Here is a 72,089-nt window from a genome sequence, read left to right as displayed (position 1 = left end):
AAACGCTTGAGAACCTCTCGCCTGCGGGAGTGATTGGTGTCCATCGATGCAGCAGGATAATCGACGGACTAAAAATTCCTACGGGGTCCGTCATTGCCACATTTGCAGGACTATTCTGCCCGTCAGAGATAAAGGTGTGGCCATTGGTATTTAGAGTTCATGCTTTTAACTCTCGGCCCCTTCGATGTCAAAACTGTTGGAGATTTGGCCACACCGACAAAACCTGCAAATCGGCGTTACACTGCTGTGCTTGTGGGGAAGGTCATGGCAGACAGGAATGTCCCGATTAGCAAGAGAAATTTTGTTTGTGTAGTGGTGCTCACCCTGCTGGTTCGCCTGACTGTTCTGCACGAGCACAAGAAGTTTAGGTACTCGAGCTTATAGACAAGCGCAGATGCACGCTGAAAGAAGATTTTGCCGCAGTCAAGGAGAGAGCCTCAGGATACTCTAGTGTGGCCGCCAAATGCCCACCTAAAATTGATGCCAGTTGGTCTCAGGCTATCACAGCGGAAGTTGAGAAAGCAGTGGCAAATGCAATGGATCGCGCTTATGGAAACCGTATCCACGTGCATTTCGCAGGTCATAACTTCCTAGGTGATCAATATGCTGCAGGTGCCCATCGCTGCGCTCTTGCCTTCTTTAGCTTCGGAAGCTGCTCCTCCTTCGGTGGTTATCAACTGCGCTCCACAGGGACAAAAATAATGTGAGCAACAAAAGACCTCTCAGGCCTCTCCTCCGAACAGGGCTATGGAGGCATCCTTTATGGACTGTGTGGATCTGGAATCTGATCTCCGCGCCCAGAAACGAAGTGGGTCTCCTTTGAATATTGCAGGTCCATCTTGCCCCCAGTCGAAGACAAAGAAAAGTAATGCTAGTCAAAATCATAAGACCAGGATTCTAGAAAAGGCAGTCAGCGGCTGCGAAATTCCCGCCAAGATAGGATTTCTAAGTGTTCTCCAGTGGAATTGCCGATCTATATTGTCAGCTTGAACAGATTTAAATTTCCTATGCACTCAGCTTCTACCAGACGTAGTTTCATTAGAGGAAACGTTGCTAACTACAAATTTCCATTATCATCTCAAAAATTACCGTCCGTACCGGCTTGAAAGGTCAACACGAGGGGGAGGGTTGTTAGTGGTCATCTCTACAATGTTTTGTCACAGGGCATGCATTTCTTTCCAATATGCTGAAAATGAACATGAAATCCTTGCGGTTGACCTCAGTGTCCAGGTCAACAGCCCTTTACGGTACCTAATGCATATTTCCCGTCTGGTGTGCATGACACTCGGTCCCTTGACTCACTCATTTCTAGTAGCCGTTCTCAGGTTTTATTACTTGGAGACTTCAATTCGCATTATGTGACGTGGGGGTTTAAAACAGACAGCTTTGGTTCTAGAATATTTGATTGGGTTCCTGACAACAACGACCTGCACAAAGTCCGGACTGCGTACCTTTGTTCGGACTTAATGCCACTCTGCATTGGATGTAACTTTTTCCTCCCCAGGAGTCTGTGTTATATATTGGGCGCCTGTTGACTGTGCAACAAACAGTGATCTTCTACCGATTACTTTCAAGTTTGCGTTTAAATTAACTTTTTCTGAGCGACATCAGCGCAAGTTAATAAATTACAGTTGCTTTAAAAATACGCTAAAATCAGCTCTCCCAATCACTTCAGACCATTGCGCTGAGACAAGTGCCGAAAACAAGGCTACACATCTATGTTCAGTACTGGACCATGCAAGGCAAAATTTTGGTAAAGAGAACGAAGGGTGCAGACAAGAACAATTGGTCTGCCATATGCCTGGGGTGAAGAAGAAGAAGAAGAAGAACAATTGGTGGAATGCTCAGTGCACGCGTGCATATAGACGACGGAAAGCAGCTTGGAAAAAACTTCTCATCAATCAATGCGCAAAAAATTGCTTAGATTATAAGTATGTTTCAGCAACATTTAAGCGCACTATCCCCCGTGAAAAGGAGGAGTATAATACAAATCATTACGATTTTCTTTCGCAATGAGGTAATAAACGAGCTTTGTTTAATTTTATGAGGCGCAAAGAGGTGATGCCACCATCTGTCAACATTGAATTCCTCGTTCAGGCACCTGCTGACATCACAAAGGCCTTAGATGACATTGCGTGTGGCCTAGATCTTCGCTTTACATCTGCTCTACCTTCTCCAACTATATTCACATGCACCTCAAGTAATTTCACTGAGGTCTCTGTGCCTGAGCTGTCCGAAATAGTTCTGCGCTTATCCCCAGCGGCTTCTGGCCCCGATAAGGTCACTTCATCTATGATTAGAACTTTGTTCAATGAATCTCCTGAACACCTCTTGGCTCTAGTTAACCATTCCATCAAAGATCCCTGGATACCTCACGAGTGGCGGCTTGCTGAAATAGTTCAATTGCTTAAAAAGCTAGGGGAGGGTTTCACTTTAGACAACATACGCCCTATTTCATTAACATCGAACCTAGTGAAATTGGTAGAAAGCTGTGTCATGTCTTTCCTTTCTGAAAATGGTCTCTTGAATCAGTGTCAAGTTGGTTTCAGGCCGGGCTGTTCAATTTGGTGTGCTCATACTGACCTATAGAGTCGTATTAAATTAGATCGCAACCGAAAAGATTTTGCTGCGCATGTCACTTTGGAGGTCAGTAAAGCTTACGAGAGCGTTAAACACTTGACTTTTTAACCTAGATTACATGAACTCAATTTCCCAAAGTATTTTGTAGCCTGAATTTCTGCTTTTCTAGAAAATATAGAATTTTTTTGCTGCCAAATGGTGTATCATCTAGGAGAATTCAACAGACAAGAGGTGTACCGCAAGGATCAATTCTCTCACCTGTTCATTTTAACTTTTTTTCTAAGCTCAATTGCATGTATTCAAAAAGCGAAAACTTATGTATACGCCGAAGATATAGAATTTTTTGCATCAGCAGGTGACATTCACACTCTTTATCGAACCCTGCAATATTACTTCAATGATCTTGACAACTGGTTAGGAAGAATTCATCTGTCCCTCAATGTGAAGAAATGCGCATTGTTAGTATTTCCGGTTTCTGTTCCTGTAAATATCTGCCTGGCCTAGAGAAATAACGTAATTCCTCAAGCTCAGACGGTGAAGTATCTTGGAGTAATATACGTCACTACACTAGACTGGCGGCCACACATTGAGCAAGTTTCTGCGAAAGAGTTCGGGCCATTGGCTTCCTGCGCAGGCTTTGTAGTGCTAGGTCAGGCATGAGAAGGGATACACATCTAATGATTTATAAAATGTACGTCCGCCCGATTTTGGAGATCAGCTGTGTTTTCTCAGGAGCCGCTGCCAATAAACTTCGCAATTTTGTGCTCTTGGAGCGTGGGGCTTTGCGCCTCTGTCTGGTGCTTCGAAAATATGTCGCCAATGCTGTTCTTCATCTTGAGGCGCGCATCCCATCGTTATCAGCTAGGTTTCGCCTTTTAACAGTTCAAACATTTTTAAAATTCTGCGCCTCATCTCTTAACGCCTCCAGTATTATATTTCTTAGTCAACCTTCAGCCTTTTTTAGTGCAGCCTGGTCTCGTTTTCATGCTCCACAGATATGTTTCGTGTAGGCCCTCCTTGATCCCATAAACATTCATTTCACAGATGTCCGCCAAATATATAACAACTCACGTTCTGTCCAGATTGAATTCGATGACATTTTCCCATCGAATGCAAAGCTGCACCCCTTTCCTCTTCAGGGTTTCTTGCAGGACCACCTAAGCTCCTTTTCTTCTCATGTTCTTATTGCTACCGATGCCTCGAAGGATCGCGAAAAGGCAGGCGTGGGAATTTTTTCACCTTCACTGGGTTGCTCTTATACTCTCCGTCTTCCTGACTTCACTACAATTTCTCTAGCTGAATTGTTAGCAGTAATTTTAGCCTTACGAATATTAGAATCTACCGTTTCTCAGGTGGCGGTTACGACGTACTTTCTGTCCATTTAAACTTCATTATCCTCACCCACCGAGTCTCGGGCATTCCGCCTCTTTAAGTTCCGGATCCCGCTCAATCTAAATTAGGTAAGGTTGCTTTGGGTACCAGGTCACATTGGCTTTCACTTAAATGAGATTGCAGACTCCTTAGCAAGGACCTCTCTCTGCGGCCCAATTATTGCTGTCCTGCCAACCGGTGCATATACATCTGCGGTGTGGTTTCGCAGCTACACAATATTCCAAGAATTTGCTGCGTCTGATCTTACATCATCTCCAAAATATCAGCATCTTCTGCATCCTAGCATCAGCGACGACTGGCGCTCGCGCAGACTAGAGGTCTCTTTCACGCGTTTGCGTTGCCGGGTTCCCATTCTAAATGTCTACCTTCACAGATCTGCCTGGCAGTTTCCCCATTGTGCCCCTTTTGTGCCGATCCTGAGACAATAGATCACTTTCTGCTGTTCTGCCGTCACTTCTCTCATTTGAGGAAGCGCCTTATACAAATTCCATTTCCTCAACTGGGTTCGCCTGTATCTTCTGCTTTTGTTCTTTCCATTGGCGCTACTTTGCTTAGACGAAGCAACAGGAGTGTACGCTCTGCTGTGCAAAATTTTCTTCAAGAAACGCAGTGACTCCCACTCTAATTTTTTTTTCGCTCTCAGTCAGTACGATATTGAAACATTTCAGGCATTGTATAGTATTATGTACATTAAGCCGTGGTCCCGTCTTCGATCGCCAAGTTAACAGGACCTCTGTCCTTGCGTCTTCCAATCTATCAGCCTACATGCTATTACTACTCCTTTTCCCGTCAAAACGTTCCTGTATCCAGCAATTAACCGCCTGTGTCTTGGCCAATCCCCCACGTTGGGTATGTGCCAGCATTGTTTGAGGCCTACCTACCTACCTACCGAGTTCACGCGCCGTTGTTCGAATCTCGGCAACAACGTTCCATGAAGACGTACTTGCTATAGAGCCTTCAGGAACCCTACTCGCGACATTTCCTGAGGGTCTTTGCCAGATCTGTGCTTGTATCTCACGGTTCAGAGCCCGCAGCAGAGCCTGGACAGCGACCAGCTTCTTCCATGGGCCTCGGTGGAGCGGCTGTAGCCAGAGTCTTCAGTAACGCGTGCACTCTGCAAGATGCTCCCAGCCGACGCCGCATGGAGTGCTCAGGTGAGGCGGTGCTTTCAATTCACTCGGTAATGTTTCTGTTCAGCGGCTGACACCCGTGCAGCGGCTGGATATTGGCGCATCCGCTCTGCGCTGTGGCGCCCTAATATAAGCATTTATAACTCATTGAAACACATAAAGCCTCAGGGGCGGAATTTTATTTCCAGAAAAACTATACAGGTGCTACGGGCACAGACAAACAAAAAAAAAGGAAACTTGACTGCCGCATGCATTTCCCTCGCAGATCCGCTTAATTTTCTGTACTCAGCACGCACGTCCAGGTTAAACCGAATTTTCTGATCGCGAAACGTGCACGAAGTCTCCTTAATAATTTTCACCCGAATGTAGAAAGCTGTTGGCATGAAGACCGCGTCTGCAGCGTGCATGACTTCGTTATGCAATCACCTCAGCATGCCGTGCGCACGCCGCGGTCTGACTGCTTCGTCTTCGGATCAGGTGGCTTGTCTGTTGCGATGACGCGACCACCCCTTGCACACACCCACACACCCAATCCTCGAGCTTCGTGCATCTATCGTTGTAATCAGAAACTCTTTGAAGTGCCTCTCGGACGCTGCAGTCACCCCGTAGGTTAGAGCCCGCAAACATACGACGGACAGAGCACTGGAAGCACGACAGGGGAGGGGGGAGGGCGGGGGATGACCACGAACGAGTTGCCTGAAAACAATGGGAGGTCCATTCCCGCACATTTCATGGCCAAAAATTTGTAGGGGACACTTAAGCTCTGCCTTAAGGGTATGACGCGAATGGTTTATTTCTGATACTATATGCAGGTTGTCACTTTCTCCTTTATATTCATACACCCCTGGGAGTCATCGTATTCCTCCTAATAAGGTGGATTGGTGCATCAGTTAGCCGATGCGCCACTGCCCTCCGATGGCAGGTGCTCCCAACCGTGGGCCTGTGCGGCTCAAGTTGCTCTTGAGGCGGGCAGACTGTGATAACGCCGAAACATCCTGTGGCCTAGGTCATCCACCTGCCTCCTAGGTTACTGTCACGGGACCATCTGCCAGATGCATGGTCGAGAATCCTCGCCCCATACGCCGATGCTGACGCCGACAACGCGAACGCTAACACCAAGAACGAAATTCTGACACCGACCACGCCGACATCAGATTTTCTAAAGAACTGGCCCTTTTACGCTGTCGCGTTAAATGTGTCATCGTTTACGTCATGCCACGCAGCGAGGCAAACTCAGAGATAAGCAGTGTCCCCCTCCCACATGTGTGATGCGCCCGACGTGATAGCACACTTCGAGGCACGAGCCTCCTCGCTCTGCCAAAGCCAGAGACAGCGCGTTTGCGTGGGGGTTCCCTGCTGCTGTAAGAAAAGAAGCGGCAGCAGTCTTACAGTTCCTGGATACCTGAACGCATTATATTAGCGCTTGCTAAGACTATCTGAATCTTGCTATTTCCGCAACAAGACTAAAGATTGCTTCAGATCTAAACATGCATTTAAAAGTTTTTTTTTTAAACCATTTAGTAGCAGCAATTTAGGGGATGTCGGCAGCCGTGTAACGTGTCAAGTGGACACCACTGCCACGTATCGCAATGTGCAACAGAGGTGATCACAGACTCAGGGAGCCAGTTAAGCGCCTTTTTTTTACTCACAGCCAACTGAGTCCAAGCCTTTCTTTTTTTTTGAGAAAAGGAAAGGAGCTTAATTGCGTCAATTTATAGGTGCACAGCACCGCTGCCTCACACCGAGATTAAGGTGACCACTGTCCCAATGAGCCAGTTGCACGCCTTTCCTTTCCTCAAAGCCAATGAACTGCGTAGACTGCGATTATGACAGCACTGTTAACTATAATATTTGCTTCGTGCAACGGGGCCCTAAAGCCCGTGTAGTGTGATGGGAACGTGACCGAAGCGATGACAGCATGTCGAAGAAGGCCGAGTATACACGCGAGCTTATAGACTTCAAAAGACGCCTCCCCGTCCAGTCGTTTGTGAAGCATCAAAATGGCCCTTCGAATGTAGACCTCTCGGCCAATCAGATTTCGCTGATTCATTCGCTAAGTCTGTGAGCTTATATCTAATATTTTTTTGAGGCTTGTGTTTTTGGTGCATGTGTTTTTGGGGAGGGGCTGGTAATTATAAGGAATAATTGGCGGGCGACCATCAGACCTGATGCTACAAATCTGCGTTACCAGTCATGGTTGTAAATTTCGCTTTAACACTAATCGATTTCGCATTGCGTCTTTGAATTATTTTTTCTGTCGCTTACTACTTCCGCAGCTGCGTGGAATTCTAGAGGGTGGTGGCTTCACTAGTCGAGGCTTCACACCCAAATGTTTTTGGGCAGCGATACTCATACTGCTTAAGCAGTAAAAGAGCTAAATTCAGACAGGAAGCACTTCACACCATATCTTTCTTCCCTTCTTCTATGGTTGAAAATGAGATCTAATGGAGCCTAACTTGTGTCATTCATAATGTTCTGCCAGAATATTCACGATACACCCTTTATATTCATTCGGTTAGAAATACAAATTGAGGTATAGCCTTTTTTCTTTTATTGAAATAAACAGCGCTGCACATTTTGACGCATAAAAAAGAATTCATGACAGAACGGGCGCTGGAGTTCCATAATTGGCTCCATAGTTGAATTAGGCGCACGCCCAGTCATGCCTTTCTGTGTATTCTGTGTCGAAAAGTTCACCGCTGTTTAATTTCAAGAAAAGAAAAAAGTGCATCACCAACTAGCCGCGCAGCGTGTTTCATTAAAGTATAGCCTTCAGGACTGCGACAAATTAAACGGTCGCGCGAAAATCAGTGGCGCGGAAAAAGGCGCGCTACTCGATAGATTCCATGGAATTCATCGGACTGTCAGAACGTCAACCTTCGTGCTCGTCCTGAGGACGTACCTATCACATTTAATGCACTATTTGCGAGATAACTCTTCCGAGTAGATGCCTCAATTCGCAGTCATGAGGCTATTGGAAGAGATCAATATGTGTCAGTGTCAGTGTGCCTGTTCGTTTATGCGGCATATGCAGTGGCTTCACCCAAGTGCGATACTTCCCGTCAGGCAAGCCTGCCCGGAGGTCTTCAGCCGCAACGTCGGCCACATCGCCCGCCCGCGGCCTTCGCTCGTGTTCCTCACCTCCAACGGCCACGTCGGCGAGGACACGATGAGTACGCCTGCATCTATCATGAAGTCGTCGTTTAAAAGTGGCCGGGGTGCAAACGGGTGCAGTAAACTCTCTTGTCTTGCATGACATTCTAGAGCGAAGCATGCAGCGTTGTGTCTTGCGAAAAACAGCAAATTTTCACGGGGCCAAATGTTGGCACTTTGAAAGAGACGCCAATAATGACAGTATTTGATACGTCATACTTTTTTGTAGATTTCCCTTGTCGTCTGCAACGTCCTTGAACATAAAAATAGTGGCGTAAGCCTTGCAATGTTTATGGTCGTTCCAGGCTACCACTGAACCAGCTAACGGCTGTAACTGAACAGCTAACAACTGGATTTTCATCTGTTCAGCTAAATCATACTATTAACTATAAATGTCTGGTCCAGTGAATATACTGGAGACACTTATCATGGAGCTCAACATTTCAATAAATTTTCTAAGCCGCATCTCTCCGCTTCATCAGTGCTTCTGATCGAAGTTGTACAGCAGCCTGTGATAACAAACAAGGACGCATCAGCAGCAGCTGGTGAAAGAAACATTAACTCTCTACACTCAAGTGCGCAAGGGGACGTCATAATTTTAGGGCAGTATCGGTGCAGCAATGGTTACAAGAGCTGCGTGCACACCTCTTCAACCACAAAGCTCCAGCAATGGCTTCTCTCGATTAATCGAAGCTTTGCTTGTGCGTTTGCAGCTACCTCCGTCGTTCTCCTGCTTTAGGGCGCCTTCTCGAGCTGCTGCTCCCGGCCACACGGGTTGCGAGCTTCAAGACTGAGTTGATAAAGGCTGCGGACACCGAGTGCGGTGAGGGTTGCCTCGACGACTTCCTGGGCGAGCCCTTCTTCCGCGCTGATGGGCAGAGCCCGACGATGGCCGTCCATGATGGCATCGATGACTCGCTGCCAACGTCCTATAGTGCTGCCCTCGAGTGAGGGATGGAGAACTGTCGACGTACACCTTGCAGATAGAAGGCCGTGTAGGCAAGGTCGCGGGCTTCTTTATCGGGTTTGAAGCTTGGGGTCCTGTGGCAAGTTGCCTCATATATCGCTGAAGTTACGGGAGGGTATTCGTGCCTCCGAACATGTTCCAAAACGGTTCTCCGGGGCAGTGGCCAGCAGACCTGCCGGCGTTCTTGAGAGGCGTGTGGAGTAACGGGATAAAAGACGGGCCGCGTCCCGTACGGGCAGTACATTCTGGTGAGATCCAGTCTTCCGGGCGTCGTCTCTCCGCAGCGCAGTCTAGGAAAGTTGTTGTTGTTGTTGTTGTTAGCCTATCAAAAGATGGCACATACCCACACTGGGGGATCGGCCAAGAATCGGGTGGCTATTCACCTGAACGCAGTTTACAAAAAGGAAAAGCACGTGGGAGCGCAACACCGGTGAATTTTTCGTCATGAACAGAAAAGGGGTGAGTGTTTTGATTTTAAAGTTTTAAGAATAATAATAAAGAGAGTGATTAAATATTAATGATTTAGTCAAAATGTAATATTTGATAGAAAAGAAAAGGTTGGAACACTTAGCAAGGCAGTCGGTGAGATTCTATCAGGAAATTTTGAACAGCGGTGCAAACAGATCTGCGGTTGAACCCAAATGTGGTGGCGAAAAATGATAGCAAGAGCGGGCTGCTAAAACTAAGGCCAAGATGCTGCAAGCGCTCCTCCAGCAACCTTTTTCTCAGTGAGTTGAATCGGCGACAATACAGCCAAAAATGTTCAATAGATTCTGGCTCACGGCAAAATGCACAAAGGGGAGAGAGCGCCAAACCCGACTTGTGTAAATAGAAATTTAGAGGGGGGATGCGGCAGCGTAGCCTCGTCAGTGATACTTCAAGCTGCCGAGAGGAACAAATTTTCCTGTTCCAATAATATTTAAGGTGCTCATAATCCGCCGATGTTAAAAGTGATGTGTCTTGCGTGCTTAAAAATGTCGCCGAAATCTAGATGCTGTAATGTAGGCTGTAGCCGGGATGATTGGCAACACGGGGCCGCTGAGGGAAGCCTTTGCGAGATTATCAGCAATCTCATTTACTGTCACACTGCTGTGGCCGGGAACCCATACTAAATGAACAAGGCTCAAATGCGGAGGAAGTAGGGATAAGAAAGTTGATAAAATGGGACCGTCAACCTGTGCAGCGAGAGACGAACACAAAGATGAAGAATCAGTAATTACTGCAACTGTTGTAATAGAGGGTTCTAGCTTGCGTAGAGCAAGTACAACTGCTAGAAACTCTGCTTGAAAAATAGGGGTGAAATCTGGAAGGCGCAGAGAAAAGGATCAGTCTAAATGCGTGCAAAATATTCCCACACCTGCTTTTTCATTGCATTGCGATGCATCAGTGGCTATTGCTATATCTGTTGGTAGGGTCCTCAGATGATCTTCTAGAAGACCATTTAGAATACTCGGTGGCAAAAGTTTTGCATTTTTTGGGAATATGTCGTCGAAAACAATGTGGATAGTGGGCCCATTCCGAAGCGCAGGAAGGATATCATAAATGTTTACATCTAAAGGCTGAAGTAATCTTTGCACAAACACTACCTGAGGGGAATTGAAACGAGACCAGGGGACACCAAAAAAGGAGGTCGGCTGAGAACAGAAAATGCTTTGGAAACGGTGGAAATGGGATTAATAGATCCTGAGGTAAGTTTGCACAGTTAAAAATTGAAGTCGTGATAAGAGAGACGGAATGCGGGCTTCAAGGTACAGCACATTGATAGCCACAAATTTTGGAAGGCCGAGGCACATGCGAAGTGCTTCCCTCTCTAAAAGGACGAGAGGGCGAAGTTTATATGTAGCCGAGCCTGAAAACAACACTGATCCAAATTCTAAAATTGGCCTGACATACATTATGTAGATCATTAATAGCGCATCTCTGCGCATGCCGTACCGGTGATGACATAATCTCCGTAGCATGCCCACGGCACGAGCCCCTTTCGCCGCGACATGGTCAATGTGAGGTCGCCAGGCGAGTTTGTTGTCATAAATGACCCCTAGGTATTTTAGGGATTGAACCTGCGGTATTATTTTTAACTGGCAAGTGAGAGATACCACTACAGGAGTGAATAGAGGGAAAACAAGAGTGGTGCACTTGCCAACATTTAACTTCAGGTGTAATGCGCTCAACCAGTGCTCAAGTGTATTCAAATATGACTGCAACAGACCATACAGAGAATGTATATCCGGCGCAGCAGCAAAAAACGCAATGTCGTCCGCATAGACGTAAGTGCGTACATGGCGGTGGAGAGGAATTGAGCTTAACAGAATATTAAAGAGCACAGGAGAAAGAACAGCTCCTTGCGGTACACCTCGCGTTTGTCTATACCTCGCTGAATGAACACCATTATGGACGCAAAAGAATTCTCTGTTATGAAGAAATGCAGATATCCATGCAACTATATAATCTGGAAATTGAAGATACTGTAGCCTATGTATCAGGATGAAGTGTTCTACACTGTCGTAAGCTTTGGCGACATCTAACGTAACCAAAGCCGCGACCAGGCCTTGACGACGAGCAAGGAGAATTCTGCTCTCAAGATCAGCATGTACATTCCATATCGAACACCGTGGCCGGAAACCGAGTTGGCACGGGCTGAGTATACTTTTGCGGTCCACAATGGCTGACACCCGAATTGGTAACAACCTTTCTATCAACTTTACCACGTTTGATGTTAAAGAAATTGGCCTAATATTATCCAATTCATAGCCTCCACCCTGATTTTTAAGTAAAGGGATCACCTTGGACAGCTTCCACTCAGAAGATATCCAAGCGTGTTTAAGAGAGTAGTTTATTAGGTGCAATAATTAGTTGGGAGACTCTTCAAATAGAATCTTGAGCATCTTTGTGGTAACACCATCAGGGCCAGGAGCAGCAGCTGGCAATCTCTGGACAACTTGTGAAAGCTCTGATAGATTTACTTGTGAGGCATTATCATTTGGTACGACTGGTGCAAACAACAATGGTCGCATAGGTAGTAAAGACGAGAACCGCTTTTGCAGGCCTGTGGCTATTAATTCAACCGCCTGGATAGCTTCTACAGGTGACATAACTAATGACTGACAATTATGGGAGGACATGAGCTGTTTCCTAGACCGTAGAAAACCGAATAGTGCACGTCGGTTGCCCGCCTTTGAAAGATAATCGAAGTGTTCTGAGTCATATTTTCCTTTGCGCGAGAAACTGTGCGTTTAAAGGTGACTGCAATATATTTATAATCACTCCAGTTATTCGGACATTGGTTATGAAGAAGCTTTTTCCATGCTGCCTTCCTCCGCCTGTAATCTCTTGTACAGTCCGCATTCCACCAGTTAGAAGAATTCCCTTTTATTGGCCTCACCAGGAACTCCGACTTTTTACGGCTTTCCTCAATAGCCAGACATATGCTTGCTGATTGGTGGACCTCGGCGATGTTAGACACTGGAGCAAGGGCAGAGCGCAACGCCGTCTGAAATCTGTCATAATTTACATGTGACCGCAACTGAGAAGACGCCGGAGTAACACGACATATGATATCAAAATGAATAGGTATATGATCACTTGAAGTGCCGCTATCAACTGTCGACCAATTCGTTACGCCAATTCCAGGACTAATGAACGTGAGATCTAAAACAGATTGAGTGTGTGAGCGAAGATAAGTGGCCGATCCTGAATTTAAGCACATCAGGTTGTGATCAGAAACCCAGTCCCAAAGGCGCTTGCCGCATGAATTAGTCCCAAAACCCCAAGACACATGGTGAGAATTGAAGTCCCCAGCCACGAGAACTGGGTTTTTACAGTTTACGAGTAAAAAATCCAGAGGTCTAACACCCTGGACTCCATTGGGGAAATAACAATTTGCTATTGAAAATGGAGAGCACCCAGGAAGTACAAAGTCTGCCAAAATCTCACAGTCAGGAGACATTTGTTGAAAAGATAGCACAGCCCTGTGGCGAAATTTTGAAGAGACTAAAGTTAGTAAACCCCCGCCTCTTGACTGGCGGTCTAGGCGAAATGACCGGTAATTTTTTATATGAAAATGTTTGTCGGTTGAAAGCCACGTTTCTTGCAGAATTATGACATCCGGATTAAGCTGAGTAGAAAGGCAGTGTAAATCTGTGGAAGCGGAAAGAATAGAGCGACAGTTCCACTGCAGAACTCGCAACGACGCTATGGTTGCGAAAGTCTAGCAGCAGCAACTGCCTGCTCCAAAATGGTGTCCTTGGGTTTAGTGCCAAGCTGCTTCTTCTTTGATTTTGGCTGGGTGCCCTGAGAAGACAACGAATGAGACATGGGGGACCCACTGCGCTTAAGAAGCCGCGCATCAGGCTCCACCATCTCGGAATCATACATTATATCAACATCCCTCGAAGTACCCGAGATAGGTACAGCGGAAGTGACAGAAGTTTGTTCCTGGGGTTGTGATGCTACTGGAATTTGAGACCGGATAAGAGGAGAGGGAATTGTTGTCGAAAGAGGTGCCAAACTAGCCTGCACGGCATGTGTAATCTGAGTCGCTAGAACATTTGTAAAGCACTCCGACACACTTGTGACAATCTTTTCTACCATTTTAGACATCGAAGCCTCCACAGCAGCCGCAATTGCCTGAGACAGCGTTGAGTCTAACATGACACCTTCCCGAGCGGTCACACCGGCATAACCGTGGGCACGTTCTTTGACGTCTGAAATAGCGTCACGGCGCGAACAGCGTTTCCTGTCAATTATTTCCAGAATTTGAATTTCCTGAGCTCGAGAGGGACAATTTGAGTAGTTTGCAGAGTGCGCACCACCGCAAAGGCAACACTTCTCATTCTTCTCAGTGCAGGTGCTTGTTGAATGACCATCCCCACAGTTGCAACACCTCAAGTTGGATTTGCAACCGCCATCGCTATGTCCATAGCGCCAGCAGTTGTTACACTGCAGAGGCCGAGATGATAATGGGTCTACTCGAAAAATTAGAGGCCATGCCTTGATTTCAGAGGGGTAGGAAGTGCCGGCAAATTTAGCAATCACTGATTCAGTGGGCATCCGCATGTTGTTTACATCCCGGCTACAGCGGTGCACAGCAAAAACACCTGCAGCCGACAGAAGCTCCTCTGCCGGAGACAGGGAAGAGTCTACACCTCGTACAATACCTTTCGTGCACGCCAGATGAGAAGGGATGAAAGAACTTACCCGAAGGGAGGCAAAGGATGAGGAGTTTAGTAAATCTCTTACACAGGCGAGGTCTGGCGATCTGCACAGAATGCCACCGCGTCCAAACTGGCGAACCTCTGAGATTGACTCATAATGAGAAGTCGTCGACTGGAGAGCAGCCCGAACAGCACCAGGGTTGTTCATCCTGATAGCACCACCATCCTTAGGCACCAGCGCGACAGGGATACTGCCGACACCACTGCGCAAAAAAGCTTCCAACGGTAGGAGATCAGTTGACAGAGAAGCCGACCAGAGGGAACTCCCCTGGCCGGGAGACTGGGTGGACATAGTCCGGACTTACTTCCTTACCGCGCAAAGACGCAGAGAGAAAATGCCACAATCAGCCACCCGAAACTTAGCCGATCGTTCCCAGCAGAGCAGAACCGTCGGGGCAGCGATGAACAGGACGAACGCGTCGAGACAGAGCTCTTAGGAGGAACCCCGGGGATGGAATAACTGCTGGCTCGCTCACGCGCGCTTCTTGTCAGCTTTCGAAAGTGCAGGCTTTCGAGCCCATAGCGCGATCACTTCTTCCCCGTCTTCGTCATCTCGTACGCCCGCAGTTGACAATCGGCTCTCCGACTACAGACCGTCCTCGGAACTGCAATCCTGTGAGAGAACTTTTTTTCGCCTCTGAATGTTACCTGAAGAATATTTGACCCCTTGTTTAAACCTTGATTGTCCTTAGTGTTTTGTCCATTGTATCTTTAGTGTAACGTTATGCTCGGACTTACTGTTTGCAAAACTTGTTTTGCGTTAGCTATATACCTCGCCTAAACACTTTCATTAAACATTTTCAAACATTCAGAATCCTTTATTTATAATTTTTTCATGTCTTCTTTTGTCGCGAACATGTTCCTGTAGCTTTTAAAATTCTGGTTGATATTGGAATCATTAGAACTTCACGCTATAAACATCCAGTTGTTTGTTACGAAAGCCACTGTCGTGAACTTATTCCTCAATCCAGCATCGACACACGTCCTTCGCGGATTGCCTAACATTTAAATGTGTCTATAGATCTCGTTAGGGGCACTTTAGGTAACCGTAAAGGGGATCCCGCGCTTCTACTCACCGTAAAGGCCGGTGTTTGTGGGTTCAAACCCGAACGCGGCGGCTGCGTTTTTATGGAGGAAAAACGCTAAGGCGCCCGTGTGCTGTGCGATGTCAGTGCACGTTAAAGATCCCCAGGTGGTCGAAATTATTTCCGGAGCCCTCCACTACGGCACCTCTTCCTTCCTTTCTTCTTTCACTCCCTCCTTTATTCCTTTCCTTACGGCGCGGTTCAGGTGTCCAACGATATATGAGACAGATACTGCGCCATTTCCTTTCACCAAAAACCAATTATTATTATTATTATTATTATTATTATTATTATTATTATTATTATTATTATTATTATTATTATTATTATTATTATTATTATTATTATTATTATTATTATTATTGTGCCATAAGCGCCGTACGGGAACAGCACCGGTCAACCAAGTGTCGGTGAGGTAAAAAGGAGTAGGTGGAGGGCTTGGCGCTGAAGAGCAGGGGCCTCTCTCAGCTTCAGGGGTTCCCACGCCAACCTCTCCAGCGAAGTCGACTCTTTCACTCACTGAAATGTTCCCCCTACGCTGGACACAAAACAAGGATAGCAGGCCAGTTGTGCGCATGCGCCGCTACCATCGCAACCAGAGAGGGGCAGTGAGTGCAATGCGCGCTTTCCGGTACATGGGAGAGGAAAGTTGTGCGCATGCGCCGTTACCATAGAAACCGGAGAGGAGCAGTGGGTGCTCCACGCGCTTCGTTGCCGCCGTCGCCGCGGCCCCGCTCCCGCTTCACCTTCGAAGGTGAATATAACGTCACGCGGATGAGCAGTTGTGCTCATGCGCCGATACTATCGTATCCAGAGAGGCCCCATAGCGGCGCCGCGTTCATCGCCACCGCCTCGCCGCCCGCCGCTATATCACCCGAACCGCGCGTCGTCGCATGCACAGCATTGCTTATGAAAGGCGCAGATGTAATCGGTGGCTGTATCGCAACGTTTGATATGGGTGCACAGAAGGAGAGTCCAGCCGCTGCTAAACGGCGGTACGGACAAGAGAGCAATAACTCTTCCGATATTGATGTTGTCGCCTGGCAGTTCGCTACTCAACAAAGAATGAGCGTCAGAAGGCGAAGAGGAGTGGAGACGCCCGAAAAGAGAGAGGAACGCCTTGCCAAACGGAGACGCCAGACTGCCGAGCGTAATAAACGCCGCGTAGCTGCCGAGATGGAGCCTATGGAAGGCATCATTCAACGGGAACCAACCGAAGACGATGTGAAGACACGTCGTGTGTCTGATCACACCAGTCGAATTTCCGAAAGTTCATCTGCGACCCGGACGTTTGAAGCAGACTTTGTGAAAAATCCGTTTGGGCACATTTGTAGCGTGTGCGACACACTGTGGCACCAAAAAGACTTGACACCACTGAGTAATCCAATGTATGACACATTGTGTTTGGCATTACGAGACGAAGCTCAGCCAGGGAAACGTACCTCCCGCTGCGTATATCCTGGCATAGTGGAACTAAGCCACTCGCAATTTTTGTTAGTCCTTCGGGAGCTAGCACATTCCCAAGTTATGCGCTCGAGGTTTCTTCTCGCCCCACAGTACCAATAAATATTTTACATCATCATCACCGTAACGTGTACCGGTGTTGTGGACGACACGCAAAATGTCTCGCGATCGCATTCCGCCCCGGGCTTGTGACAGCTGCCGCAGACTTTGCACACACTGTCTGCAGGTCAGTACTTTGCCATATGACCAATGTTTTAGAAGTGATATCAGGCCATACGTTTCAGCCGATATAGCTCTATATCCTTGGAATTTCAGTGTAATACTTGACTACTTTCCGCAGTGTCGTTGCGTTAAATGTGATAATAGCTTTAGCTGTTTTGCTTATCTTCTGTACTTTGATGCACTGAAGATGACTATATTGATGCCGACATCTGTACAAACGCAGGCTAAAAGCTTGTTTCCATGCTCGCGTTCGTGTGTCTCTCTCACAGCGTGGTTTAGGTATCCACAAGCAAAGCGAGTCAGTTATGTATGTCTTTCCCTAATCCAGCAGATGGACGAGACGAGGATGACGAGGCAGGACAAGCGTTTGTCGACGTCTTTGTAAGTGAAGAAATAAAGGAGGAAATGAAAGAAGAAAGGAAGAAAGGCGTGCGGTAGTGGAGGTCTCCGGATTAATCTCGACTACCATCAAAACGCGAACCCGACCGCGCCCGCCGCGTTTCGATGGATGCGAAACGGTAACTGTCCCAGTGTGCAGTGCGCGGTTAGTGCACGTTAAAGGTCCCCATGTGGTGTAAATCATACCGGAGACCTCCACTACAGCACACATTTCTTCCTTCAGTCCCTCCTTTATTCCTTCCCTTACTTCGCAGTCTGGGTTTCCACCGACACATGTGAGACAGTTTCTTCGTCATTACCTTTCTTCAAAAACAATTTCCCAATTTTTAGACATATTCTAGAAACGTAGTCAAAACTGCTAATAAGGCTGCCTGGGAATTAGACCATGCAATTTCCTTCACGCAAGCGCGGGCCCTAGACTATGCCGGGATGGATTGAAAGGGGGAGTATACGATGCAAACATAGGTCTAAATAAGGCATGCTAGCGCTTTCTAGTCCCGTGCTGGACTGCACCCACCCGCAAGCAACGCTATTTATGTGCCAACCGCAGCAGTCGTGGTTCGACCCCGTCTTTTTTCGTCACTGCGCGGTTCAGGTATTCCCTGGCAATATTAGCCAGTTATGCGCTTATCCTTTACTCAAATCCAGGAGAGGGTGGCGACTGCAAATAATGTTAGACTAGGAGAAGGCCGAAGCTCGCCGAAGGTGGTACATTTTGCTAATGCAAAAACACAGTTCTATTACAAGAAAAATGGCAGGCGGCGTGTGCATATCAGTGCGTGTAGTCGCATATCATGCAGAAAATCCCAGCGACGTCAAGAAAAATAGTGTGACGCCATCAAGCGGCCGTAGGATGTCCACAGTATGCAGAGCACCATTTCAGACAAGCGTATTCGCGTTCCTTTGTCAATACATACCCCCACTGGCTCAGCTCAATGCAGGGCCAGTTTTCCAGACTCCATTTGTACCCAAATTGTGAGCAACCATTCGTCGTACAGCGTTCCAGGTGCTGTCATGCGATTCGTAGTTGCATAAAGCATACTTGGTCTAGTCAAGTTGGAGGTTGGCTTGAAGAGGGGTTCGAGCCGACGACATACACACCTTAAATTTTATGTCTTCCCAGCCTCCTTGCATCTTCCCTTAAAACCCTTGAGGCGCGGTTGCGGTGTTCACTGATATGTGAGACTGTTAGAGCGCCTTATCTTTTCGTCAAAAACAAATTTTCATGTCAAATAGATGAGGCAACCGTTCGTTGCCCGGCATTTCAGGTGATTTCGTACGCACGCGCGAGCGCTCGTGGGGGGGGGGGGGGGGGGTGTAGTCAGTGCACCTATGGACCGTATTCCCACACGCAACCAGTCTGAAGTCTCACTGCCGATTTTCTTTTAGCGATAAACTTAATCCTTCTTTATACATATGCAAGGTTTTCCAGCTACAGCTGAACTTTCTCGGCGCATGCGCCTCCCCTCCAGAACTAGATAATTCCCAAGCGCAATAAAAGCCCACCCACTCCCCGCCACCCTTGGCTCAGCTCCGCCCATTTTCACCCCCTACAAAGAGTCTGTCGTGTGTGAAGTCTAGGAATAAAATAATGAATTCGTCAGGGTCAAAGCTTGTCGGAAAATCCAACTGATTTCGCATTTCGCACTGCACGACATGATGTCCCGTAATTTTTCTTTGTTATGATGCGCCAGACATTATACCACAAGTCGCAGCCGGGAATAAGCTTACACCGGCTAAATACCGTGTAATTATTTTTTTCCTATTGTTTCAATACTGCACACAATGAACAGAATATTAGTATAGCCGTACGGCTAGCTATGACTAACGCGTTGCTGCTGCCATCTTCCCTGTGCTTACCTAAGGCGCATTTGCTGTACGGTCATTAATACCGCAGTTATCATATGTACAGTCACGACGAAAAAATATTGGAACAATGGTATCACCGCAGGAACGAAAATCGCACCGAACAGCTGTCGCAATGACGTGCTTTACGAACACGTCTGGCACTTTTGTTATCGGCGTGTTGATAACCCCAGCACCGAGCGCTGTTATCTGCCGTCCCGGTGGCACGTCGCAAGTGCTAATCTTTTCCTTATCCCGACTGTGCGTGGATGCTACTGTCAGTTTAGGTGACGGGCGGAGGCATGCAATGACAGCAATATTTCGGCCTCTTCTGCTTTCCTTAATGGTCACTGCGGCTTATAGGAAAAGCTGGCGTGAAGGAGGTTGTGAATTGATATGAAGCAGCAGCGACTACATAGGAAGTTTTAAACCACACACTACCTAAACTTGCATAAGCTATGACCGGCATTGCCATTGTTCGGTGACTGAATCAGAAAACGAAACTATGGGAAGAGCGTAAGCTTCCTTTACGTGCAAGCGAAGACGCTCGCGATTTCTGCGTTCACGGCACAAAAACTCTTCCAAGTGGAAGCGGCGGCAAGCGGCCAGAGATGGCCAGAACAGTAAGGTTAAAACAAGTTGGAAATTTTAGATGTTAAGAGGATCGGGACTTGAAGCCGTGCCCGTTCACCCCCAAGGACTTTGTGGACGCCAAAACGCTGCAGGGTCACATGGTTGTCTGCCCGGCGAGACCAGAGCCATTCCATGCGCTCCCAGAAGCAAGGACACGGGAGGCCATGCCGGGGACCCGCGTCAGCCAGCCGCAATCCGAACGATGCTACTCCTTGTTTCTTTGGTTTATGCACGGCAGTTGATTAAGGTGCATTAAGCCACTTTAAATAACCCGTTACAAGTGAGAGTACATAACCGTGCTTCGAGTTTTTCTAGTGCTTAATATGAAGTCCCAGTCCGGGATGTTGTACATGATAGTGGAGTACTGCATGAGACATAAATGTTTCCCCTCTCGTTAGCCACCTCCTGTGAGAACGAGTGGTGATGAGGAAAGTGAAGCTTAGCGCAATAGTACCCATCATAATAATCATCGTCCTGACTATGCCCACTGCAGGCCGAAGGCCTCTCCCATGTCTCTGCAATTAACCCTGTCCTTTGCCAGCCGCGGCCACCCTATCCCCGCCGAACTTCTTAATGTCATCCGCCCACCTAACTTTCTGCCGCCACTGCTACGCTTGCCTTCCCTTTAGATCCACTCCATTACCCTTGAGGACCACCGGCTATCTTGCGCTCGCATTGCATGTCCTTCCCAGGCCCATTTCTTCCTCTTTCTCTTGATAGCGGCTAGGATATCATAAACCCACGTTTGTTCCCTCACGCAGTCTGTCCGCTTCCGGTTTTTTAAAGTTACACCTATAATTTTTCTTCCCATAGCTCGCAGCGTTATCCTTAACTCAAGATGAACCCTTTGCTCGCAACAAATAATCATGAGGGAAAACTACTGTCTCATGGTTATCGGTTGAGACGAAAGGCGCTATAACATTTCCTCCTCGGTGGATACCTCAACCATGGAGTGAGGGAGCGAATAGAGTGGTAAAGAGAGGTAACGAGAGGCACCTTCGTGGAAGGCTCTGGTTAAATGTCGCAAACCTGTAATTGATTGATTGAATGATTGAAAGATTGGTTGATTGAATGATTTGTTGAAAACTTTATTTTTACACTAATGTAGGAAACCCCTGCTCCCCGTCTCCGGCACGCAGGCTCAGTGGATGGGGGCCGGGGCTTCCGCGACTATGCACTGGAAAATACAAACTGTTTCCTCCTCGGCTTCGGCCGCCATTCGGATTGTGCGTAGGTGTTCAGATAACATTTTGTTAGCTGCATTGATCTTTTCGTACGACAGCCCTATTTCACAGGGTCAAACCCAAGTAGGTATCTTGTGGCGTCCCTGATCATGAGGGTGGTGCAGAAAAAAAATTAATATTGCCGAGACTCAGTTTCGAAGCCGCGGCAGCGCGAACAGATCAGGTTCGCAGCCCACTGCACGACAGCACAATGGTATGGCCGCAGCCGACAATGCCTCGAGCTAAACTGCAACCAACTCTCGCGCTGTGCATTGCACACTGTCCTCTTCATTACCTTCCTTCTTCGGCGCGAATAGATCCGTTCAGCTTAACATCGCTCAGGCCTTAACCTGAGTCTGACATCGTCGTCGGACGTGCCGACCACAAAGCAAAGCACACACATGAGCCTACCAGGATAAACACATCTTTAAGCGTGTCTAATCGGTTTGACTACGTTAAAACCTTAGCACTTTCTCTTTGCTTTTCTTTTTGACGTTGGACGGCACAGCGTTCACCAGTTCTCGTTGGTAGCTCCTATGGGGTCCGTAGGTATTGTACGGGCGCCTTCACCTCCAAGGTCTTTGGCGGCAGAGAAGCCACATTCGTGAAGTGTAGATGACTCCATTCAAATTTGAACTTAAGGACCTGATTCTCAAAGGCTTTCGGGGTGTCAGTGTGGCAGGGGCATATGTCGCAATGCTGGGGAGATCAATGATATATTTATGTGAAATTAGCAAGCGCAAATGGAGATAGGCAGCACACGTAATCTGCAACATACGCTAATCACAACATTCATTACCCGTTGTTTCTGCGCCTGAATAAGGACTAATGAAAGCGCGGTGTTGTCAGTAGCAGTGTACTTCCGACACAGAAAAATTTGTGACGATAGCGCCTACTAGCCGGTGCAAAGAGAGGGTTGGTGGGGATGACTTAAAAAGGTCGTTTATCTTCGGATAACTGAAATCTGGGAGGTTACATGAGGAAACGTTATCATCATAACCATCGCCGTGAACGTAAACGTCCATTGCTTCTATAAAAGCTATTCTTCCAGTAGAGCAGGTACCAAGCGCATAGGAAGTGAATTTAACATTAGCGAAGCTGTGGTCTTGCTTGCAGGACTCTTTCCCCTCCTTACGTTGGATCGCAGAGTCTGCGGTCCTTTTGTAGCATATTTTTTCTTCATGAATAGTGATCAATACTTATTTTCTCTTACCAGCAGGCGCAGTTCGTCCGCGTCCGCCTCGTGTTGCCGCAGCGGCACCATTCAGACAGCCGTCGGGTGTCTACGCCGTCCACTGGTCGCTGGACCGCTTGTCGACCTGCCGTCCGTGTGCGGCACCATTCTTCCGCGGAGCAGCAGCAGCGACAGCACCTGCCACAGCGCGCTGTCGGGTGCAGCAATGTTCCGGGCACTGGTGTTGACGGTTCCCGCTCTCTTTCACCCGCTGTTTTTTGAGCAGGCCTCCTTAAGGACCGTATAGGTAATGCAAAATGATGGATCGAAATATCTTCCCCGTACTGCGCCACGTGCTGCGCACTGTGTCAGCTTTGTTAAAGGGACCCAGAAAGGGGGTCTCAATAAAGGTGCCTTATATCTGGGATAATAAACGACGACAGTTCATGATTATCCCCCTGCAAGAATTATTTTAATGAGTTTTGTGGAAGCTGAGTTATATGCCGACAAAATTTGAACTTCCGCGTCTTTGCAACTTTCCCTCTCCTCTCGCATGCCAAACGGCGGCACTCTTCCGCCGTCCCGACTCACTCGGCCGCTCCTCTACCTCCGCGGTCTGCGGCGCGCGCGGAGTGGCCGCGGCCGCTGTAGCGCGTGACGTCTGAAAGAGTTTGGCGCTGTGAACCAATGATAACACCCGGTTGCTGACGTCATTTGAAAGACTCGACGTCGTCTGCCAAATTTTCTTGCAAAAGCCCGGCACCGCGCGTCACCGCGAGGCGCGAAAGCAGGAATATTTATAAATGTATTGTAAATTTCCCGCCCGCTTCTCAGGTCTCGTACGCGGCATGGAGGCTCTGTGGACTATACTCTTCAAAGTGCAAACATTTTAAAGCCAAGCTCAAACACCCCTTTCTGTGGCCCTTTATCGTTAATTAAGGACGTCATATTAGCTGTTCAGGCAGCGCAAGGACTGATTGAACTTCTGTTGAGTAATAGATGCTCCAAAAGGTATAAGATGACACTTTCAAGGTCAGGAGAAGCGGGAAGAAAGACGTATACTTCAGATTCATTCATTTATCTTGTTTATATATACTGCAATGTACACTGTGAACACACGCGACACAATTTATCTACAGAGTGAAGGAGGGCGGAAGAGGTAAAACCTAGTACTTATAGAATATGGAGGAGTGGAGGAGTGGAGGCTGGTTTGAGGCACTTGGGTAGCCCCCTACCTTTGGATTGTGGTAGGGAGGTGGGTAGTGGGTACTGCATTGCGTCTTTGAATTCAATTTCGCTGGCGATTTTTCGTTCCGCTGCTTCATGGGGTTTTAGTGGGTGGATGACTTCGGAAGGATAGCGATTCTGGGGGCATAGTTGGTTTAGTGGGTGGTAGATGGCGCCTCTGGAACGTGAAGGTGGTTGGTGGGTTGAAAAGGAGGATCGAGGGTGGGGAGTCGCCCGTCTAGAGGGGTGCGGTAGTGTTGTTGCTGGTGGTCGGTGCATTCTCGAAGGTGGAGTAGTCACTCTCCTATGCTCCAGAACTACGGATAAATAGACGCTGGCATTTTGCTTTGTGACGCTGGTACTGCTTTCTCCATAAAGCTGCGCAAACTGCTCGAAAGAAGATACAATGAGGAAGAGAATACAGTACGCTTGGTCTGCTCATTTTTCTGCGATAGCAATAGCAGTCGCACCTCGCGAAAATGTTAGTGTTATTTGTGTGAAGCCTCTCTGAGTGAAGCCTCAGGCTCCGAAAGCAGCACCTACTAACCACCCGTCCCCACAAAATGTATACCTTTGAGCCACCTACTGACACCTTCGATCCTTCTCCCAACCCCTACCTTGGCTGCCTCTCTTAAAAAGCGCCATTCAGCATCCACCCACGCCCCTCTACAATCCAGAAGCGGCACTCACTACTGAACCACCTACCTCTACCCTTCACAGTCTTATCACTGACAAAAAGACCACTCTAAAGCGGAACTAAAAATCGATGGCTAAATCGAATTCAAAAGTGCAATGAGAAAGCCATCTGCCCACCACAGGCAGCAGCCACGTCAGCCTCCAGGCTAAGAGGTTGCCTGCCCACCCACCAACACTTGCGACTCCCCTCCATCTATGCCTTCTATTAGCGCCACCTACCTCCGCCCACCTTCACACACGAGAAAAAGTCTCTGGCGTTTTGACGGTTGGGGTAAAAAAGTACAAGCATCAAAACAATTATCGAGGTTAAATCCTACAACTATCGCTGATTTCCAAACAAGTTGTAATGATTGTCCTGTCAATTTTTTTCATTTTTCGTTGCATTTGCGCTATTTTTTACCACTATCTTGGATCAACAACTAGTCATAACATGTCTCTTTCTGAAGCCCTGTTTGAATTCGACGGCTCGCAAGTTCTCTGCAATTGCGTCATAACCCGTTAACTGAGCCCACCAGATCGTACAACCACATTCGTCTCCCGGAACACGACAAGCATTGGCAGAATTGTGCGTGGCGAAGCAGCACAGTGCGCGCTGCACTCGCAGTACTCACGTAGATGGGAAGATATAGAATTTGAGAGAAAATTGTGTGTACGAACACTTCCTTCGTATTTGGTGTGACACTGACACATCTCCTGGTCAACAATAGTCGCGCTAACATTTCGGTATTGCCAATTTCGGCGCTCTGGACACGTTCTTACAATCTACGCTCTGAACTTAGGGTGACGCTGTGAAATAAGCGACGCCGAAGCAGAGATAAATGCGTGAATAAACGATGCTCGAATTCACGGCTATTGCTATGCAAAACGCAGTGTTTAGTAGAGATTTGGAATCGAAGGTAGCTGGCAGATGATTTTCCCATAGCTCTTTGCGTTCACTTCGGAAACGCACCTCATTTTTTAAAGCAAGCCATTTGAATGCTAGAAATAAGGTGGGACAGAAAAACCGTGCTCATCAAAGTCGCGTTGTTTTATGTGGAAAACAACGAATCTCATATCTGCCTCGCAAATACATCACAGTCACTGAGGTTTCTTCTCTCTCTCTTTTAGGTTCATGATCCGGTGCGGTCACACTTTCTTCCTCTTGGTAGATATTTTCTTAATTAGAAGCGACGTAAAAACTTCATATGCACCTCTGAAGTGCAGTCTTGATCACACTGATAGGTTTTTGCAGGAACAAAATGACACATACAAACACAATATGGCAGGCCAAACGCTGTGCACGAGAGGGCACCGGGCTCGATCTTGCCTTCGACTGGCACGGGGCCGCCCAGAATGCCCACCCCACTTATGGTCCCCGAAGCGTTGTTGTTTGACCCGACTGCTGTGACGACAGATTTTTTGATTGGATTGCGTTAAACTTCGACTGAAAACACTGCCACTCCTTTTTCTAAGGCTTCGTCGCTGGTGGTCAGCTCCGGCCATGGATGAGGAACAGCCGCAGAGCTGCTCACAATCGCTTCTCTTTCTCAAGTTCTTCACTTTACTTCTCGTCGTTCTGCGGATATATTTTTCCTTCGGGACTTCAATGAAAACCATTCATATTTTCCGAGCGCGTAAACCAAGTTTAGCCGCTCGAAGAGCTTCTATACCCCAGTGCGAACAGGGCAATTCTACGTCAAATGAGATTTGCTGCGCTGTCCTGATCAAGAATGAAAAAATTGTGCCAAAGTGCGCCAAAATGACTGTCTTGAGCAATAAAAATCCCGTAATTTCAGTTACGATGACTTCGCCGCATGAAGATTGCGTTCGGGCAATAAAAATTTTAGCGGCCGTAGCGTATTGGGAACAGGTTGCTCTCAATCTCTGCACACGAAAAATTCGTGAGTCGTTGTTTGCTGCTCTTTGTTTTTTTTATTTCCTATGCAAAGGAGCGGTGATGCCGCTATGTATGCGTAGCAGCTCTCGGTAGAAACGATGCAGGAGCGAAGAGAACACGCGGGGAGTTGGTGACGCTGCGGTACACGTACACGCTATTGGCTGTTATCGCAAAGTCAGCTTTGATGATGCGCACTTATCGTCTATTAAAAACAAACTCCGCTTTTGAAAACGTTAAGAGACGGGGGAAAAACAAACAAAACGGCTATACACAGCCCGCCAAACATCGCAGTGTTCTTCTCGCGCGCTCTTTTGTGACATATTTTCGTTTTCCGCTTTTCTTCTGTGTGCGTTTGCCTTACTGCGGCGATAGAATTACTTCAACAGCAGCAGTAAAATTCGCCCCCATCCCCTCAAATGCTCGATATATGGACCTGGTTCGAGCGCGCTGGAAGCCGCCGAACACGGCCTGGGTGAAGCGCCAGGTGGTGGGTACGTGTTTGCAGGGTCCGTGCACCGCGCACCGCTACACTTGCCCTTAGGAGTCTGCAGTGCTCACTGCGGTGGATGCGAGTGTAGAAAAGCCAGGCCAAGCCACCCCGAAATTTAAAACGGCTGCTGGCATTCGTTGCACGGGCAGATGACGGGAAGGCACGTGGTGGCGTTCACGATGTGCCGCAGCAGAACACAATGTTGGGATGGATGCAACTGCCAACCTTGTAGTTCATGGGATTGACCGGAAGAGTTTTGCAGCGGAAAGAAGCAAAACACCCTGGAACCCTGTTCCTCCTTTTGCATGCAGCAGCCTTCGATCCGCACCGCCGGCACACTACCTCCGAAGTCCATCGCTACGCCTCCGCCGGGCCCCTCGGCCACTTCGCCTCATCTAGCCCTTCACTGAGGCGCTCCTCATAGCCTGAGTCGTTTTGGGATGTTAAGCCCCCTAAATCAAATCAAATCAAGTCATCGAATAGACGAACTGCCGGACGGAGCATCAAATTAATGAAGTTCTCATCCGCTGTGCATTTCACTATTACATATCTTAACTGCACGTCGGTTTCCTCCACTCTTCCTTAGCCGTTAATCGTGGCAATACTTTGCTGTACTTTTCCCGCCATTCAAACGATAGCCAGCCCATGTGACCCTCAACTGCCTTGCTAGAGGTTTTGAGGCGAGCATCTGCTAATCTTCGAACACCTCTCAGATTCATTTCTAATCCTTATGGCGCTTGCGACCATAAGCACAATACCACATTCTCACAGGTGAAACCTTTGAGCCCTTTGAACACTAATCGAGTATCCGTTTGATTATGGCTATTTTACAAAACGAACAATCATGCAAAACAGCCAAGCGCTAGCGGGGCGATAGGACATCAGTAAGGTTTAAAATAGGGGGATCATATAGATTAGGGTGATTGGGGAATAGTTGGGTGCCAGTGCGCATACGCAGAACGATGCCATCTCTCGGGTTGCCCTGTGCAGGACTTAGTTGAAGCTGTAGCTATCGAATAGCAGCGCTGATCATCAACAGACGTTGAACGCAAGGTCGCTGTATTAACTGTGACCATCTCGCCGAACACAGAGGAAAATAACTCTTCCTAGCGATGACAACTGTCAACAAACAGCGCCAAATCATAATGAGAGGGACAAGTGTAAGCTATGGCCTCAACATTTGACACTTGCACTTGTGTTTTTTTTAATTTTTTTTCATACTCATGCGCCCACCCTGCAAATATCTCATGGGGTATTGCAGTATTCATGAATAAAAAAAGTTAATTAAGGTTTTTTAAACGTGGCTGAAACGGCTTCGTCGCCCATCTCGACGGCCGTATCTAGGAGCATATTTGAATAGACCATGTCGCGGCGCTGAACCACCCTTCATGCACAGACCGATAGCGGCTGCATGCTGTGCATCGCCAGATAGAGACCCTGGGATTGTAACAGTCGTCGAATAGAACTATTGCCTTTTCCATTCGAACTCGCAGCCAAATATTCGAAACTTCAAAAGGCATTCGATTCGCTTTCAATACTTTTAAACATGCACTATTTGATTCGTTAAGCGAATGAGATTGTAAAGATGTTGGATTCGGTATCTGAAAATTTTTGATATTCGCACACCCATGTTAAAGACACATTTTCCAGGAATTTCACCCCGCAAGAACAGGATACCAGAAGAGGGGAAATCTTTTACCCAACTGAAAACTGCATATACCTGGTGCAGCGGGGATCCAGCCTAGCGCGTCCCGCATACGAGGCCGATGTTCAAACCATAAGCAATATAGGTTCTGACGCGACGAATATGTACTCCTGGGGTTTTGTTGCTAGGTGGACCTGGGGAGAGATGCACTGATGGGGTATGGGAGCTGTAATTGTTGTCTGCGCACCACCCACGTCTGAAGCACAGGAAACTGTCCAGCTTATTTCTTGGCAACCGATTCCGTAACTGCAGAGGGCGCTTAGCTATTTGCTATTCAAGTATAAATTGAATACAAATTTTACATGCCATAATTAAAATTTCTAGTTTGAAAATTTGAAATATTTAAAGCGCACATTTTAATAACTATTTTGGATATAGAACAAATGAATTACGTTTGAATTATTCGAGCTTTCTAAATTTAAAACTTCTAAGTTCGATTGTAAATATGACCTGATATTTAAAATTTACATCATCGAAAATAAAAAAATTAAAAATTTTAAGAGGGCAAGGCCTCTACTTTTCGATAAAAATAAAATAGAATAGACTAAGGCATCTTTCCTAAAGCTAAACCTTTTTGTGTGCAAAGCAAGGTGTGCCAATGAGTCTGCGAATGAGACCTCACTTGTTGTGGAAAAGATAGTTTCTCAGCGGGCTTCCAGGATTTTGCGAGCTGTCAGTTACGACCAATGACAGCTCTCGCAGAATGTCGTAGCCTTGTTTTTTCAGTTTCTTTTTTACCCACTCATATTCTCATTCATCTCCATTCTACTCGCCGTAATTTCTTTCTAAACGATGTTTGTTCCCTCAGGGCATAAAAGGGTATGTAATGATGGATGACGGGGATGCTTAAATGAATGCAAAAACGTCTGATGATCTAATGAAGTCAAGGAGAGTACGACAATGTGGTCCCAGCGTCCAAGCGGTATATGAATCGCGATTGTTCGGCAAAAGACCCGCTGCCACCAAGTGCTGAATTCTCGTCGACATCAGCCCCGGCAAACCCAGAGCAGGTTGTGTATATCGGCCTCAGTATTTGTAAAATTGTAAACATGTATACGTATATAGGAAGCGAATGGCCTGACAGCCAACAAATTTAAAGAAAGGAATAACTTCATACGCGATACAGGTAATGAACTATTGCGAATATTGCATAAATGAAGACGTCTTCGGTTATTCATTTACGCCCTCAGTGCGCCGGAACAGGAAAGCTTTTTATGCGTTGCTGAATACCTTAATTTTAATGCAAGTTTTTAATGATACAATACAGCCACAAAGTCCATATCAATTCTTATGTCGTTCCTATGACATCTCCGCTTATCCAGACATTTTCTGTTCAATGTCTTGTCGGCACGTTACTTTAGAAAGACGACAAAGGGGAAAAAATATAGCACGAGCAGAGCTCACGCACTGCTGTTCGAATCTCGGCTAGAACGTTCCATGAACGCGTCCTTGCTTGAGAGCCGGCTGGAACCCGACTCGCGACAGTTCCTGGGAACTTTGCCAGATCTATGCTTGAAGCTCACGGAGCAGGGCCCGCAGCAGAGCCTGGAGAGCGGCCAGCTTCTTCCATGGGCCTCGGTGGACCAGCCGTAGCCACAGTCGTCAGTAACGCGTATACTCAGCAAGATGCTCCCAGCCGACGCCGTCTGGAGTGCTCAGGTGAGGCGGTGGTTCCACTTCCACCGATTATATTTCTGCTCAGCGCCTCACACCCGTGCCGCGGCAGGATATTTGCGGATCCGCTCTGCGCTCTGGCACCCGCATGTAAGATTTTATAACTCAATCAAACACATAGAGCCTCAGGAGCTGAATTTTATTTCTACAAAAATTGTACTGGTGCTCACGGGCACACACACAAAAAAGGAACGTTAACTGCCGCATGCTTTTCCTTCGCAGATCCGATTAGTCCTCTTTACTTTTCACGCACGTCCAGGTTAAATCAAATTTTATGACCACAAAAGATGCACGAGCTCTCCTCAATAACTCGTACGGAATGTGGAGCGCTGTTCGCATGAAGACCGCGTCGACAGCGTGCGTAACTTCGTTCTCCGATCACGTGACCATGCCGTGCACGCGCCGCGCTCTATCTTCATCGTTTTCGGACGAGGTCTGTCGCGATGAGGTGACCACCCCTTGCACACAAACACACACCCAATCCTCGAGCTGCGTGCATCTATCGTTCTTATCAGAAAGGTTTGAAGCGCCTCTTGAACGCAGCAGTGAGCCCGGAGGTTAGAGCCCGAAAAGATACGGCGGGCTGAACGGAGGAAGCACGAGGAATCACCAGCTTAAGGATGCTTTCAGACTAAAATATGTAATAGCTTTTTACAAGCCGTCTAGTAAAAGCAATTTATCGGGTTTCAGCAGGCCTGTAACACGTTAGGTGGACACCACTGCCACACACTTCAATGTACGATGTGAACGTACACAGGTCAAAACGGCCGTGTGATACGCCGAACCGAGCAGTCGTCCGTGCAACGTCAAAATAGGCCTGCCAATGTAGACCTCTGGGCCTCTAATTCCAATCTGCTCTCACTCATTTATGCGGTAAGCCGGTAAGTTTACATATAATAATTTTTTTGAATTTGCGTTTTTGATGCAAGTGTTCAGTCTACGAGGGGCTTAATATTAAAACAAATAACTTCCGGGCGACCATACGATCTGATGCGACAAATCTGCGCTTTCATTAATGGTTGCGTGCTTCGCTTTTACACTGATCGCTATCGCATTGCTTCAGTGAAATTTTCAGCACTTCACTTCACACCATATCTTTCTTCCCTTCCTCTACGGTCGCTAATCAAATCATATGAAGCCTAAATTGTGCCATTCCGAACGTTCTGTCAAAAATATTCACTACAAACACTTTGTTTCATTTGGTCTGAAATACAAACTAATGCATAGTTTTCAGACTTGACGCAGTAAACGCTCGCGCCAAGATCACTTTCGCGGAACAAGGTGCGCTACTCGATACACTTTAGTTCACCGGACTGTCAGAACGGCAGCCGTCCAGCGTGTCCTGAAGGCCTCTCACACTGTATGAACTCTGCGCGTTAACTGTGCTGAGCAGACGCTGTAGTTCGCAGTCGTGAAAATATTGCGACACATCAGTGTGTGGGAGGGTTTTTTAGCAGAGGTCAGTGTGCCGTTTCGTTTATGCTGGATATGCAGTGGCCTCAGCCAAGTGCGATGCTTCCCGTCAGGCAAGCCTGTGCGGAGGTCTTCAACCGCAACGACACCCATTCCGCCCGCCCGATGCCTTCGCTCGTGTTCCTCGCCTGCCACGGCCTAATCGGCGAGGACACGATGAGTACGCCTGCATCTATCGTGAAGTTGTCGTTTAAAAGTCGCCAGGACGCAAACCGACACAGTAAACTCTTTTGCCTGGCGTGACCTTCACGAGCGAAGCACTCAGCGTTGTGCCTTGCGAAAAACGGGAAATTTGCGAGGGGCCAACTGTTTTCACTTTGAGAGAGAGGCCAACAATGACAGTATTCGATACGCCATGCTTGCTTGCAGAGTTCTCTCGTCGTCTACAACGACCTTGCGGATAAAAAGCGGTGACGTAGGCCTTACAATTTTTATGGTCCTTGCACGCTATCACTGATCCAGCGATCGGCTGTAACTGAACTGCTAACTAGTGACACTTAATTGTCATGAAGCTGAACGTTCCTATATATTTTTCAACTAGATTACTATTCAGTGCTCATGCGTACCTAAGATGTAAAGATAGGTTACGCAAAAAAAAACCATTCACAAGGAAAGATAAGAAGAACGGCAACGTCTCTTGCTGATTATGCATAGGAATGCAGCTGCATGCAGGATTGCCACTGGCTTACAGGATAGGCGGTTATGATAGAGGAATTCGGGGTGCTTTGCGTGCCCACGATGTGAAATTTCGGTTACAGGTTCGAAATCCACATATAAAATCATGTAACTGGCACCGACTATTAGAATATGAGTTAATATCAGACAATTGCCCCTGTCGACGTCGCTGCATGAACACAAACTAGAAATCATTGTACTGAAGGTTTATGGATGTGTTTTATTCATTTTTTGAAAAACTATTTGCCCACTAAACGTCATGCAGCCCCCTGAAATGAAGAATGCTTTGCAAGCGAAGTCGCTTCAGTTTTTGTTTTTCATCTGACCTGCTTACAGTGAGAACATCAATAGCATGTGCTCATCATTTATCCGTCCAAGGCACATCTCTGCGTTTCACCTGTGCTTCTGAAATTGTAGAGCTGTCTTTGATAATTTATTAGGCTGTAGCCCATGACTTTGTACGCGGTGTAGCCTATAGGCATGAGGGCACTCCCCTCGGGCCCCTCTCAGCAAAACAGGGTCCATAAGCAGCAGCAGAAGAAAGAAGCTTTAACAGAGTGAGCTCGCTTGCGAAAGAGGACGTCATCATGTTGCATCAGTATAGGTGCACTAGTGGTAATAAGCGCTAGGCCAGAGAATTCGAGTGGGTGCACGCCTCTTCAACCACCAAACTGCTGCAGTGGCGTCTCTCGATTAATGGAAGCATTGCTTGTGCGTCTGCAGCTACGTCCGCAGTGCCCATGGTATACGACACCTTAGCGAGCTGCTGATCCCGGCCACGTGGGTGGACACCAGCGGCGGACACCGACTGCGGTGGGGGTTCCCTCTACTTGCTGGGCGAGCCCTTCAGCGCTGTTGGGCAGTGGCGAACGACGATCGCCCATTTTGGCATGGATGACTCGCTGCCACCGTCTGATAGCGCTGACCCCGAGTGAGTGATGGAGAACTCTCGACGTTCAGCTTGCGGATACAAAGCCATCTTGCAACGGTCGCTGGATGCTTTATCGAGTTTTCATTCAAGGCGAAAATATCGAGTAGATCAGGGGCCTGACATAAGCTGCCTAATATACTACAGAATAAGCGAGAGCATCTCCGTGTCGACAGTCATGTTCCAACACCATTCTCCGGGGCAGTGACCGGCCGGCCCGCTTCCTTGAGAGGCGCGCAGCGTAAGGGGATAAAAGGTAGGCCCGTCCCATACGGGCAGTACTTTCTGGAGAGGTCGTCTTCAGGGTGTCACTGTCGTGCAGCACGCTCTGGGAAAGTCACCCCTTTAAGACGTATCCCGCGATCAGCTGTTCCCCGTCCTCGTCATCTAGTACGCCCGCAGGTGCCGAACGCTACCCCGACCAGAGAACGTCCGCAGAACTCCTAGGCTGTCAGAGAACTCTATTTCGCCCCTATGTGCTGCCTGAGAAATATTTAAGCACGTTGTTTATACATTGACTGCCCTAGTATTTTCTCCATGATATATTTTGTGTAACTGTATGCTCGTACTTACTATTTTGAAATCTTGTTTTGCGTCAGCAGAATTCCTCGATAAATCATTGTATTTGCTTACAGTCGGGATCCTTTTTTTGTGTCATCTTTTGTCGGGAAGTTCTTCTTGGAGCTTCAAAAGTTCTGGTTGTTATTGATATCTTTCAAAATGCTTGCTATTATTATCCTGGTCTTTGTTACAAAAGTGATTGTCGTGAACTTACTTCTCAACCCCGCATCGACACACGTGCTTCATGGGTTGAGCAGCCTTACCTTTATCTGTGTCCACAGACCTCGTTAGAGGGACGGCGGGTAACCGTAAAGTGGATCCCGAGCCTCTGCCCACCCTAAAGGCCGAGGTTTGTTCATATTTGGCGCCCGCGAACAGGGCTGGTCAGCCAGGTGTCTTTGACTGAAAGCGGAGTAGGTGCATTTCGAAGTGTTGCGTCCTAGCCCTATAGCGCTTCCCCGCTAAGATGGTCAATGCAGAGTTAAAAATGTTTTTCGAGTATGGCCGATCTTATGGCTTCGAGGGTCAAGATCTTCTTAAATGGGTGCAACAGGAACGAGATCCTCCCAGAGATGAACGCAATAAAGAGCGTGCACGGTAGAATGAGGCGGTAGAGCAAGAGTTGCAGAAGGCCCGAGAACAGCCTAAGCTCCGGATGGCGGATATGTAGAAAGAAAAGGAATTGCTGATGCTCCGACAAGGCCCACAGGGTAGTGCGGCAAATAGCGTTAATAGCACCGGAAAGGCCGAGTCAGAAACGGCGGAAGGTGAGGCTCCTCGACCCGAGCTCATGAGATCGCACGAGGAAGTGCCGGTTGGTGACGGGGGAGACACTACCTTGACGCTGACCTCTTTCGGTTCGAGCGCGTCGCCGAACATCAGAGTTGGCCTCGCGACCAATGGGCTACAGTCGCCGGCCGTATAATAGCTATATAAGTTTTTGAAATTTCGAAAACGCGCTTCCTCGCCGCTGTGGCACTACTAATTTGAACACAATTCTAGAGCTATTCGAAAACCGCGTGCCTGCAGGGTAGCGCAACGCGACGTCAATCAACTCGCGGCACTCAGAGAAGCAACCGCAAATACCGTGTATACTGTCATAGCCTTGCTTGACGGCGTCCACAGCTATGGCAGAAAGGTCCCGCATAGTGTCTGTCCAACCGGGCTGTCTGCAAAAACTGAGCCGCCGGACGCGATCAAAAATATATGCTATAAGGAAATGAGACGAATTTAGTTGTGTCCAGATCTTGCCGGTCACGGCTCTTAGAAAAAACTCTGTGCCCTTATCGTTTGGGTCTAATTAAAATAAAGGCGCGGCTAATTTTATCTGCCATATTTGTGAGAGAAACCCTATAGAAGATGATGACCATACTCTATGTCTACACGAGAGAAATCGCCGACAGGAAGCTCCTGCCACATGCCTCAGTTTAAAGCAGATAGAAGGATCATAAGAAATGACAACAAAGATGAAATTAGAAGCCAGTATCGCAGGCTGCATCCTCGAGGTCCTCATCATCTTCCTTTTATGCAAGCGCTCTATCATGCTGCGTGTAATAGTAATATTTCCACAGAAATGAGAAATAGTGCGAAGCAAAATGCGTGGCTGGCCATAAAGGTGACAACTCGTACGGAGTGTCCCTGCCAGCCAGTCGCTTACACGTGTACACAGACACGCACGCACACTCGCGCGCAATGTCATTTCAGCTTTTTGTGAGGGCACAGCGCAGATGCCGCGCCTATCCCTCTATCGCTCTCAAACCGAGTGCGAGAGTGCTGCCCCTCCTGAACCGGTGCAGAAAGTGTAGGCAAATCGAGGAGACCTTCGGATATCGAGGTCTTCTCCTGAGCTTTCCTTCCTTCATATTCAAAGCCCTCACCTCTCGCGATGCCATCATGGAGGAAAAGATTTCTTTTTCATGCGTGCATGGCATTTTACTATTCGATCACGTTTCACGTGACACGCCATTGCGGGAAATACTCCGTCGGCATTTATGGATGGGTGGTGCGCTGCTGAAAACTCTCAGGATTATCTAACTTTCAACATAAATAGTAGTAGTAGTGGGTTTATTCAAATAATAAAATAAAGGAATATCTACTTTCTATCCCCGACATCTGCTATCCATGCTGGAAGCGGCAGAGGTAGGGAAGCTGAAATAAAGTGATACCAGGCTGACTGGAGAAATGAAACGCTAGACGTGAGGGGCAGCCAGAAAAGACACTGGGAAGAGAGTACAAATTCGCATGTGTTCCGCTCTGGCGCGCGGGACATCCGTAAACGAAAAAGGAAAGGCAGCGCGGGCGCACGACACTCGAAACTGTACGACACACGTTAGGTCACTGCGCATCACTCACTGGCGGACAACAGACGGAACCTCAAGGCCGTCTTTTTGATGAAAGCACAGAACATGGTTCTCTCACTGCCCTGAGGCCACAATAGCATTGTGAGGGCGTCTGGGAGTAGACCCTGCGCCCCGTTGACCACGAACAACAAATAGCCCCAAAAGCAGATTCCACAGCCATTCCCATAGCTCTCTGGTTAGAAGGTCTGTCTGTCTGTGTTACTGCCAGGAAAAAAGAAAGGAAAGTGCACAGGCCTGCTCACTGGCTCAAGCCGAGCCACAATCGCTACCACGTGCAGATAGAAGGAGAGTTGTAAGAGGGGATAGAAAGACAGGATAGCAAAGACGCGCTAAAGACAAGGCCGATCCCGGAGGTATTGCAATACCGGGCCAACCGGTGGCGGGAGTGCAGCATCCTTCAAACTCTCCACCACATTTCCAAAAATAAGTCCAAGTTGGACCCGTAACAGATACTCCACGGGTCCTGACAATCCGGATATGGTATAGAAGGTATTCACTGAGGCCGCACTACAAGGCGGCGCGAGTGTTATCACGGCTAGCGCGCGATGCTGGCGGTCGTTTCCCTCCACCTCGCGCAGTGTCAACTACGCCGTAAGGTACTTGGCCTACATTGTTAGTGATCTGTAACATCTTTGTACATTGTTAAATGCATCAACGTCCAATTCTCCTTGTGGAACGCTTCATGCGCGTGAAGTTTATTTCCATTAGAATCCTTCTGTGCCGTCATATAACCGGGCTGCATGATCATTGTTTAAGTTGGGCTGCAACCTTATAACGCAACTCGGCAGGAAAGCTGGCCAGCTGCACTGCACGCAAGGATGTACGACTTCCAACTTGTATTATCAGTTAATAACTCTCCGCTATTCATGCAGTACACATCGTAGATACACAGGAAATGATTAATTACCCAAATTCCAAAACTGCCGCCGCAGGAACTCTTATTTCCAGTGGCTGTAGCCCGCGAGCTGCTTAAGATTCACAGACGGCGTTTCAGCAGAAAGGGAAAGCGTCATATCTGCCTTATTTACGCTACGTGACAGAATGGTCGAACAAATACTCTCATGCGCTCGTAAAAAGGCTAGCAGTCGCAGAGAGAATGTTTTTCAATTTTGATTGTAGCAAAATAACGTTACATTCAAAGCACAATTCGGAATCTCTGCCTCTTTGCAGCAACGCGATTTACAGCGATTCTGCAAGATTCGGTATTAACCTGTCGCTTTCAACAGATACATCGAGTTACTCAGTTCTTAAAAAACTGTACATTGATGCCGTGGGCACCCTCAGCCGGCTCTTGGTATTGCCAGCTAGTCAAGTAGTTTCACACTCTCATAAATTGGCCGCGTCTGGAAGTAGCGGCCGTACTGCGACCCACAACATGGCGAATCTCGCGGCTGCCGAATGCCGTCGCATCAATACCTCCTCTACTCTAAAACAAATTAAACCGGCCGTGAAGCTCCGCCCACATTCAAGTACATCACACATTATTTTTCCATGACACAAAAAATAGTCCGTTATTAAAACTTTTCGTGTTACCTAAACAAGAAGCTAATCGCAAGAAAAAAATTATAAGGTCTAGAAATTTCTTTACTTGATTGTTCAATATAGCTAAACATTAAAACGTTGATATCGTTTGCAACTATATTTGGTCAGCGGAGTAATACAGTACGCGACCGATCGTGACCCAGTGTAACTGGTGTTTATTTTTTTAAGTTGTATCCTCCCATTGTAAAGCTGTAATAGGGGAGATAATGGCGTTTTCGCCATATATCGCTGCTGACACCGTTCAATACTGCGAGGACCCCATACCGAGCGCACGCCGACCACGGCGGGCGTTGCTCTGAGTGAGCAAAGGAACGACACTCTGGCATCTGACACAATCGGAGATTATTGCTACGACAAAAATAATACCAGCTGGCAACAAAGCACGCTGAGGAATCCAGCGTTTTGTCTGTCCATTTGTGTGCCTTACGCAGTTTGTACTCATTCGCTTCATTATGGAACAACTAGCCCGCCAGAACGTCCTTCTTCGAGTCCCCAGCAAGGTTACGAGCTATTGTTCGCCCACGCTAGGGCAAGGGGAAACTCCGAAGCCGGACGGGGCGATATGCGGGAGCACGTCTCCCCGCTACTTCCTCGCCCCGCTGGCTGAGAGCGTAGCGCGCAGCCGAACAGTTCGTACGCGCCGACGGTCACCAGCCGTAGAGAGCCTCCTCTCTCCCGTGTAGTGCTCTCACCGTCTGTGGCGATCGTGTCGCTGTGACGCCAGCGCCCTCTCTTAGTTAATTCAGGATTGTCACGGAGCGCGCCCCTCATCGAGTAGAGATTGCTGCAAGACGCATCGCGGGAAATCAAACAAAGGGGACGTCGGGGCGCCTCCCCACCCGATAGAGCACCGAACGAGACATTCTAAGATCGTATGTTCGGAGCCCTCTAGCGGCATGTGTTTTTTTTTGTTCTGGTTTCAAATCAACTATCCTAAATAGTTTATTATTTACACTATTATTCTCCCATTGATCAACACCACAAATCTTTCTTCCTTTCTTCTTTCACGCCCTCCTTTATCCCTTCCCTTACGGCGCGGTTCAGGTGTTCAACGAATACATGAGACATACTGTGCCATTTCCGTTCCCCCAAAAACAATCATTATTATCAACACCCCAAACCAATATATAAATTACAAGAAAAGGAAAGGAACATTCCCTATGGCCCTTGGTTTCGGTGACTGCTGGCTTCCTTAAAAAAAATCGTTTTTGAGGAAAGGAAATGGCGCAGTAATTGTCTCACATATCAGTGGACACCCGAACCGCGCCGTAAAGGAGGGGAGGAAGTTGGGAGCAAAAAAATAAAGAGAAAAGGAGGTGTCGGTGGCAGAGTCCTTCGGAATAATTTTGGTAACCTGGAGATGTTCACTATGCACTGACAACGCACAGCCCACGGGCGCTTTGCGCTTCCCCTTTATTGGATTGCGGCTGTTGAGGTCGGATTTGAACCGATGACGTCATAACGAGCTCCTCTTGTCTCTCCCTTTCCTGCTCATAAGTTCCTTGCAGCACTATGGAAGGCAGAGACCTCCTCACCCAATTAGGAGAGCGCGTTAACCGTGTTAATCCGCTCCTCATTGAATGCGTGTCGTCTGCTCACGGTGTTCACAGATATGGTTAGAAAAGAGCCTAAATAGACGCTGTCTACGTACCATAGGTGTAGCCACGCTTACGTATGCTAGAAGCAAGGATTTTTTGAGATTTTACGTAATTTCTCATATTCGTATCTTTAGTTCAGCGCATGCAGAGACAAAACAATAAGCTCAGCGCAGCGGCGCCATCTGCTTGTTACAACGGGGAACTATTCTTAAGAAATCCATGTTCCTCTTAGGAATTGAAGCTGTAAAATCGTCCCCCAAGATAAAAAATAGATCTCTTTTGCTGCTCCGTGTTTTGTTATAGATTCGATGAGTCGAAACGAAAGACCAGTGGCCCCTTTATGGTAAATGAACGTGCTGAAAACGGCAGTAATTCTTTCGCTTTTGGTTTTTTGGGAAAGGAAATGGCGCAGTATCTCTCTCATATCTCGGCGGACACCTGAACCGCTCCGTAAGGGAAGGGATAAAAGAGGGAATTAAAGATGAAAGGAATAAAAGGTGCCTTATCGGAGGGCTCCGGAATAATTTCGACCACCTGGGGATCTTAATGTGCAATGACGGGTGCCGTTGCGTTTCGCCTCCATCGAAAAGCTGCCGTCGTTGTCGGGTGCGGACCCGGGTACTTCGGATCCAAAAACATCGACGGATTCAGTATGAGGTGAGGGTCCTGATTTGAAGCGGGCCGCCATTTTTAAAAGAGTCGTGCCCCCTGTACTCGGGCAATGGCATGCGTAATGCAAGCATAAGAGCATGCGCGCTATAAAGCGCGCAATCATATATACCTCTACGCCTATTTTATACTGGCACTACATTCGGCACCGTCGGAAAGTCACCTGTGCACTCATCGCAGCTTTCGTAATGCTGCAATGAACTGCTGAGGGTAAAGTTCCTACATAAGCTTTGTTCAGGTTCTTTAAAGGAGGAAATTTTTTTTCAGCAATTCAATCCACGAAACTTTGATCGACACTCCTCTTCATGTCTAGGAGAGACAGAATAGTCACTCTGAATGATAAATAAGGCAAATTTTATCGTTCATTCTTTTTTGCTGTGGGCGAGATGAAACGAAGCGAAAGCTCGGTGCCCCATTTATGGCCTGTGAACCATATAGTTTCTAACTGTGCAGTGAACATTTGCGCTATTTTGGAAACAATATTGTAGCGTAAACAAAAACCGCGCACGGTATTTTCGGGGAATAGCATATGTAACGCGAGTGTACAATGAGCGAAAATTTCAAATAGCGTTTAATTGACACTTGTACACTACGATGCACGCTATGTTATAGCCCTTATGCCGATTTTATACAGGCTGTTCTTTCAAACATAATCTTTTACGCCTCCCCCCCCCCTCCCCGACAAAATTAACCAGTTATGCGCCTTCTTATACTCAAATCCAGGGAAGGGTTTGGACTGCAAATAAGGTCAGACTGGAGAACTGGACAGTCTTGTTGATGCGAAAGCAGTCACATTACAAGAAAAGCAGCGGGAGGCGTGAATTTTTTAGTGTGCGCTCTCGCGTATCGTACAGAAAATCCCAGCGAGGGCTATAAAAACAGGGTGACGTCATAAAGCATCCATAGGACGCAAACAACAAGCCGAACACTATTTCAGAAAAACATATACACGTTCTTTCGTCAATATATATCCCCACTGGCCGAGCTCAATGTGGCGCCAGTTTTCCAGACTGCTTGCACAAAAACTGTGAACAACCGTTTGTCGTACAGTGTTCCGTATTGTCATGCGATTTCTCTTTGTATATAGCTTACATGTGTTAGTCAAATTGGAGGTTAGCTTGCGAAAGAGATTCGAGCCGACTACATATGCACCTTGAATTGTATGCCTGCCAAGCCAGTTTGTCTCTTTACTGTAGGCGATTATGGCGCTGTTGAGCTGTAAACCCAGATGTGACACAGTTAGTGCGCCGCCTCCTTTCTTCAAAAACAATTCTCGTGTCAAATAAGGGACGCCACGGTTCGTCGCTCAGCGTTCCAGGTCATGTCCTAAGCGCGTATGTGGAGATTCAGTGCGCCCAGGGACAGTAATGCCTTCGCATTTCCACATGTAACCAGTCTGAATGTGTCTCCTGCGATATCATATTTATGTTCAACTTAATGGTTCTCTACACGTATGCAATGTTTTCAAACAGAAATTTCTCGGCGCATACACTGCCCCTCCAGAAATAGATACCTCCCCATCGTACAAACTGCCCACCCACTCAGCGCCAACCTTGGCTCACCTCCGCCCATTTTCAGCCTCTAGAAAGAGTCTGTCGCATGTGTGAAGTCTCGGCACAGAACGCATGTATAGATTAGAGTAACAGCTTCTGGGCAAATCTAACTAATTTTGCATTGTCTCATTACATGATATGATAGTCCCGTAATTTTTCTTTGTAATGATGAGCTAGGCAATATACCATAAAGCGCAGCATAGAATTCACTTACACACGCTAAATACCGAATAACTGAAGTTTTTTTTCTTGCATGGTATTTCAATACAGCATATCAACAATAGAGTTTGAGTACAGCCCTAAGGCTCTCTATGCACTAACGCGTGGCAGTTGTACCTTCGCCGTGCTTACATAAACTGCATTTCCCGTACGGTCGTTATTACCGAAGTTAGCCTATGTAAAGTCGCGACGAAAAAAAAAATTTGCACACTGAAGTCCCCGGAGCAACCAAAAGCGCACCGCGCGACAGGCGCAGAGTCGTGTTTTACGAGCACTCGTGGCGCTCTTCTTATCTGCGGGTTTGTAGCCACAGCGCAGAGCGCTGTTACCTTCCGCTCCTGTGGCAGCTCACTAGTCCAGTCTTTTTTTTTATCACGAATGTAGTGGATGCTGACGTCACTTTAGGTAACATGAAGAAGATTGCAATGAGAGCGATATTTTAGGCTCTTGTTGTTTCCTTAATTGTCACTGCGGATTTTAGGAAACACTTGAATGAAGCAGGTAGTGAATTAAAACAAAGCAGCAGTGTCTTTTAAAACCTCACATAGGAGTCTCGTAAAACCTCACATAACCTAAACTTGCAGAAACTGTGAGATGCGTTGCCATCGTTCGGTGATTCAAACACAGGACGAAAGTGTGGCACAAGGCGTTAGCTTTTTTCACATGCAAGCGAAGACGATCGTGATTTCCGCCGCCAGGGCAAGAAACCTCTTCCAAGCGGTAGTGGCGGCTAGCGCCTAGACATGGCCCACAGCAGTGAAGTTTCAACGAGTTGGAATTTTTTTACGCGCGCTGCGCTGTTTGTCGCATAATTCGCTTAGTCGCCAGCTTGTGATACAGCCATCACTAATCATTCCGAAGACGAAAACACTCAGCCAAAGACTTGGTATCTGATGTGTTTATATGCTTTTGTTTCTACTATGTTTTAGTGACGTTCGACTGCCACGTGACGGTGTAAGCCCGTCCACCCGACTCCGCGGAACACTCGAAAGCTACTTGCACGAGCTAGAGCTTCATCGTTTTTATCACGGTTGCCATTGATACTGCTTGATTGGCGTGAGGATACTTCGTTTACGAGCCAATGAATAGGACGCAAGCCAAAGTATGGTTTTCCCGTAAAATCAGGGTGGCCACGATAAATAAGTCTACGTACACCCGCTGCACGGTGGTGGTGGTGGTGGTAGTGGTTTTATTAAAAATAATAGTAAAAAGGAAGGAAAAGATTTTTGCTAGCCCCGGCATCTGCCATCGATACTGAGGCACCTGAGCTGGGGCAGCGGAAATAAAGGACAGCAGGCAGAATGGAGAAATGAAATGAAAGAGGTGAGGGGACAGGAATAGAGGACAGGGGGAGAAGTAATATGTACAAACTATTTACACAATAAGTAATGTGTCCAGGTTGTGCGCGTGATTAGTTCAGTTTAGAGGAATTAAATCACACACGCGCACAGCACTGTGTAGGTTACAACTGGAGTGGGGCGTCCAGTTATTAATCGTTCAAGGTAGAACTCGCGGAGCGTTCGGTCACTGCGTGTAACTACCTGACGGAGAACAGACGGGACGTCAAGCCCGTGTGTTCGAGGAATGCACAGAGGCTCACCAAAGTTCGCTCACGAGTGCGCGCACTGCCCTGCGGCCACAATAGCGTCTTGATGGAGTCTGGTAGTATGCCCTGCGCCCTATAGGCCGCGAGCATATCGCGACGAGCATCGGCGAACGCGGAGCAGCGAAGGAGCAGATGTTCTAGTGTTTCCACTGCACCGCATCCGTCACACACATCACTCGTCGCGATTCCGTGACGCACCCGTCGTTCCCCGGGCCACACGCAGCCAATGCGCGCGCGGAGGATCATTGCACGTTGCGACCGTGTAAGTGCGCGACAGCCGGTGACACTGTCGATGCGCTCACCTCCCGCGATGCGTGGGTCGGGGTGCTGCTTTCGGAGATGGTCGTGAATGGCCGCACGCACGTCCTCCAGCGCAAGGGGCAGATCGCTGGCAGGTAGTTGGTGTGCAGCGGTCGCGAGGTCGTCAGCTTCTTCGTTGCCGGCGATGCCGCAGTGACCGGGCACCCACTGTGCACGCACGGCACAACCTCTCTGCGCGAGGCGCTCGATGCGCGAGCGAATTTCCCGCACTAGTGGGGTACCGCGGCCGTTAGATTGCAGGCGGCTGAGGGCGGCGCGGGAGTCGCACAGCAGAGCACTCCTGGGCGGCGGAGGGCCGAGGGTGAGCAGCAGGTCCAGCCCGAGCCGGATCCTCATCAACTCCGCCGTGGTGGAGGAGCCCAGGAAGGTTGCGTGTTGCTGGCTGTGCAGTCGCAGGGCGGGGATGGTGGCACGCAGGCTTATGATTTACGAACACCATGCGCGCGCTTTCCTCGCGTTTGTAACGAAGAGTGCATGTGTGGTTGTTCTTCACCGGGAAGAAGAGCGCGTTCGTGGCCCCGCGCAGGTATTTCATTAGCACGTGCAGATATTAGTCAACTGCTGGCAGCAGCCCTAGGACGGATGGCTACCTACGACCAGAGATGGGCATCCTCACGAGGGCGAGCCCTCATGAGGGCGTCCTCACCCTTACCTCAGGAGGGCTTCATTTGGTGAGGTGAGGATGAGGGAGGAAAGACACAATGAGGTGAGGGCGAGGGATGGAAGACATGATTATGTGAAGGCGAGGGAGAGCAGGATGTACTGCTGGAGGGCGAGGTTGATGGCGTGGACCGTACTCCGGGTGAACGCTTTTTCCTGTGCAGCCTGTTATGAGTTTCCCTTTTAGAGCGCCACTTAATGGGATGCAGGTTCCCGGGGAAGACGTAGTTTCTGCAGTCTGGAGGTACACGAGGCGAACACTAAAGGCGGGGCGCCGCACATCTTCTAGGTCGCAGCGATGTACTACGCCGCGGACAAAGCTATGCCGAAAGAAGCACTCTTCTAACTGAAAATGTCTATTTTTAAAAATTAGGTGAAACACCTGGTATAGTGCGCTAACAAATAGGCTCTGGTCGAACCCTGCTCGTGGACACTGGTCCAACGAGCGCCGTGGTACCGCAGTCAACATTTTCCCTATCAGCCCCGAGTCTGTCAGGTGATCAGAGTGTAGAGTAAAACACTTGAAATTCTACCTAGTAAGGCTGTTGAATTCCCAATTTCTAAGCCTTGTTTCCACAGCATTACACAACATGAGCCGGAGAAAGGTATGGGTAAGGTGAATATTGAGGTTTGTTATCTAAGACGGCGTCTGCACTGGTGAGTAGTGGGAAAGGCGCTGTGCGAATTTCAGCTCCCAAAGGAGGCATCAACCACCGTCCACCCCGACCTCCCCGCCCAGGCACCATCAGCCTCGCCCGCTTCCCCCCCCCCCCACTACCTTCCATATGCGCAACGCACCTTCGAACTCTTGCCTGCAGTAAGAATACAAGCACCAACGCGAGGGTATATCCAACTGCTATCGCCGCTTCCCCGCATCAGGTTCTATGATCGTCCTGTCAATTTATTTTTTGTGCTTCGTCTCGTACGCGCTGTTCTCTGCCACTGCCATGAATATACAACTAGCCAAAGCGTCTCCCTTCCTAATGCTTGCGTGAATTCTGCGGCTCGATAGCTCTCGGAAAATGCGTCATGACCGAGGACACCGGGTCATTATGCCGCATTCGTCTCCCGGAATTAGACAAGCATCGGGAGAATTGCACGCGACGAAGCAGCACCCTGCACCTTGCACTCAGTGTTGTCGTGTAGGTCGGGCGTGATAGAACTGACGAGAGAAATCTTGTATGTTAACTGTTCTCTCTCGGGTGGAGCGACGCGAAGCGCCTCGTGATTATTGGGAGCCGCTTCAGTGTAGTTGAAGTTTGCATTATGCCTCCCACATGAGCTGCATAGCGAATCGCAGATTAATTTTAAGTTTTAACTTTTCCAATTATTCTCTCACAATCTGAGAAGTGTAAAGAGTTTTTGTTTCGGGTTCGCAAGCAGACTTCGCTATTAACGATAGTCATCATTTAATGGAAGATATAGAATTGGACACAAAACCATGCCTGAGAACGCTGCGTTTTTGTATCTGCAGAATTACACGTCGCCCATTTGCTTTGGAGATTTATGGCAGTCACTGAGATCTTTTTTCTTTCTGTCTTTCAGGTTCAAAGGGCGGCGTGGTCACACCGTCTACCTTTTGTACATAAATTTTCAATTAGAAGCTATGTGAAAACTGCGTGTGTGCCTCTCATGTTTCGTCTTGATTATTATGCTCACACATGGCACACACTGGAATGCTGGGCCGACTGCCCAACTCAAGACGCTGTGTATCGGAAGTATATTCTGTCGGCGTGTGTACTCCAAAGGAAGTGGTCTTTTGTCTGCACTGACAGACAAATACACACACGATATGCTAAAAAATTCTATTCGTTCCTGGTGACATGTGGTAGGCAGCAAGCAGAAAGATACCGATTCCGACAAGACACAATAGCTAGCAACCTGAACACAACCCAAAGCATTAAAAAAACAATGTGAACTACTGCCAACCATGACCGGAAATATTATTTCACTGTGTACGCAAGGTGACTGCCTCTTTCGCTCAGGAAGCAGCTCTGGGCGCAGTTTCCACTGGTGGGAAGAACAACTGCTTCCAGAAGACTTGCAAGTTCGTGCAGATTCTGAGAGCTAACAACAAGTCTCCGTGCAGATCCGGCCAGCAAGGCCTCGCAAGCCCCGCAAAGTTTTTCGCACCGCTGGTCTCCAGCGGTCTTCCAAGATTTGCTACGCGCGAGTGAGTACCGGACTTGATTGTCCTTAGGCTAGATAGCCGCGGGGACGCCAAAAGGGGCCACATCAGTTGTGGTTCCTGAAGCCTTGGGGTTTGACCCGACTGCTTTCACTTCCAAGTTGCGAGCTGATCGAGTTTAGCTTTTACTGAAAGCGCTGCCCCCCAAGCGCTGTTGAGCTACGTCAACTTCTTTCTGGGTCAGTTCGATTCACTCAGTGGAACAGCCGCAGATCTGCTCACATTGGCTTCCGTTTCTCAAACTCCTCACCTTATTTCTCGGCGCTGTCCTGAAATGCCTTTAAAGAAATTACCTATTTTTCTAAAAATCTCATAAACTAAGTTCGCGACTTTAGGCACAAATACACAAACCGAAGGACATCGCACTCGTTAGAGCCGCTGTTCGTTGAACAGTGCTAAAAAAAATGTGGATTTCCAACTGTGGGGATTTTCAGCAAGCAAAGGGATTTTGCAGCAGTAGAATTTGCGGATACCTGGGCCTGAGAGTAAGGTACCATTGGAGCTCCTCCCCCTGTGTTTTGTAATATCTGTATAACTCCAAGTAAATGCCACTTCGGCGTCGCTGTTGTCGACACATTGCATCCGTTCGGTTTGCGGTTCCACATGCGTCGCGGCAGCTTTGAAGCCTCGCGCCCTGAATCCCTCTGACATAAACGCCATCCCCACCTTCCATTACAATAGTCTGGAAAGTAACCTGGGCCATTAAAAACTTACAATGCATCGCTCTCATTAGGCTTATTATGATAATTTCTGCTTGAAAGGGAAGGCCATGTTGCCTGCCGCACTAACAAGCTAGAGGAGGACACATATCATCATCAGCATTATTACCGTTATTTTTAAGATATACAATGTTCTCTCCACAACACTAGAGTTAAGCTAAAGGGGAAGACACTGCACTCGGAAAAAACTTTTTCTAGCGCTGCAGTAATTTTTTTGTGTGCGAGCTGTCACATAACAGGTGTTTGTCGTTGGCTCGCTTTTGTATGAGGACAGCGCAGATTAGAGAGCCGTCACCTCGCGCTTGTAGCTTGGACTGATCTGCCACAGCGTGTTGTTTCTGACTATAGGATCATCATCCTCCGTCATTCTGCATATCTGGCGCGTTTGTTCTGCGCTTGGACGTTGTCTGTGGCAGATAGCCATTTGCAAGCATCGCCATCAGTGAGGTGTCACAGGATGTGCTACACCAATCTTGAAATAATTGTTTTATTTTAGTATAATCTCAGTGACAAGCGACGATAAACCTTCATTTCGAATCTATCAGGTCTGCAAGATTTGAACGAAAAAACATAGTCACACAAACGGTCAGCGACGTTAAAGCGTGAAAAGTTCAGATCTTCATTTGTGTACACCAGGGGTCTCGATTTGACACCGCTATGCGGGCTGAATTTAGAAACTTTCATCTCGCGCGGGCGAGCAGCTGGGAAACAACATAAAGGGGAGGGAGTGAACGCAATGGCGTTTCTTTAGGATGTATGTGAAGACCACCATTGTTGCAGAGTTTTAAATAAAAGAACCTACGAAGATAATTTGAGTTGTCAAGAACAGGTTTTATTTTTTTATCGCAGGAATCACCCTTCAGTTCTAGCAAGCTGCAAGCTTGAGGTTTGACAGCGCTTAGCGGCGAATAGGGATGCAATATCCGGCGTTAAGTGTTGTGCGGAAATCATTCGCAATTAGGCTATGAGGTGGTCATCTGTCATCCTTGAATGCCGAGTAGATTTGTTCACTTGCAGTGAATAGAAGAGGATATCCCGCGTCATCTGTCATCCTTGAATGCCGAGTAGATTTGTTCACTTGCAGTGAATAGAAGAGGATATCCCGCAAGAATGCGCTCCTGAAAAAGTCAATAATCCTTGTCGCTTGGTGCCACTGATTTGGAGAAATTGACTTATCTAAAAATGTGTAAACTTCCGGGACAGAGACTTCTTCAAAGCTCTGTTGTAATTTATTGCTTGCTGGATGACCAATAACCTCTATTTGCAGTTCGGGTTCAGCATCGTCGTCTCGCACAGCATATGGTGCCGATAAAATATCGAAATATTTGGAGAGGTTGCTGCTGTCTTGAAACCGAATTTTGATTTTTTTCTCGAGATTGGGGAAAAAAATCTCAGAAAATTTCACTTGATTCTTGGGCAACGTGTCCTAGTGAAATAAAAGTGGGAAACTGGACGAACTTATTCGTTTTTCTCTGGTGCCGATGAAGTTGTAATTACTCGTGCAATGCATGAACGTACTAGCTCATTTTCGTTATGATCTTTTTTTCCCATGAGGTTTTAAAACAAATGTGTTCAGGTGACCCCAGGTGTTATTGAGAAAAGGAACGAATCCACTTCTCATTTGAGACCTTAGGAATAGGCGTATTTTTCTCTTTTAAGAAGCTGTCGATTTCGTGTGTTCCAAAAAATCTCGTCACTTTACAGCAGCTCAACCAGCGCACATTCATTTGGTAAGGGACCTCCTTCTGATTACATTCTTCCTCTTTTAATAGAGAGGTGGACTGACGGGGGCTGGGTGTTTTGAACGAGTTCACTGTGGCGCGAGCGCAGCTTCCATGACAGATTTCATATTCAGTGTCTTGCTTTATGTTGCTTCTCTGCGCAAGATGCAGTGCACCGGCTCAAACTGTTCCTCTCCTAAAGTTGATCATGACAGAGCACCGTCTGTTGCCACCTACACCATGCTCTCCAACTGCAAGCCAGTGCGTTCAACTCCTTCAAGCGCAAAAAATTTTTTTCCGCAGCAGTAATGGTGCCTTTCTTTGGGAAAATGTCCGTAACTTCTGTCACTTTGAGTTTTTTCTACGCCCATAATGAAGATGGCACACTGGGGTTATATGTAATGTCAGCGCTTTCGTCAATGGCTAGAGAAAAGGCCTCGAATTCCTGGCATTAATTCACAAGGAGTTTTCATTCACGTGGCTTATCTCAATAATTGTCCTCAAACTCGTGGCCTACCTCAGTAATTCACCGCAACAGGACGGAATGAAAGGCTTATCTTTTCAAACTCATTTTAGTGCTTGGACAGACAGCGCCTACGGCTTCAAGCAAGCAGCTTCTCACAAATTACCAAACGGTGAAAGATTTTTCATTTTAGCAATTTGATGATAATAATGATGCTTGCTCTCAACCGCTTCTTTCAATGTTTTTGGCAGCTTTTCGGAAATTTCCGAGGGATGCCTTTAGTTGATATATTTTATCGTCACGCATCTTTCCAGTTAATGCATCGTACTTGTCATCTTGACAGGACATGAAGTGCCGTCATACATTGCACTTGAGTACACCTTTTCATGTGTTAGTTGGTTAATGATCACTGAAAAACAACTGTGCGCTTAAAAGCCGAATGCGGAGGCAGAACAAACACGACACATCAAGCCGCAATACAAATTGTACTCCTTCGGCGCAGGCACAGCTTGACGGCAGATTAAATATATCACCTTGTCCCGCACTCAATGAAGAAATACGACTGCTTACAACCAAGTTGAGAACACTGGTCATCTTCAAGTTTTCGTTTCGTTGAAGCCTTTGATAGCGACATCATAATGCGAAACCTTCATTGCAAAAAAACAAAGTTCTTGCTGCCAGAAGGGCTGTAGACAATAATGAAACACATGTGGCACAAGTGTAACAAAATTCACAGCGGACCAATCCTGAGTGGTGTTCGGTGCATAGTCGCGCCAAATGTAGCTTCCCAAATAATGTCAAGGGTGGAGGAAAACAGAGAAAACGTTCACCAAAAATGCGGCTCGAGTATGCAGTATGCGGATTTCAATGTTTGCAAGCGGCAAGTGAGCTGTGACGTATACAACAAGTACTTCTGGCTGGCGGGCCACTCCTAGACTCAAGGTGTTTGCCTTTGTTAGAACGCTTGCACGACACTGCGATTATCGGTCCTCCCTGAATGCGCTGATGGAATCAAGCAAATCTGGTGTGCTCTCAACGTCTTCGGATCTTTCATCAGTTGCCTGTAGTTACCTGTCTTGTGTTTAGAATCCGATTTCACCAAATGGACACAACTGTATTGTTGCTGGAGCCCACCGGAAGCCGGGTCATGCGCCAATTTCCATGTCACGTGGCTACTGGCAAGTGCATCGTCATTGGATTTTATTGCCGCCTCAATGCTTTTGCCTCGCGCAATTCAAAAGTTAACCACTTGCAGTCAGGAATAATATAATACGAAGGAAGTTACGGCCCGTCAGTTTCCACACCAAAGATTTCCACTGTGGAGTGGGAATAATCCCCTCCCGCAAAACTTTACGTGCCTCTGCAGTAAAGACCACGCAGGAAAGGTAAGGTGGAGGGTCTTTGTCCCCGTGCCATAAGGAATGGGTTAGTTGTTCGGTTCAGGGGTGCGGAGGGATGATAGAGAGATAGCGAGAAGGAGGGTTCTCCGATGCCTGGCTCCTTGTTCGCTCTTGAAGACTGCTGACGTCTGTCTGAAGGTAACCCAGTTTAAGGCCGATTTACACGACGGACGAAATCACTGATTCCGACCGCGGACGGACTGCCACTAGCTCCGCCTTGTCCGCAGGTGGCAGCGGCTCGCATATACATAACGGGCATAGATAGCGGACGACTTCATAACCTGACGTGAAAACCTGTTGTGGTAAGCTGCTCCTTCCCAGGCCGCCGCCCTCTCCTTGCTTTCCACTGCCCTCCTCGCAATACCATCCCAAGAGCGCGGCAAGTGCCGCACCCCACAACTGCACCAGCGCAGAGGAAATGGAAGGTGACGTAACCGTGCAGACAGACCGATTTAATCACGCGGAAGCGAACGCATACCAGTAAAGCAGTAAATAAGCAAGAAATGTAAATAATTGAGGTTATTTAGTGAGTTCGCTCGATGATGAAGGCCCGCTTTCAAGAGTTGTACTTCTGAAAGCAGAACAGACAGCCGTGCAGGCGGCAGTGTGACCCCGCGTGCCTATTTCCGGTCTGCGAAGCCTGCGCCGTCCGCGAACGGGCTGGAGCCAGTGACGCAGAGAGACTGTGGAGCTGTGTGCGCTCCTGGAGGAAGTCGACTTCGCCCGTAGAGTGGATGTGCCTTCAGGGACCCCTGCCCCTTTTTCTTTCCACAAAGAATGTGTACACTCTACAGACGTAACATTTTGCCGATTTCAGTTGGGTTAAGTCTGTTAGTAAAGCTGACTAGGGAGGCTGGCACGAAATTTCGGAATAAAAATGAAAGTTGGAAGGCTGGCAGGCCGCAGGCCACAGCTCTGCTGGCCGCAAACGGACCTCGGGCCGCATGTTCTAGACCGTCGGTTCACACAGTCTCTCGTATTAACCATATTGATCTTAGAAGTACGAACAATCCTTCCGGCTCTACTGCGTGGAGCTACGTCGTTTTTCATCCAGAGACAGATATCATAAATATCAGAGCAAACGCGTAGGCCTCCCTGTACATTGTCACACGGTGTTTTCTTTCCGCAGAAGAAATGCTGGATAGACTTACGACAACGCAGGCCAGTATAGCCACTCGTTTGCAGGCTTACCTAGACCCTGCTGTTCAAGAGAAAGGCACAGTGGAGATAAAACGGGATGGCAAAAGACAGTAGCAAAGGACAAAATATCTCTTTACTGAAATCAGACGTTTTAAGGTTGTCTGGATGCTGACTTGCTTTCGGTAACTGACATCGCCTTGCCATATCACAAGCAACGTTCCCCTCCACGCAGTAGAGAATGCTGCCTAATTTTTATAAAGCCAGAAAGAACGTTTGAAAAGGTGAAAGTTGGCACTCTCGAGAACGCATTACGTGTGTCCATGCAATGCAGTTGGCCTTAGAGTGAGAGACAACAAAGCTCTCGCATAAGCACTTGAGAGTTGTTGTTCAAGACACTTCTAAAGGCACAGATCAAGGCTGAGGGATGACAAATGATAGTTAAATTTTTTGTCTTTGTTTCCACGGTATTGAAAGCCGCCAACATACCATTTAGATTACGCAAGGAGGTTCAAGTAGAGAAGGACCTCATACAGGTTTGCAAAAAATTCAAAGAAAAAAAGTTGGGCTAATGAAATTAAAGACCGGATGTTTCAACACTGAATTATACAACAATTCAACTTTGGTTCACGCAAGCACAGGGACTGTAGAAAGAAAGAATGCTTTAGCACTAGAGACAAACCCTTATCACGCTTCTAAAGTTGGGGTGTGACTTTGCAAATGGTTTTCAAAAGTTAGCTGTACAGCAGTTGCAATCAGAGGTATTCCTATGAACTTTGCAAGAAATTTTAAGGATACACGCATCTTGCAGTAGAACTGAAACTAGGTGAACACTTTGTCAAGTATGTTTATTTTTTATTGTTATCAACTAATGTACCTTCTTAAAGTCTGCTATCTTGAGAGCGTTGAATTTTTTTACGAGAGTAGTAGCAGCTAAAGCTTGCACGGATGAGATCAATCCTTGCGAAGATGGTGGCGCCATAAAAAGCTGTGGTAAAGTACTGTATATGGGGCAGTCGGTGGCGGTCGGGTGTAGTATGAGCGTTTAGGGAGTGGTGGTCGCCACATGGCCGCCAGTCCCCGGGCTTTTTGAGGACAAGTCGAATAATGCCCAACTTAAGCATGTGGCCAACTTCGGCAAGAGCGATCTTGGCATTGTCCGGGGCGAGGAAACGTACATGGAAGGAAACAGGCAGTCCCGTGGTGACCAGATGGCGACGCACCTCATGAAGAGCAGGAAGTGTCCGGGCTGGTAGGGTCGTGATGGTCGGATGCTCTCCGAGTGATGGGCTGAACGAAGTATAGGGAACCGCGGAGCAGGAAGTAGCCTCACCATGAGTCACTCGTGTTCCAATACCTTGGACGCAGAGGCGAGTTGTCGATTCCAGAAGAAAGCCAGATTTGAAGTCGACACCGATAACAGAAGCGCGGATTTCAGCAACCAGATAAATCCATTCAAAAACTCCACGGAGACCCCGGTGTCAAAGAGCTCTGTTCGTAGAACGGTATGCGGGTGCCGTTAACGATCCCTCAATAATTAGGAGCGTGGTGCCGGTGGTCTTGTGGGTGACGTAGAAAAGGTGACAGGGATAGACGCCTCTACCGCTCGTCGCCGCTAGCAGTCGGCTGGCTGGTTTCTCACCCAAGAGCACTGAAGTCGGCAGTGGCGGGCGTTCGCGCCGAATCGGCGGTGGTAATAAGAGAGCGGTGGCCGAGATGATGACCCAGAATGGCGTGCCTGGGGACCGAGACGAGATGATGGGCGCCTTCGGTATGCAATCGGTACCCTCGGTGTGCCGGCGACGACGTTATAGCAATTAGCTGCTCGAGGTGTTGCCAGACCTGATCGATAGATGATTACAGGGTCGTCTGCTCCGAATGAGAACATTTTGGTGGCGGAGGAGTAAAAGAGGCGGCGTTTGTGCAGCGGACTGTGGCTTCCAGGGGAAAGGGGTTGCCAACCTCTAGGATCTTGTCGGCTTAGTCGCCGAGTTGAGACAGATGGTTCATAGACGACGCAGCTGAAGAGATCGTCCGGACGTTCAGTGCCAACACACAGAGATGAGGAGAGTGTCATCTCCCGCTTGAGCCCGTGCTCCAAGAAGCTGCAGTATGCGACTGATCATTTGTCTGGGTCAACGGTTTCCAAGCTCCTCAGCGGACAGAAGCTGTTGAATACGCGATTGTGTCGACGGTGCAGTGCTCGCGAGGAGCGCTGCCTTCCGCTGTTCGTATGAATCCGAGAGGAGATGTTCAAGCGGAAGCGAACCAGGAGATCGGCGGCCTCTTCAGCCTCAGTTGCAGGTACGGTTCGCAAAATTGGTCAATTAAAAAAAACAGTTATGATGTTCTTTTTCTTTTGCCGATTCAATAAAAGTGTCAACATCCGTGTTCTTTTAAGAATAAATGTTTTCTGGCGGGCTGCTCAGTGTGTGTACGTGTTCCTTGTCTCTTTCCCCGTTCTTTTGCGCAGTTTAATCATGAATAAAAGTCTTCATTTCTTTACTAACATAAACGTAGGATGTTGATTATGGTACTAGTTATGTAAACTGAATTTCTGAACATGTGAGAAAAATTTTGTTTGCTTACGCTTAATACTTACTAAGAAAGAGCTACAGGCTCAGTAAAACCTTCTGGCAGCTGTTTTTAGTAAATGCAGAATATGAAAACCTTGGGGAGTTCAAGGATGCTCGCCCTCCTTGTGTAGTCGGCACAGTGTGAAAAATTCTCTCCCACTTTTAAACGTGCTCGATGTCTGGCCTATTTTGATGACCTCGAGAATTCTGTCTCATTCCCGTGAGTGCCTTTATCTAAGCACACATGATCCATGCGCAAGTGGGCCACGTCCTCTTTGGCTGCCAGTGTAAACTGAGTCACTGCCCTTAAGTCAGCATCGCGTAAAGGAGACCACGACCACGAGATGATCGCCTTCTGATCATCGAGATGTACTTTGATGATTATGACCAGGAGATCATGAAACGCCCCAGTTGGTTAAATAATCGCCTATAAATGTTTTTCAATCCGTCCTTTAGAAAAGAAATGTATCTAAGTAGATGAGGCATTGAGAATGAGAGCATATTGCACAAACGAAAACGGAATGAAAATAGCTCCAATTTACTGGGCTATAGCACGTTGCATGAACCTTCACGGCTGGTCAAAAGTCACTCCAGCACCGGGCAACTTCGCCCTGGCCAAAGCATTTACTCGCACAAAGCGCCTTAGCGCGGCGTGCAGGAGGCCAGCACGCAGCAGGCAAAATGAACGGCGCACTAAGTGCACAGGGGTGCTGTTATCAAGGGGGCTCGAGAGTAAGTGGCAGGCTTCTCTCGCTCTCTTTAACCTCATAGCAAGCGAGCGGCGGCGCACCGGGTTCATTCAAAGTGGCCTGAAGATTTTTACCAAGACTGTACGTCAACTTCAAAAACGCTGTTTTGACAAAAATATGGCTGAAGCATCTGCAAACTCGCATCTCTCTCCAAGACGTCACAATTAAAAAGGATGAGAAATGCGTTTCTGAAACCGCGCTTAGCGATGTGTAATAAATTTTCTGAAAGCTTGTAATGAAAGCTCCGTTAGAAGGTTATCAAACCCAAAAATTGAAAACAAAGTGCGGTGAGGAAAATGCAAATAAAACCTCTGAGAGTTTCCTCTAGACATGACCCAAAAAGATACGAAAAATCTGTAAAATTGTGGTTGAAGACTGTACAATATTTTCTGAAACCTAAAGATATACTCTATCAACAGGACATGAAATCTAACAATTTAATATTTGACAAACCAAACTCTCACCTCAGCTTAGTTCAACCAACAAAACCACTAAAGCTTCCTCTGTCGCATTACCTATAAGTGAATTGATATCTGAATCTTCTAAGGCATTCTGTGTCCTATGGACCTTTATTTCATTGGCCACTGCCACAAGTTCTCAGATTACTTCTTGAGAGAAAAGGTAGAGACGAAAAAAAAGACCCCACGGGCGCGTCTCGCGCATTGCTGCTGGAACCTCGCTTAGAACTTTCTGTCGACCCGCCCTCGCTCGAGGGACGGCAGGAACTCTCACTGACGACCCCATTTGGGACTTCGGCCAGATCTCTGCCTGGTGCTTACGGTGCACATGTGGGTGACGTACCTAGACACCGCAAGTACCTTCGTGTCAGCTGTGAGAAGCCTGCACAAGGTGTGTATTGTTTACGCACAGACTCCACCAAATACACGGTGTTTTTCGCAAATCTGAGGCCATTGTGAGAGAGCAGTGTCCTTTGCGCGTCCTTTTGCGCAGGACGTGGAGTGGTCTCGGCCAGTAGCAATGCTTAACACCAGGCAAGCGTTCGCGGAGACATTCAACCGACACCTGGCTTCCATCGCCGACCTGCGCCCTTCGACCGTGCTCCTCGTCTGGCGAGCCCACACAGACGTGTACACGAGCGGTAGGCACGCCTTTCTATCGCCATGCCTCTGTTTAAATAGGCCGTAACACAAACGGTACAATGAATGATTGGCTGGCATGGCATTAGAGCCTAGCACTCCGCTTTGAAGTCCACCAGAGTTCTTGATTGAACAATGCCAGATGCCCTCTCTGTTTGACGTAAACTTATTATGCTAATTTTTGGTACAAGGACAGTTGTTTCCGGATCTCCCTTGATACTTGTTACATATAGGGAGGATAAAATTAGTACCTTCATACTCAGAATAATTATGTTCGTTTCAAGCTGTCACCATTCCTGATGACAGCGGTAGCATAAGTCTTAGCTGAGCGGCGGTGTAGGAACGCAGAATAATACTTCTATTGCGCGCAGTTTGCATTCCTAGCTCCCAGCGTACTGATTTACTCGGTTTAAGACTTCCTCAACTGTGTAATCTTTAAACAAATTAATATTGGAGATACCTACATTATAGGTGAATACCTCTTTAATATTTTCTGGTTGATTATAATAATCGTCTTCTAACGCGTATTACAGCACAGCAACCCTCGTTTCATCAAAACCTAGGAAAACCAGAATACAGAACCCATCTTGGCATTTTCTTTATGCTACGGGCACAGCGGTTTTTTAACGCGAAAGCTTTACTGGCCGCGAACTTGAGATTTCGCCGTGGCGGTGCTCAGAGGAGTCACATGAAGTCACAACGCGCGCCTCGCCGCGGAGCCGATCGAGCCGGTGTGGTCGGGTCGGGGGCGGCTGGTGCACTCGGCGCGAAATAGAGACGTGCTCGAAGTCTCCGCCAGTGCGGTCAGAGTGCGCCGAAGCCGCCGAACGTGTCGGCGGTCATGGGCAGTTGGAGTATAGAGGGTCCCGCTTTGGCCGACGTGACGTCGGCGTGCAGCGCGTGCACGCGTGTTACGCTGCAGTATAAACGCACCGCAAACAGAGCCTGCGCTTAACCCCTAACCAACGTATTCGTTGGAGGCATGTATGGGAGCCACTGAAGCCCCCCGCACACTCACTGAATGTAAAATAACCTGTGCGAAGGATTGGAATCGAACCAAGTCATTTGGTGTTTGAGGCGGAGACGCTACCACTCCGCCACGACGCCTTTTTCTTTCTTTATTGCCGACTTCAGCACGTCATTTACAAATCAATCCACGCGAACAACACAACACAGGTGCTAAAACTACGTCACCCGCACTTGGGGCTTCGTAAACACAATAAAATTCGCGCATGTATAACAAAGGTTCTATTATCGGAAGCCACTCAGGCACTGGGTCTTGTATCTTGTGGCCTTCAATAACTCTTCCAACGGATTCACGAAAATACTCTCTTATCGGCCTCGCGTCGATGTCCGCATGTCTGATTGCCATCCTGGATCGCCAAATACTGTGCAGGCCCAATATCATGATCATGTTGATAGGAACCCTGTCTTCATAGTCAACAGGCAAAAATCTGATTCGGAAAGCATCCACCGGTAAGTTTTTTTTAATCGTGCGTTGTAGAATGTCCCAAAAGAAAAAGGCTTCCCAACAATCTAAGAAGACGTGTTCAATCATTTCCGGCTTTCGGCATATGAAACAATGATTTCCCCAAGTTACAAAAAAATCCTTCTTTTCTTTATACGTCTTGACTTCAAGTGTGTTCGTATGGAGCTTAAAAAATAAACTTTTACCTCCACCTGGTACAGCCATGCTTTTCACTCGTGTTTGAACTGTCTGCCATGAACCTGCGCAGTACAACCTTTACGACCGGTACTATGGGACAGAAAGAAAGACATCACACCGGGTTCTTATAAAGTTTATTTCGCGATACAGTTCACAAATATCCCATTGAAAATTGCTCTTGCAAGACGCAACATGCCATGTACACGTCTCTAAGGAAGCCGAAAAAGCCTCATTGCATAGTCGCCGAACTAATAACTAAATTTGGCAAGACTCTACCCAGCCTAATTTGACAAACAGTTCGCATAAAGGGGTCATTCACGTCCCGAAAGAACATAAATCGATTGGCCAACTGGCGCAGATGCAAATGCGCCTAATCTACTCCTCCATAGTGGACACGATGAAGAAGATTAGTTCCCTGTGTCTGCTCCCAAGTGCTTCCCCATAAATATCCGCGAAAACCCGGTGCAACCTCTGCACTTTGACTCGAGAACAAGGAATTACTTGCATAACGTACCAAAGCTAGCTTACATAAAGTATGTTACGTATTGTCGTCCGCGCAAAAATAGACCAACTGAAGCCTTTTAGCCTGTCGGCCTTCTCACGGGCTTCAGCAACTTCGCGTTTCCAATACGGCCACGGCGGCTCAAGATTTAGTCATGAATAAAGGCGCATCTAGTGAATGCACACTTCCGATGCAGAAGTCTCCGTGCTTTCGTTATGCATATCCTGGCCTAACTGAGCTAGGCCATCAGCAATTTTTTTAAATAATCTGAGATCTCTTCTTGAACATCATAATGTGACTGCTGCAGCGTTCCTCATCGCGGATTTTCTGTGCAAAGATGATTGCTACCAAAACGTGATTAAATAGTGGGAATGCATTGCATTTCGCCCTACCAACAGTTCCATTCACATATTGTGTTTTGGACCCCGCCATTTAAACATTCGATACAAAGATCAACCTTTCGTACCTGGACCTCCACACAAAACTGAGAAATAGCGTACCACGAGACCATGCTCTCTCTAGGCAACATTTTGCAATATAGGCGGTTTTACTGCAGCGGCGGCTTTCACCAATCGTTCAGACCAAAGAACCAATCCGCCCAAGCTCTATGTGGTACGGTATATATGCAGGTCTAACGTTAGTGCAGTGACGCTGTATGTACACGCATCGCTGACGGCGAGGCACGGGGTTAGCCTCTCATGCGCCAGACGTGAAATCGGGACGAAGTTGGACAGCTAGAACCTCAGTCTGGCTCTCGCTTCACGTAAGCGAAAGAATCCCGGACGAACCATCGCTGAGGCTGCAGTACCTCATCAATCACAAATTCGCAAAAGTTGCTCTCGTCCCTTTTAGCCACACACTAAAGCGCCGAAATCGAAGGCGAGTTGAAGACATTTACGGTGTAAATAGGAAATGAAAATGAACATAGACATGAAATGTGATCCGCAGCATCCCATAACCGCAGAATTCATGACTGATGGTCTGTTAGGGCGGCAGAGTCGGTAATAATGGAAGATTTCACTGGCGGTGTAGAGTTTACACTGCAGAATTTCAGCGCGAACGCCTACGTTTCATCGCAAAGCGAAGGACGGGGGACGTCATTTAAAAAGGCCTCTTTTCTTCCCATGGCTCAAAGAAGGAGGTGATGGTGGTGATGATGATGGTGGTCCCCATAAACATCACAGGCCACTTGCTTGGATAAAGTCTATACCGTCCAGCAGCGCAGGCACCAAGCTCAAATACAGTGAATTCCACCTGACGGAAGCGGTGGCATTTGCGACTTTCAGTCCCTTCCTTATCTTAGTTAGCATAGTGTGGCAGCCTTGTGTAACACTTTATTTTGTCAGAATGAATAGCGATCAATTCATTCCGCTGTTCGCCGCTGTTCGTCCGCGTCCGCCTCGTGTGCCCGCGCCGTCCCCCGGTGCTGCGCTGATCGTCGGGCTTCCGTCCCTGGGGGGACAACATGGCAGCGCAACTTCAGTGCGCCGTCGCATACGCCCACGTTCCGGCTGCTGCTGTTGGCGGTAGCCTGCACGTGACAACTCCCACATTCAGAGCAGCCAACCTGAAGGACCGCACAGGTGATTCCAAATGATGGAGCTCAATATCTTTCATGTCCAGTCCTTAAACGGGTATCATGCTGCGTAGGATGGCAGCTTTGTAAATCTTTTCACTCCTTTGAGCCCTGAATTATGTTAAAGTATTCCCCTCAAAATATAAGCGCAAATGAAGCAAACGCGCCAGTTCTTCTTAAAGTATTTTTCTGGAGGGTGAAGATGGCTGAGATGGGTGACATTTTAATGTGTAAGAATTCTATTTGTATGTAGGCGGTTTCGGCGTGTACTAGATAATCTCGGTGCTACAACGGAGCAAGTAGTTGGTATATCGGAAAAAGAATGGCACCGTCGGATAAAGCGCTGAAAGAGGATGTGCAAGTGACAAAATGGGTTAAATATGTAATTAATTACAGCCAGAAATGTCCACAAACCGAGCAGGGCCACAGCAAAAGTGGCGCCAAAGTTGAAAACACCTAAAGTGGGCAGAGCTACAGCATGGCGTCAAATTGTAAAAACCAGAAGTGTGGACGGAGCGAAGCATGGCGCCAAATATGAAAACGAAGCGTGGCGTCAAGTTGAAAAATCAAAATGGGCAATGATGGAACGTTAATAATTAAAGCAAAGAGGGGCGAGAAGGCGTCACTGCTTACGGAATCCTCCAATGCGGGTGCCGCAGTGATCTCACAGTTTTTCTTGAAAATGGAGGTGAGGAAGGGAGGTTAGGGTTCAGGGTTGTTGTGGGTGTGTGTGAAGCCCTTTGCCTAGGGGCTGGGGTCGGGAGGTTGTTGGTGGGGTTGCTTTTGAAAGACAGCTGGGTCCCTTCCTGCGTTTTTGAATTATATTTTGCTGGCGCTTTCTCATCCCGATCCTCTTTGGGCTTCTATTGTGTGAGAAGCCTTGTAGAAGGTGGAGGCAGGTAGATTGATTGTAGTATCTATTCAGGAGGGTATTCTTGGTAGAGTGGTTGGTGGATGGCGCCACTTGAAGGTTTTCGAAAGTGGTCAGGGGAAGGAAGGATCGATGCTGAGCGTCTGCCTACTCATTGGCGTTCAGTGGGGCTGTTACTGGTGGGCGGTGCTTCTGGCGGGGGGTGGGGAAGAGGTGTCACTCCCTGGAGCTACCGACCGACGTACAAACATAAACAGCCATTTCCGCGTTGTCACACTCGTACTGCTTTCGCAGTAGATGCCCAACCTGGAAGAAAAATGAAAGAGGAACACAAAGCAGAGCGTGTTCTCATCCTTTTACTGCGAGAGCAGTAAGAGTGGCACTTCGCGAAAATACCTGTGCTATCTGTGTGAAGCCCGGGTAAGTGATGCCTCCACCCTCCAAAATCACCGCCCATCAGACACCCTCGACACCTCCCCGCCCACTCCACCTTCCAGAAGCACTACCAACCTTCGCCAACCTTGGCTGAAGAACAATTCTGTCTCGTCTGTGGCGCCTAGACTAACACAGTAAAAGTATCAATTTAATCATCGAGGTGAAGTCCATTTGCTTCGCTGCTCTCTCGCACCAGGTTTAATGATCACCTTGCGAATTTTGTACTCGTGATTCGCCCAGTTTGCGCTGTATTCTACCACAATCTTGAATCTACATCAACTAGCCTAAATGTCTGCACTGCTATAGCACGGCAGACTAGTTCTTGGCCCATGCTTCACGATCATACAACCACGTTCGTCTGCTGTGGCTAGGCAAGCATCGGCAGAATTGCGCATGACAAAACAGCACCCTACACGCTCATCTGAGAGTTCTCGTGCAGCTCAGACGTGACAGAACTGACGGCGAGAAATCTTGTACACCAACAGTTCTGTCGCATGTAATGTGACTCGGAGGCGAGTCCTGACAATTAAGATTTGCTTTATGTAGCTTGAGTCCGCATCAATATGCCACCCACCTGAAAAGCATAGAGAGCTACACGTTTACTCACAAAGCTTATATGGCATATCACAATTTTGAAATTTGAATTTTAGTCCCAGCTGTTATGCACCCGCTGCTGCGCTCCTCCTTGTAGTCGGAATTGGCGTAGTCATCGTTGTAGGAATAACCGGCTGCCCGAGTAGCGGAGCGCAACGCCGCCTGTCACGGCGAGGGCGGAGAATGGACAACCGGAAGGCGGCTACCACGGAAGGATCCTGGAGAATGCCTAGCAGCGTAACAGCAACTTGTCAGCGGTGGAAGGTGGCGTGCGAAGAGTCACGCGCAAATTTCGCGTTACCGTCTGTCGTAACCGTCTCCTGGTTTTTATCCTTGTTTGAATTTAAGAATTAAGATGTTATTCTTTTTACGATTTTCTAACCACCTGTGAAAATACCAAGAATTGGAGTTTTGTGATCGTAATTTTACTTCGCGATTGCGGGAAATCATTGGAATTCGAAAACACGAATAGGACTAAAAAGCACGTCTGACAAAGGTAATTTGTCCCTTGTGCAGAACAGCGCAGTGCCCAATTTTCTTGGAAGTCCGTCATACGCACTGAGTTGTTTTTCTTTCTGTCCTTTAGGTTAAAGGGCTCACACGACCACAATGTCTTCCTCGTTGTAAGTAATGTGTGAATTAGAAGCAGAATAAAACATCATCTGCGCATCTCCATTGTCGTCTTGACAATCCTGTTGACGGTTTGCACACATTGGAATGCTCGGCCGACTACCATGCCCGCTGGAACGCTCTACATAGTCAATAATTCACCTGCATGCGCTCGACCGCACCTGGTCATTGTCAGCAGAGACCGACACACACACACGCAGCAAAGAAGTTGTCTCGTTCGTGGCAACTGGTGGAAGGGAGCAAAACATGACTCTGACAAGACGGGATTAGCTACAATCCATAACACAGGAGAGGGTAAAAATAGCCCATATGAATTGCTGCCAACAATGACACAACTCGTTATTTCACTCGATACGCAAGGTTCTAGCTTTCTAGCTCAAGAAGCAGCTCTGGACTCAGTTCTGACTGCATGGAAGAAGCGCAAGTGCCTCAGAAGACTACGCAGTTCTAATCAATGCTGAGCACCACGCGTCACGTTGTCGCCTCCGCGTCATCATCATCATCATCATCAGAATGACTACACCCACAGCAAAACAAAGCCTCTCCCATGTCCCTCCAATTAATCCTGACCTTTGCCAGCTGCGGCCATCGTATCTGCGCAAACTCCTTAATCTCAGGGACAAAGAAGGACAGGACAACACGAGCGCTTACTTCCAACTAAAGATTTATTGACAAAAAGAACATTATATACAACTTGCTGAATGACTTCAATCCAACAGCACTGCCGACATCAAGTGGCCGCACACAAAAACATTGTTTACTTTTTAATCAGTGAGACAGATTGTGCACTTACGCAGGATGGACCCGCTTTTCTATTCAAATATGCCTCTATTATCTCTCTAACATCCTGACATCTATGCTTGGCCACTATCTTGCATGCGCTGAAGAAAGGTTTACATAGTTTCTTATTCTTTTCAGCGCAGTCATGACAATGTTCTGAAAGATGACCATCCCTATAATTGCCTACCTTCCTGCTGTGCTCCAGCAATCTTTCATTCAGACATCGGCCAGTTTGACCGATGTACCCAGAGCCACACGAAACGAAGCCCACCTAGCATTCTGCCACCTCCTGCTACGCTAGCCTCTTCTTCGAATCAACTCCGTTACTCGTAATGACCAGCGGTTATATTGTCTTCCCACTACATACCCTACCAAATCCCACTTCTTCCTTTCGATTTCGACTAGGATGTCATTAATCTGATTTCGTTCCCTCAGCCACTCTGCCCGCTGCCAGTCTCTTAACTTTGCAGCCGCCGCGGTAGCTCATTGCTTTAGGCTGCAGTCCCGAAAGACGCGGGTTAGATTCCAGCTGCGGCAGTCGAATTTCGATGGAGGCGAAATTCTAGAGGCGTTTTTACTGCGTGCTGTCAGGGCACGTTAAGTAAACCAAGCTGGTCGAAATTATCCAGAGCTCTCCACTACAGCGTTCCTCATAGGCTCGGTTGCCTTGGGACGTTAAATCCACTCAACAAAACCATCTTAACGGCGCCCCGATAATTGTTGTTTCCATACCTCCCTGCGTTGTCCTTAACCTAAGCTGAACCCTTTTCCTTAGCCGCCAAGTTCCTGCCCCGTAGGTGAATACCGATAAGATGGAGCTGTTGTATGCTTTTCCCTTGAGAAATATTGGTAAGCTGTCATTTATGATTTGAGAGAACCACCCATATGCGGTCCAACCCAATCTAATTATTCTCGTTATTCCCCTCATTATCCGGATCAGCGGTAACTGCCGGCTGCAAACAAGGGGCTGTGGACCACAGTGTTTTCTTCCATGACCGGTCTCGAGTAGTCGCCTAGGATCTGTTAGGTTGAAGTAGGCACCTAGCTCGACCTTTCTTGCTTCTGGTTAAGGGAACGGCCAAAGCGGCCACCTTGATTAATGCCCCTGGAACCATGGTGTTCAACATGGCTGCTATCACAGCCGACGAGTGGAATTAATGAGGGGTTGACTTTGACAAAAAGCGCTGCGACCTTGTTTTCCTCTGTGCTGTGACGGCAGCGTCTGTCTGTGTCAACTCGATTGACGCAGAGGAGAAGCCGCGAAGGCGCTCACATTTGCTTCGTTCTCACCCTTTTTACCTTATTTCGTGCTGTAATTCTGAAAGAAGGTTTTTTTTAGGACTTCAATAACGTTAAAAAATTATGATCAAATGTCTAACAAATCCTTTGGTAAAATCAGTTCGTCAGGTTCGTACAAATTCTGATGTCGAACGACATCATTTCGTTAGAAAACACAACTCTTCTTTAGAAATCATAAAATGAATTACCACTTAAAACATTTACTATCTGTGCGCAACAAAGTCGCGCTATCCCATTAGAGAAGTACACAGCCTGTGATAACGCAAGTAAACATGTGGATGCAAACGACGATGTCATGCACGTTATCGCCTCCATAAATCGAGCCCTCACATTCGCTGGCTTTGGTAATTTGGGATTACACGCTAATTTCCCAGGTGTAGATCATGGAATTCATGAGTTCTTCAGGAATTCTTTGGGTTCACATGCAATTCCCTGCCGGTGAAGTTAAATGCAATATAGTGGTGGCTTTTTACGAGCAACCTAGATTTTAGCACCATATTTTTCTCTGTCCAGCATTTAATGGCATATCAGCTATCACCGTTGCAACCCGGTGATTTGTTGCTTTAATATTCCGCTAATGTATCGCTGAAAATTTGCATTTTCATGGGACGCAACACAATTTTTTTTACAAGGCTATGTTAAGCGAACTGTTCCGCAAAGAAAAATATTCTACACCAGAGCAGTATCTTCAGGTGGAATATTGGGGGCAAAAGCTTTACTCTACAACACATCCCATTCACTCTCCTTATATGCTAAATGCACTGCTATAGCTGTTATCGAATTAACATCGAGCTACTCTGCTCATAGAAGTCCACGTGGACTTCGAATTTTTCGAACACACTCCTCCCCACAAACACACGCCAACTAAATAGAAAAATTGCGGAGGGTGCTTGGACACGCCGTCTACCTGGCATAAACACAAAGGCTAGCTCGTATCCAGGGAGGCGCAATTGTGAAGCGTTGTCTTAAAAAAAGGAAATGAAGGAAGAAAGTCGGCGCCATATGGCACTTCTGGCTCGTTTTACTGCCCAGTGTGAGGCGCGTTTCATTGGCCAGGGCCGTGTGTCTGTTGTTGTGTGGGGCCGACATGGCTCATGTGGAGAGAGAAAAGGAAGTAAAATTGCTTCAAGAGAGCTGAGATTGCTGAGGCTGGTCGCAATATAATTTTGTTTTTTCTATGCTACAAAGTAACCACTTTACAGTAGGCTACAGGAATGGGAAAACCAGCGCCGTGCCTACCTCACTACCGTTAAGGCCATTCCTTTGCACGGAAGCTAAGTCAGGCGACTGACCCTACGCCAGCTGGCGCAGAATGGGGGAGGGGCCGGAGTCCAGGGGAGCTTTAGCCATGAAAGAAGTGTCTAAAGATGCACGAAGAAGAGAGGCCTACACACAGCCCGTGCAACCATCGCGCTGCGCTGCCCGCGTGCTCTTTAGTGCCATATTTCCGTTATCCAGTTTTTGTTTTTGTGCGCTTGCCTTACTGCGGCGATAGAATTCCGTCAACAGCCGCAATAAAATTCGGGCCGCCCGCAAATGCTTTATGTGTCGACGTCGTTCGAGCGCGCTAGAACCCGAAGAACACGGCCGGTGTGAAGCGCCAGGTGGTGGGTATTTGTTGAGTCCGTGCCCCGCGCACGCTACATGTGCCCTGAGGCGCCTGCAGCTTCTAGTGCTCGCTGCGGTTGACGCGTGCGTGGCAAAGCCAGCCCAAGGCACCCCAAAATTCAAAACGGCTGCTGACACTCGTTGCACGGGCAGGCACATGTTAGCATTTACGATGTGCATGAAGGAACAATGTTAATGTTGTGATGCCACTGCCAATTGTGCAGTTCATGGGACTCTACGAAAGCGTTTTGCTGCGGAAAGACGCAAAACACCTTCAAACGGGGCTGCTCCTTGTGCATGCGGCAGCCTTCGATCCGCACCGTCGCCACACCACCACCGAAGTCCATCGCAACGCCAACGCCGGGCAGCCTCAGCCACTTCGCCTGATCGAAAGGACGGACTGACGGACGGGGCATCAAAATGATCCAGTTCGGATCATCTGCGCCTTTTTCCATTAGGTGTCTTAGCTGCCCATCGGTTTTCCTGTCTTCCTAAGCCGTTTCTCGTTCACTACTTTGCTGTGCGTTTCCGGCGCCTCAAACGATATCCAGCCCATGTGCCCCAGAACTGCCTTGTTTTTGGTTTTGCGGTGAGCATCACCTAACCTCCCAACAGCTCTCAGATTTATTTCGCATCCCGGTTGCACATTTGACCTTAGGCACACAGGCTCATTCTCTAAGGCGAGCCCCGTCACCATTATTAGTTTCCATGTACCTATCGGCACTTTATGTACCATTTGTGCCTCCATACGGATCTATGCTTCATAATCTCACCATTCCTTTCCCCTTTCGCCCGAGTTGTGTTTTCCCACGTACATCTTTTCTTAAGTAGGGATTGGATCGCGTTTGCCTTCGCCGACAGGCGCTCAAAAGATTTTCCCTCGAAATACGGGCTGGTGTGAACTCCCTCGGCAACCATTCAGTGCAGTTCGGCCATCGATGCTTCGCCGCATTTTGTGGTGGAACGATCACTCGAAATGGTGTCTTTTCAAGCTTCACTCGCGATTCCCTGCTTGATGAACTGCGAGTGCGCAGGCGTAAGGGTGAGGCATCCCCTGGTGCTTAGGGCGCATGATTTCAACGCAAACTCTCCGCTCTCTAACACCAATTTAATAATGCGAATGTCAGGATCTGAATTCCTTTGTGAACTGAATGGAAGCAATCAAGAAAAGAAAATAATGAAATTCACTGGGCGCCGGAGCACCCTTCCAAGGACCCTTAAGGGAGTTTTAAAGCCAACTAGGATGTCAGCTTGGCTCCAGGGGCTGCCTTGACTACAACCTGAAGACTGGAGCCAATGCGTGGTCTTACGCTACTCGGCATTGTTCACTGCGCCAAGGCCAATTTGAGCAAGAGCGTCATGACTATGTGGCATTTGTTGTGCACGAGCTGGGATTACTAGGGGTACGTGTGCTGAAAGTATGCTTTTTTCTAAAGCTAAGGGAATACAAATGGCCTAGATTTCATGCCGAGTCGAATACGGATCGAGTATTCGCTCGATTAGGGCTGCTGGCGCGAATATTCATGCGGAACAGCGAAGTGCTAGCAGTGAAGCTATAGGAAATTAGGGGGATCTCGAATATGGGGCCATATTCATTAGGAGGACAACAGAATAGGTGGGCGTCAGTGTGCATGCGCAAAACAGTACCGTTTGTCGGGCTGTCCGGCGCAGAATCTAAAGCTGCCTACTGAGTTGAAGCTGTAGCCATTCAAACACCAAGAGACCCGAAACACAAGGTCGTTGTATTAACTCTGTGACCATTTCATTTCATTTCATTTCTCTTTTTTTTTTCCAGAATGCCAGTTACATCCTAGATAGATGCAAGCGCTAAAAGCTACTAAAAAGCAGCTTCACGGGGCCCAGGCACTTCTGAATGGCGGTATTCGACAAACGCACTTTAATTAGAGAAGTATCAAGCATAAAAAAATGTTTACAAATATATTTAGGTTTGAACAAATACCAAAACAACGAAGCAAGTGGCATATCGATTCAGTGCAATGGAAACAATGAGCATGCATGTTCAATAACAACAGTTTACAGACGCATGAAAACAAAGAGATGACCCGAGAAAACTAAAGTGAGAAAACAGTATGCATAAACGGCACCGCTAGACAGAGGCCAAACACTCCATCAAGCCAAACACACAGGAAAATTAATCTAATACCCGTGTTACACGGGCGTTTCGAATGCCTTCCAACCGAATGTCATTCGGCTCGACTGCCGAACTTAATGCTGCTACACGATATTTTTCGACGGCAATCGGTTCAGATGCCATTCGATTCGACAGAGCTCTGCGGAGACATTCCAGATTTTGGAATGCCATCGAAACGCGTACACAGCCCGAACCGACCAATAGGCTTTGCCGCCGCCATCGCTTCGCCCCGCCACAGCCGCGCGACTGCTTTCGGCTCTGTTGCTGCTTATATTGATACCCGCTGCTCGCTTTTTCCTGCTTTTTGCTTGGCAAATAGCTCGTGTTCTGTCTACGTTAGTGCTTGAAGGTAATAGTACCCCAATGAACATTTACCGCATGAGCATGAAATTTCTCCAGCAGTGCGTCGTTGAGGACGGCTGCACTAATACTGTTGTTTTACATCGCTGCGTACGAACAGCTAGCGCTCGTTTTCATGACATAAAACGCATTCGGCGCTTTAGTTCTATTAAATAGGCTCATCTCTTTTGTACCGGTTGTACCCGTGCTTGTTAACGCAGTGCGACGGTCTGTGGGAGGAAGCGCCGATACGATCGCTCGCCTGAGAAACACATGACCGCCGGGCTGCTGAGCTCGCCTACGACCGGCGCTTATCGCTAATTGTCCCGACTTCCTCCGACGCGATCAGTAGTTTGTTTTAAACTGCTTTATTCAGAAGTATGATTGGTGACCATTCGCGGTAATTGAAACGGCATAACTTGTTATCCACAAGGTAGCAACGGCAACGACTGCTGCTGGCCGTAAAGCAGTGCTCGGCGGTCTGGGTCACACCGGCGCTACCCGTTCGTCGCATGCGCACCCTGCGATCTGAGCAACAGTTGATTTCTGGTCACTGTTGTCAGAACTACACTCGTTGATTATTTGCATTCGGTAAAACTTGTGAATTCCCTCTTCACAACCACCGAATTCACAGACTTAACACTGCGGACTCACTAGGCCTAGTCTTCGCGAAAGGGAAGGGAGTCGCCATCGATTAAGATTAATTTGGCAAGCGCTTATAGCTGGTGAGTGTTGGAGTGTGCACATGTGAAATATACCCGTTAGTTTCAATCATTAACAATATGGATAAGGTAGAAGGGCGAATAGATTCACACCATCGCCTTATCAGCGTGTTGCGTGTTTTCGCTCAGCCGCCGGCCTGCCGAGGACATGAAGGCTGACCGTCAGCCGCTCGAATTTGTCGGTGTCGTTGGCCTCATAAACTTGTCCCACTACAATCATATATGCTGCTGTTGTCAGTGATAGTGCCGCTGTCGCACTAATGTGACCACAGCCGCTGCCGTCATCGTACACTGAAAACAAGCTGAGAAAATTTCAAACGCGTTTGAAAAGTGTCGTGTGGCGCCGCGGAAGTCCTTCGGGTCCTAATGCCATTCCAAGCCTCGAATGCCATTCGACTCAAATGTCATTCGAGCTTGTCCGTGTAGCACAGGTATAAACTAGCGACGGCGACAGTGAACAAGGAGCGCAAAGTCGTAATGAGAGGGAGGAGAGTAAGCTATGATCTCCCATTTCGGGCATTATATCAAGGTTTGGTAAACATCGCTGAAGCCTCTTCGTCTCCTATCTTGAACGTCGTATGTGTGCGCGTACATGATTGCACCGCGTCGCTGCGCTGAACCATTCTTACCGCACAGACCGGTTACGGCAGCATGCTCTGCGTCGCCAGAGTGAACCCTGCATGCGAAAAAAAATTGTTAAAAGGATCCTATTAGCTACCCTATTCGAACTCCCAGCCAATTATCCTAAACTATCCGAAAACTTTAGAACGAATTCGATTCGTTTCGAATAATTTTGAACATGCACTATATCATTCGTTATTCTAATCAGATTGTAAAGATGTTCGATTCGATATCTGAAAATCTATGATATTCAGATACCGTAATTCAAGACCCATTTTAGAGGCGTTTCACCCCACAGGAACGGAGTGCCAGGTGAGGGGAAAGCTTGTGCCCAATGTAAACTGGCATGTACTGTAACTGGTGGCAGTGGGGATCCAAACTTGAGCGTCCCGCATACGAAGCCTATGCTCAAACCATGCGCAATGTAGTTTCTGACGCGACGAAAATGTGCTGCTGGGGTTTTGTAGTTAGGTGGGCCAAGCGCAGCGGTGGCCTAATAACGGCCGATGCTGGCCGCTGAACATCGTTTTTGGACGGTTTGAAAGACTACAGGATTTTCTGCCGCCTCTGCCTACCGGAGAAGGACTGAAAACAATGGTTGTTCTTCACTGCGACACCGCTGGAAGGCCTTACAGGATTGAAGATTTCCGCCAGCCGATGAAAGAAGCCGGAGTCATTGAACAGGTGGGCGGTATCGGAGCAGACCAGATGTCGCACGTCTGGTTAGTAAACTTCCGCAGCGAAGAGGCCAAGAAAAAGCTGCTCGACGCCGGACATATCACTGTTAAAGGGAAGACGCGTAGTTTTTGACCCTGAAAGGAACAAAGTGCGGCTGAAGGTGCATTGGTGCGCCTTCAACGTGAGCAGCGAAACTCTGGGGCGGGCATTCGCTGAGTACGGCGAAGTGAAAGAAGTCTCGAACGATAGATGGAAGACCGGCGGGTTTGAAAACGCTGACTCGACTACTCGAGTTGTGCGGCTGGTTCTACGAGAAGGTGCAAGCCTCGAGCGCCTACCCCATCACATGCGTATCGGGAATGGGACAGTGTTAGTCGTAGTGCCTGGGCGTGAGCCGATATATCTCCGCTGCCGGAACACAGGCCACATTAGGCGTGACTGCAAGGTGCCCAAATGTAGCCAGTGCCACGTGTACGGGCACGAAGAGGCTGAATGCATGAAGTAGTACACCCGTGCGGCTGGGCGAGGAGCACCCGACGAAAACAGTGAGCTGCATATGGACGAAGACGAAGCTGAGCAGGCCGCCTCCAACCCAATGGTCGAGACCCTACCGGCTGCACTGATGCGCGATGACAAGGAAAACGACACGCCACCGACTGCTGAACCAACGCTCAGCCCACCCGAGTCGGCAGTCACGAACAAGGTTACCGAGTAACCGCAGGGTATCCCACGCCCCGTTGGAAAAGGCAACGAGAATCCATGGAGGTCGACCCTGCTCCTGCTAAACGGCGCCGCGACGAGGTCGATGCAATGAGCCCGGAGCAAAGGCAAAGTCTGCTACAAAGCCAGCGGGACGCCGGCGAGGTGAGAAAGCAGCGTGTCACCAGCGGGTAACGATCGTCGTCGATTTCTCGCGACGATCGTCGTCGCTTGCTCGCGACGACAATTCAAAGTCCTAATAATGGCGGGACGACACTACACGGTGCGACGTTGTGCGTACAAAGGTAAGCGTCGTACTGGTGGCCTGGTCTTGCTAAGCGATGGCGCCTTTTGAACGACATCTCGTCGCAGCCACGCTCAATGCCAGAGGTCTTTCATCCAGGAGGAGGCAAAGTCAGTTGTTACGACACGTAGCTGAGCAGGAATTGGATATTGTAGTGATATATATATATATATATATATATATATATATATATATATATATATATATATATATATATATATATATATATATATATATATATCAAAAGTGA

At 47.8% G+C, this 72,089-nt stretch overlaps 1 long non-coding RNA gene and 2 pseudogenes across 1 annotated transcript; 2 read left to right on the top strand and 1 right to left on the bottom strand.

Annotated features, from left to right (window-relative positions):
* The first annotated feature begins 29,900 nt into the window (after nucleotides 1–29,900).
* Nucleotides 29,901–45,924, top strand: LOC144099526 (uncharacterized). The gene is made up of 4 exons (XR_013307422.1): nucleotides 29,901–30,133; nucleotides 31,643–31,781; nucleotides 33,020–33,227; nucleotides 45,859–45,924. It is a non-coding gene; the product is annotated as an uncharacterized LOC144099526 (long non-coding RNA).
* Nucleotides 36,477–36,638, bottom strand: LOC144116800 (U2 spliceosomal RNA; annotated as a pseudogene).
* A 7,733-nt stretch (nucleotides 45,925–53,657) lies between the features above and the next one.
* LOC144121176 (uncharacterized) lies at nucleotides 53,658–71,551 on the top strand (annotated as a pseudogene).
* Nucleotides 71,552–72,089: the final 538 nt, after the last annotated feature.

Source organism: Amblyomma americanum, chromosome 1, assembly GCF_052857255.1.
Source record: "Amblyomma americanum isolate KBUSLIRL-KWMA chromosome 1, ASM5285725v1, whole genome shotgun sequence".
Lineage (NCBI taxonomy): Eukaryota > Metazoa > Arthropoda > Arachnida > Ixodida > Ixodidae > Amblyomma > Amblyomma americanum.
Note: the sequence above shows the minus strand (reverse complement) of the source record. Positions and strands in the feature narration are given on the sequence as shown.